Source organism: Erpetoichthys calabaricus, chromosome 1 (assembly GCF_900747795.2).
Source record: "Erpetoichthys calabaricus chromosome 1, fErpCal1.3, whole genome shotgun sequence".
NCBI lineage: Eukaryota > Metazoa > Chordata > Cladistia > Polypteriformes > Polypteridae > Erpetoichthys > Erpetoichthys calabaricus.
In genome coordinates, this window is record NC_041394.2 from 155,677,811 (window position 1) to 155,749,899 (window position 72,089).

At 36.8% G+C, this 72,089-nt stretch overlaps 1 protein-coding gene across 3 annotated transcripts; it reads left to right on the forward strand.

Annotated features, from left to right (window-relative positions):
• Positions 1-5,192: 5,192 nt before the first annotated feature.
• Positions 5,193-58,815, forward strand: rad52 (RAD52 homolog, DNA repair protein). 3 transcript variants are annotated; one of them, XM_028807794.2, is made up of 12 exons: positions 5,194-5,288; positions 5,544-5,630; positions 10,686-10,787; positions 14,568-14,661; positions 20,085-20,152; positions 20,657-20,775; positions 35,752-35,827; positions 36,002-36,222; positions 41,909-42,102; positions 53,532-53,600; positions 56,090-56,302; positions 58,309-58,815. In XM_028807794.2, exons 2-12 carry the CDS (start codon positions 5,565-5,567, stop codon positions 58,371-58,373), a joined length of 1,287 nt encoding a protein of 428 aa, XP_028663627.1. In that variant the 5' UTR covers positions 5,194-5,288; positions 5,544-5,564; the 3' UTR covers positions 58,374-58,815. The 3 variants fall into 3 exon arrangements, with proteins under 3 accessions (XP_028663636.1, XP_028663627.1, XP_051776484.1); XM_028807803.2 differs by lacking the exon at positions 53,532-53,600 and having other exon boundaries at positions 5,193-5,288; XM_051920524.1 differs by lacking the exons at positions 5,194-5,288; positions 5,544-5,630 and adding an exon at positions 6,008-6,088.
• The last annotated feature ends 13,274 nt before the right edge of the window (positions 58,816-72,089 follow it).

The window sequence follows — 72,089 nt, forward strand, 5'->3', positions numbered from 1 at the left end:
AATTAATGCTTGGTGAAACATTTGAGGTAGAATTTTTTGTTGTCTCTAACCTCTATAAACCTTGCTAGTGATAGTGGAGCTAACATATTTGACATTTTTTAAATAAAATTCCACTGGGTAGCCACCAGGGCCTGCTGCTTTCCCACTTTGGAGTAAGTTTATAGAATTCAGTTATTCTGAGAGCATCAGAGATTTGTTCAGTTCCTCTACACTAAGAGTATCTAGCTGTGGTATTTATAATGCATCAAAAAACACATTAGACTGTATCTTATCTTATTTAAACTGAGTAGAATATATAAGGACTTATAGTACTCTCTAAATGTATTGGTTATATTTTTAAGGTTATGGGATGCAGAGTTCTATCAGAAGTACTGGGAAATACTTAGAAATTGTTAGGGGAATTTTAGAATGTGTATTAAATATTTCTGTAAAAATTAGTCAGATAACAGTGATAATAGAAAGTAATTACTTGTATCAGTAAAGTACAAATTGTATTGTAAAATACTTTTAAAATAGCATTATACAATGTCATGTCAATGTTATGTTTCTGGAAGGGTTATGAATTGTAGTTTATATTTATTAAACATAATATTTTCAAAACAAGAACCTGATTAAGAGTTAAAGTCAAAGTCTCAAGCTAAACGTTTTGGCTGCAGCACACCTTCATGAATGGTAGGTCATTTCACTTTTTGTCAATAAATGATATCAGAGAAACACAGAATAGTTATAATCTGCCCATAATGCATATGTGAGGTTGTTTTTTAGTGTAACATAAATATCGAGTATATGTTTATTTATTATATGCTTAGGGAGCTCATTTCTTCTTCAGTTCATTTCTAGATAAGATAAGAAATGTTTTGCTTTCCTCACTTGCATGTTTTACTTCTACCATTAAATGATCTGGTATGATTTCAGGTAGCAGGAGATGTAAATTCATGTAGAAGAGATTCCCTGTTGATCCCAATTGCAAAAGTAAAATAAATGGAAGCTGATGTCAGTCAGGAATTTAAAGGACAAACACAAAGATACCTGTTGGCTAATGTAGACAGACTTAGCCCAGAGTAAGAGTAAACCAAGACTCAAGGTGTTTAAGAGAGAGAGCTGTGGAGAAAAGAAATCAGCACAGCATAGTTTAAGGGTCACTCAAGGAGTATGTAGAAAAGGAAAACAAAAGAAGAGTTATTTTTTTAATGTCATAACAAAGGCAGCAATAATGGATAGGCTGATAAGAAAAGATGGATAAAGGGGAAACAGGCACAAGGCAAATGATCCTTACTGCTGTGAAGTGTGTACTGTGCTGGGTAAGAAAGCAATAATTAAGATATCAAAGGAATATTTCAGAAGGAGGAATGTGGGAGAAAGCCAATGATAAAATTGAGGATGATGTGATTAAAAATATTGTGAATAAAACTGGAAAGTGTGTAAATGAATTAACAAGACTAAGGAAAAAGGAAACAAATAAACTCAAATGACAGATTTTTATAATACATATGAATAATAATCTGTGACTCAAAATATGTAAATAGTTTTTGAGTTGCTTAAGATGGGAAAGTGGTAAACCTAAATGTAGAGTGCTTAATTGGTGTGAGATATAAATGGTAATTGAACAGAGAAAAGACCATGGAATCAAAAAGGACCAGATAATGATATCAAGTTTTAAATATCCAAGTTTACACAGGTAAGAAACAAAACTGGTGCTAATCACTGTAGCACTGTATCAATCAAATTAGATTTTTTTGCACAAAGTTAAAAAGTGATGCTGCCTTAATTATGAGTGTTTATCGCAAGGAATATTATGGGGACAAAGTATTACACATACAGTATCTAGCAATCATCCCTCATTGCATAAATGGAGTTGTGTTAAGACTCTGTTCACAAGGGTATACACCCGTTGTAGTACAAACAATACTAAAAAGAATGAAAGATGTTATCTTTTCCATCTGTTCACATCAAATGGCTACCCCAAGACATTTATCAAACAATGCTTACATAGGAGACGCCACAAACTTCAGCAAACAAATGACTCCAACCTGATCTCACTTTCTCTATCACTGGGGTGTATCTGAAAGTACAGCATGCATGCTCTCCAAATCAGGCATCAAAATGCCGCATAAGCCTGCAAACGCTCAACGGATAACTCTTTGTAATGCCAAAAACAAGAAATCTGCATCAGAGACATGAAACTCTGTATACAATATACCATACAGTTCATGCCCAGCTGTATATATGGGACAAACATCTAAAACACTTGTTACACATATACAAGAACATTGCAGTGCTCTCCAAAGGAAGGACCCATGATCTCTGTAATATATGCACATACAAGTTCAAGCAGACACACGTTTAACTGGGACACGGTGCAAGTAAAATTCAGGGCTAATACTAAAAGTGCCAGAGAGCTGGCCGAATCATATCTCTCAGATGAAAATGCCATTAATACCCATTTAGGCATGAACCCAGCATATATGCAGACTTTTAAAGAAGAACATCAAAATGATAATTAAAAGAAAGACTTTATGACCAACACCCTCCAAACCCCACCTTACTGATTCACCTCTTTGAACCCCTTCCCTTTTGCTATATACTGCCTTTGATTCTTGAACGTCTAATCATTTTCCTCTGATGATGAAACTTGGTAGGTTGTTGAAAGCTTTGGAATAAAAAAATATTTTAAGATATGTGATTCATTTCTCCCTTTGTGGACTACTAGCTACAAATATGCAAACCGTATCACAGACCATAAACATAGCCATGATTTTTCAGTAACCTAATGACTTCTGAATAGAAACTGTCCCTAATCTACTGGTGTGAGTGCCAATGGTCTTATACTGTTCAGTAGAATACATTCAGTTATTATATGCTAAGTATATAAACAATTAAATTTACAAATATTAATTTTTCTCTTCTTCAAATTTCTTTAATTGAATTTCAAAATCAGCTTGAGCATATTACTTGCCAGGCGTTTTGACTATTACTTATTCACTATTCTTGTGCTTTTATTCTTATTATATCCCTTTGAATATCTGTGCATCACTTCAAAAAAGGTACACGTCCTTTATCACTAAAATGCATTATTATTTATAATCATCCTAATTGAATAGAATGGGAAGCTTGTTTAAGTATGATGCTTAATTGTACTTAATTGTTTTAAGTGATCCTTTCACAAAGTTTTTATTAGAGGTCTTCATTTAATAAAAAACAAGCTATTCACATCAATGTAGAAAGAACATGATGTTATAATTATTATTATTATTTCTAGTATTATTATAATGTTCAAAATGCTCAGTTAATGAAAAAGTATAGATTTGTACAAATATACAATAATGAAGGGTTAAAATATGTATGTATGTATACATGACTATACATGTATACAATATTCTCAGTTAATGTCAAAGTCCAGATTTGTACAATAGTGAAATATATATATATATACAGTGGACCCTTGACTTACGAACTCGATTCGTTCGTGAGGGCTGGTTGTAACTCAAGTTGGTTGTAAGTCAAGACTATTTTTCCCATAAGAAATAATGGAAATACCCTTAATGCGTTCCGAACCTCCCACTGCAACACTTACTTAACCTTTTCATAATAAAAAAGGGTTGTATAATGTGCATAATTTACCAAAACACCAATAATTTTTCTAATGTACTAACCAAAAAGTAATAAAAAGTGCCTAGCCTATCAGAAACAACAACTTCATACTGTACTCACCATTTAATTTGACATCTTTGGGCTGCAGGAAGGGAGGAGGGATGATAATGAAACTGAAGGCTTTGTTTAACTTGCGCTCAGGCATTTGCAATCATTTCAATAGCTTCTTTTGCGTTAATTTTAATCTCCTCCTGCCTATAAATTATTCTGACGAGAATTTTTCTCAGCATTTCCTTGCGATGATACAAGGAACTGTTTCTGAACTCTTCTGAGACCCCCCCACTCCCCAGTCAATGGGAACGACATGCTGAAGTGCGTCCTGAAGCGCGATTGCCGCGACTGTGGAAGCTTGCTTGTCCATTGCCGGGCAGGGATATCACATGCTTATCACCCATCGATATCTTTTCTGTTTGCTTTGGCTGAGAGACTCCGCACAGCTTTAAGCCGGCTTTTGCCCCAGCAACAGATAAACAGTCTTCCATACGGAGTTTGGACTTTGGCATGTCTTCTAGTTGGGGGAGGTCCCAAGAGAGTTTACAAACCTGACATTTTATTGAATGAGTGCCGCATTAATAGGAATGTTTCTGTTTGTTTACAATCGCGCAAGCGGATACACGTGACCGCATTCAGGTCGTAACGCAAGATGTTGGTCGTAAATCAAAATAAAAATTTTGGTCGTAAATCAAGTTGTTCGCATGTCAAGCCGGTCGTATATCAAGGGTCGACTGTATATATATATATATATATATATATATATATATATATATATATATATATTGCTCATTGTATGCTTAGATGTAGATTCATTCAACAATGGAAGGAATACAATATGTAAGAATATAATATGCTAATGCAAAAGTATAGATTTGTACAATAATCGAAGGGTTGAAATGCGTATGTGCAAGTTTCGTTTTATGCAAACATTTGTTTCCATGAACATTATTGGGATATCACACTGCATTCCCTTTGCATTGATAACAAATAAAAATACATTTCACTTATATAGCACCCTTACCATGATCGGATGTTTGCACAGATAGCCAAGAGGGTACAATATGGCTCAAGTTATTATTTCCCTGAATTTTATTATACATTTTAATTACTGTATACTACTCCTTATCTTAAGATGCGTTGTAGTGTGCTCCATTAAAAGGGTAAATAAAGTATATTTTTTAAATTAATTTTATTGTAATCATTCCATACATATAGATCAATTTTTACAAAAAATAGGATTGAAAGCAAATCAAACCAAACCAAATAAAGTATTTTTTGATCTGAAGAAGGGTATTTTTGGATTTTGGTTTATATAAAACGCACATATGATAGGTCTTTTTTTCTAAGTATTGATTAAAATACACGATTCTGCGTTAAAACTTTACATCCCACACAAATGTGCTTAGAAAATGGTATGTATGGTTTAACTTATAAACTTTATCTTCTTTATAAATATAGAGTGTACACCCGAATAGATCGGAGAGCCAAGTGATCAAGACCTTATCAACATGTCGGCCGTTAACTTTATGACCAACTCTTTCCCAGCATGCAGCGTGCTGTATGATCTACGCATGCGTCCAAACTGGCGGCACGCTCAGATGTTTGAGAAACTATATTTTGTTCGCAGTCATGTCCTAATCAGTGTGAGTAGTATTTTTATTTTTCTACTTGACTTTGCATGATGTTTGGCATAAACAAGTAAGGAGCCTTTTTATTTTTAAATATATCCCATACTTTCCATATGTGATTTAATAATTGCTATTTGGAGAGGTGAGTGTGTCTTCACAACGATACTTGTTATTTATCTGAAAATTAGTCAGTTTAGTTGTTTACGTTTAAGCTATTTTTGAAGCTTATTGAAGATTACATCTTTGCAAACCTGTATCATGTTTTTTTAGATTTAGGAAGCGGATGCAGCCATGCCGAGCGAAAACGGTGTTCCCCACGAGAACTACGGAAGAGGGGCTTCGTCTTGTTTCGGACAGGTTTGTTCCATTCGCTTACGGTGGTTTATGCACGCAGTAGAGATGAAATGAAGACATTCGTTTGCTTATTTTTTTTCTGACCGTACACATTTCAGATGGTCAGTATACATTTAAGTGCAAGGATGTGTAACGTGCATTTTTAGAAAAGTGCAGGACGTTATGTGTATGAACATCTTATAAGTTTACCCGCTCCGAAATTTTCGGTTCCATTTTATCATTTGTGTTTTCCTGTCCCTGCATATAGGATCCTTCCTTTTCAAAGGTTTCAGGTCCCAAAAAAAAACACATAAAGTAGCACAAAACTTAAGTATATTCGGTACAAATTTTTTTTTCTATAACAAATACATTAAATTCGTTTACAGAATTAAACTCAAAACACAAATGTAACAATTTGGAGATTTAGTCTGAAGGGAGAAGAAGGAAAACATCGCATGTATGTAAATTTTGAGATTGGATATGTGTGTGATCAAATTATTTTCCATATTGAAATTCAATAAGGAAAATGTATAGTATTAATTAAATGATGAAGCATGAAGGGCTTCAGCTAAGGCCTAGCTGCACCATGATGTTTTAAAATGTGCAAAATATATAACTTGGCATTCAAGATATTGCCTTATGTGAGTGTTTAAGTTGTATATAAAATAGTCTTTGATTTATGTGCCACACGTTATTTAATCAGTGCTATAATTTCTTGAAATTAACTGTGTATTTTCAAGCACTTTTTATACTTAATAATGGTTTACATTTTTAAGATCATTCGAGTTCATGTTTGATTCCTTAAACAAAAGCCTGACTATAGCCGTTCGGAATGAAACATGAAAATGTACTCTAAGACCTGCCAATTTCTTCAGAATGGAATGTTAATACATTTATTATTGCACTATGTTAAGTTATTGTGTTTTCCCTACACATGTCAAATTATTCAAAAATCTAGCTTTAAATATTCATATTTAAAATAAAAATATATTTGAATGTAGGTTAAACATTCTGGATGCTATTTGCTAATTTCTACATTTCCTTATAGTGTTTTTTTTTTTTTTTTTTTTTTTTTTTTTTTTTGCTTGAATGCATCCATGAAAACTGCAGTCTCCAAATGGAAGCAACAATTGAAAACTGAGGCCTTTAAACAAACAATATTTGATCTGTTTGTCAGTGATGCACGTATGAAATGACTTTCAGTAATTATCAGTAAATTACTAAGTTACCAATGCAGCACATAATATTAAAGGTAAAGCTCAAGAAGCATAAGCCATGTTAGCTTGTGGCTAGATAAAAAAAAAAAAAAAAAAAAAAATGCATAGCCAGTGGATGAAAGACAGAGTGGACCCATCTCAATTCTATACATTGCAGGACAAGTGGAAGTTGCTGCAGAATCAATACAGGGTGGTCCGGATCTACTTACCTAAATATTGCATTGCATTAAAAGTTGCATAGTTAGATCTGGACCACCCTATAAAATCCAGGTAGTGGAGTTGTATCTGATGTGACTCCTACTATGTCTTGCTATTGGTGGAAATTAATCCTATATTCCCATTGTTGTGTTTTTTCCTCTTACCTTGATTACACTGCTGTGTACAGAAATCCTCAAGTACATTATACAAAATACGTGCATCTCAGACTAGATCCTCATATGTAATTAAGTTAACTATCATATACGCATCATATTAATGTAGTGTCTTTTCCCTTTGGTGGGTGGTGTTGGACCTCATCTCAGCTCGGGCTTTGTGTATCAACAGTCAGCCAGATTGCATGTTGGCTGAAGTAGCTAAACATTGCTGACAATGCAGATGTTTTCTGAAGGTCTTTAAAAAGGGAGATGTGTTAAGATAGCAAGAGGAAAATCACAGATATGATAGTTATGTTCCATTGTCTTTGATAGCAGGAAGCCTTCTTTTGCTTGCTGCAATATATACTCTGTAGTCCTAGAATAAAACCACAGTAAATCAGGGAAGTCACATTGAAACTACAAAGGAATTGTTTTAATTTAGTAACATTCAGTCCAGCAGTCCTATTTCACCCATGACCTAGAAATAATGTTCAGTGATCTGGACAAAGTGATTTTCTTATATCTCTGTTATTAGAAAAAGCAGCATTTTTCTGTTTATTTTGAGGTGTTTTCATATAATTGGAAATACTGTAGCTGTTTCTGTTATTGGCACAGACACAACAATGTGTTTTCACAATATCCAGACACTTTAGAGTGACACAGTACTGTTTCAAAACAAGCAGCTAAATTATTTCAATATCAAGAGTTCATCAATGTAAATTAAAAAAAAAGAAATAAATAAATAAAACTTAAATGCTGAAAGTCCTTGAGTGTAGCATTAATGTGACTTTGAGTGTTTTATTAAATATATAATTTTTCTTTGGTAAGTGCCTTAAAATTATGGAGGAGAAAGTATAGAGTAAAATCATAAGAAAGGAAAGTGACATTCTCACCTCCATATTTGCCATGCATGGATGTCTGATGTGTCTGTATTTTTGGGAGAAAAGCAGGATGCTTTTAGGGTTTTTCTGTTCAAAAGAGATTTAGCTCTTGGAGGATTTTTTTTATGTAAACTGTGCCATCTGTTTTGTTTTATTTATGTGTATGCTGTTTAGACTTTGTGTGTTAAAAATATATAAATCAATAAATAGAAAATTATATATAATATATACACACAAATAAAATTTGATTCACATACATGGTGGCTAAAGAAGAAAGCACCTGTTACGGAGATAGAGAAGGATGTGCCGGGGAAAGAAGCTGACACTACTTCTAAGAGGTTCTAGTGATTCGAGAGTCTTTCTTGAAGTAGCAGTGTCTCACCAACTAGTGAAAGGAGGGGTGTCTATTTGGGGGACATCAGAGAGGGTCCAGTTTTGCCCACCCACCATGTATCCGTATACTTGGAAAGAGAGCTATAAGACGTCTCAGGACACAGGGACAATTAAGTATCGAGTCTGGAAGAGAGCTGAAGTGAATGCCTGATGATTAGAACAAGAGAAGCCAGGTTCATGAAAAAATATAAAGGAGTGCTTTGATTTAGTTTTTGGGAGTTAGGTAGGCAAGGCATGGCATGAGCCACCTACACAGAGAGACAATATAATCAAGGCAGGTTTCTTTTATAAAGCTCAACACACGTTTTTAATATTTTCAACTCCAGTGACATTTTATCAGAGGTCGCAACCCGCATCTCAAACTGCCTTGCTGATATCTCCTCTTGGATGACTTCCCACCACCTCAAGTTGAATCCCAGCAAGACTGAATTCTTGTACATCAAAGGCAACTCCTCTCCGAATCTTGACCTTGCAATCTCTTTTGACAACTTGGTTATCGTCCCCTCAAAAACTGCAAGAAGTCTTGGTGTCACTCTAGATGAAGAATTGTCTTTTTCTCCACACATCAGCAACCTCTCCAGGTCCTGCAGATATCTTCTTTACAACATCAGGAGAATCCGCCCCTTTCTCAGTACAGAGGCTACTCAGCTTCTCGTCCAGACCTTGGTCATCTCTAAGCTGGACTACTGCAACTCTCTGATGTCTGGACTTTCACTAAAGGCAACACGACCACTTCAATTGATCCAGAATGCAGCTGCAAGACTCATTTTTAAGATTCCCAAATTCTCACACACTACACCTCTGCTGCGGAACCTGCACTGGCTCCCTGTGGCTGCCCGCATCAGGTTCAAAACCCTAACACTTGCCTTTAAGGCCAAAACTGGAACTGCACCACCTTACATATCAGCACTGGTTAAGCAGCGTGTCACTTCTCGCTCTCTCAGAACATCAAGCACTGCTCGTCTCGAACCACCCTTACTTAAAAGAAGAGGACGACATGCATCAAGACTCTTTGCAGTGTAGGCTCCTCAGTGGTGGAACGAACTTCCTCTTGCTGTACGAACAGCGGAGACCCTTGCTGTCTTCAAACGTCGTCTGAAGACACACTTCTTTAAACAGCACTTGGGGGACTAAAGTCCCCATACTCTTTTCTACCCTTTTCTCAAAAAAAAAAAAAAAAAAATTTTGTACTACCAACGTACTATTTTCTTCTAGCATGGTTTTGTGTACAACTTGGTCAGCGGTAACTTGTTTAATGACAGTAGATTTAATCCTAGCCTTAAAGACTGAAGAACAGTCGTAGATTACTAAGCACTGTTGTAAGTCGCTCTGGATATGGAGGTTGGCTGGATGTGAATCATAGAACACGCACTCTTAAACCGCCGACCAGCTAGGTATATCCTGTGAATAGCCCAGTCAGTATTTCCACAACAATTGCTACACGAGTTGCCGTGACAATATCGGGTGAAAAAAGTGAACAGCAAGACAAGACAACGATCCCGCACACAATGCTTTTTCAGTAAAGCAGTTTTTGACTGACAAAAGCATTCCTGTCCTTGATCATCCTCCCTATTCCCTCGATTTAGCTCCCTGTGATTTTTCACTTGTTCCCAAAAATCAAGTCACCTGAAGGGAGCACATTTTTCTTCAATGGATAAAGTGAAGACAGAAACGGCAAGCCTGTTGAAAAGTCTCAAGTAAGAAGACTTCCAGCACTGTTTCAATCAATGGAAGATATGTATGGAGCGGTGTACAGATCAGGAGGGGGAGTATATAGAATGTGACAATGTTTAGAATACTGTAATTCATCAATAAATATATATTTTTTTTATCACTCTGGTTATTTTTGTGTCTCACCTCGTATATTATTATAAAATATATACTGTTTGTTTAAAGTAATTTCCCAGTAGATAATGTTTACTTTACTCAGAAATTGTGACTATATACACAACTTAGTTATTGATGCAATGTGTCATATTTTTAAAGTACTGTAATTTGGCAGTCTTCTGTTTCAAATAACTTTTACAATTACAATGCCTTTTTCTCAGTCATATGCTCAAAGTAATATTTGATAAATTCAGAGTGTGTACATTTTTTGCAGCAGTAAGTATGGGTGTTTACATATTTTTTTTAGTATTATGTTGTTGTGCTAAAGACAAAGCTGTTAGAAATTTGGGGGAGAAATTGGTAATTTCTACTTCTAATATTGCACATTTTAATGTGTTCTGATTTTAGTATAAATTTACAGCTGAAGAATACCAGGCTGTTCAGAATGCCCTGAAACAGAAACTGGGACCAGAGTACATCAGTACACGACAAGCAGGGGGAGGACAGAAGGTTAGTAAAGTTTACATTTTTGAGGCAAGTGCTTTTCTTTCCAGCTACATTTCTGCAAAAATCGCATTAGGTACTTTGTTGTGCACAAAAATAAAATTTTTAAGTGACTTTTATATATAAACATTTTAGTGTTTGGGCAATTTTTTGTGGTGTTCTTCATTTACAGTATGTTTGTATAATGTATTTATGTGCTTTCTATACATGTTTAATATTTTGCTATCTTGCACTTTAGAATAGAGGCTAATGGGGCATCACCGGAAAATAAAGGCTTAAACTTGAGAAATATGCATTTGTAATTTCATACTCATTGTAAAATAGCTTATAAATGTAATTATAGAGAAAAAAAAATATGATATTCATCCATTTTAAATAAAGATCAGCTATTCACGTCGTCTCAGCCATGGTGTTTTTCCACAATAATCTTTTAACCTAGAGTGTGATTTCCCTGTGAAAGACCAAATCACAGTAAACCTTCTGTGCCACATGGTTGGTTTTGATTTGATTTATTTCTGTATTTATGTTAGAACTCACTCAAATGAATAGAGAACATATCATTATCAGAAGGAAAAATAGTACCAGGAATATGTAATAAAATTATTTCCAGATCACTTTTGTTGCCACAAATGTGCGTTGGAAACATGGCATGATTTCTTGCATCAAAACTTTTGCCGCTTCATCAGTATGTTTTTAGGTGTTTTATTTCTGGTGGTGCTTCATGCCCCATTAAGCTTCCTAGTAAAAATCCAGGGAAGGCAAGATATTTTTTTAAATTTATAGAAAACGCTTAGCTTTAGAAGACAATTTTGCATGACAAATACATATATACAATGTTTGTGAAGAAATAACTTGAACTTCAAAAATGTTAAACCTATCCTTTAACATTAGTCTAATCAAAAAAAGAATAAATTGCAGTAGGGATGCTCTGATTGATCAGTTACTGATTTAACTTGGCCGAATTTCAGTATAAAGACTCGATCGGTGATTTGTAAATTGGCTGATCACAAAAACCGCAATCTCTTCAGCGCTTGCCTTTCTAAGCTTTACAGTAATTTAGTTGCAGTGTTCTTTTATGCAAGGTATTACGGTAGTTGAGTTTGTTTAGCCAGCTTGTTTTAAGTGTAGCAGATTACATTTTTAATTGGACAAAGAAAAGATAAAGAAGAATTTGAAAATGCTGCTTAGTAAACAACAGGCTTGTTAGTTTAAGGGCTGGTTTATACTTCAGACGATGCATACGCTACTGCTATGCAATCAGTGTACTGTTTATACTTGTGTGCATATATTGGGCGGCAGTGCGAGATATCATCATGGTGAGAATTTGGCTTTGTTGTGTTGTGAATTGCCCGAACCATCCACTAAATTCCCAAGACACCTTTTTCAATATCTCTGAAAGGGATGGATATTTAATGATTACATTCAGCAATCCAGGGATGCACCCATTCCAGGAAGTATTGGGCGAGATGCAGTAACAATCCCTGGACAGGGCACCAGCTCATCACAAGGTGAATACAAGCATACATATACACTAGCGTCATTTTAGCATCACCAAATCCCCAAATGTGCATGTCCTTTAAAGGAAACCGGAGCACACTGTGGAAACCCACCAGGAAAGCAAACTCTAGGCAGGGAACACCAGGGACGTGACTCCCTGCAGCAAGGCAACAGCGCTACCACTCCGCCACTGTGTCGCCTTCATATGTGTAATTATTAATAATATTTATTTAAATGAAGTTAACGAGTTATCTGTAAAATGTAACATACATGGTTTAACACATTTCATCATGAAAGTGATATCAAGTATAAATCTAAGGATTGTAAATGTGCAGAGAGTTGGAAAATACATATATATGTGTATATATATTTTATATATATATATATATATATATATATATATATATATATATATATTCTCTCTTTGTGGATCTCCAACTAAAAATATGCAAACCGTATCACAAACCTTCGCGCATATATATATATATATATATACACACACACACTTGTTTCGCTCGCTGATAACCAGGTGGGAGCTACGCACAGATCTGCCGCTCGCATATTGGAAGGCGGATGTACAATTTAAACAGATTATTTTCATGGGAGTTGTTACATATGCATAATAGAACTATTTACATTACAACGAGTAAATAACCATAGTAAAATGTAATAAATTGAAAGAAAATTTTCATGTTGCGTTAGAAGTATTCATTGTGTTATACGTTTTTGTTCTGTTTGGCTTTGAAATTAAGATGAAAATACTTTTTAAACTTACACTTTTACTGTACAACTTCAGTAAAAACAATTTTTTTGAATTCACTTTCCGTCAATATCTCATTGAATTTTGATTCTGTGTTTGGACTTATGACAATGCAACATATAACTGGAGAGAGTGACTATTGTTTACTTCTCTCTGATAAATCGATTTTTTTGAATGTTTGTCCCTGTGATTTATTGTTATAGCAAATGCTATTCTAATGGGAAACTGTAAACGTTTTAATACGAATGACAAATCAAAATGTCTTGGTGTGTGTTATCCATGGAAGATGTACTGCATTACCTTTCTTGTCGCCTGTTAAAATTTTACATGTCAGAATTATTCGACTAATTTTGAATACAACTAGTCTTGTCCTATTGCATAGCTCATCACTCGGACATAAATTACGCAATAACATTACTATACATCCTTCTTTTAACAGTAATTCAGCCGGTGGAAGACCGGACAGTGTTAACAGTTGTAGATGTTCTACGGGATATTGTAAGTTGATGTTTTAATTTTCCGCAAAATAACAAGCTGCTGTTTTAGCATAGTCTATTGATACGCATTTAACCAATTTGCCGTGTAACCGATCAACATTTTTGGCGTTAATTCATTGGACTTCATCGTTTCTCGGTGCTAGGATTGCCCATGTACTCATTTTTTCTGTTGATAACCCTTCGGGATGAAATTCTTTAAGATTTGGACATCATAAGTTGTCTTTTATTGGGAACTTAAAGTGAGGAAAATGTAAAAATGAGGAACTCTGTCTGACAAAGCATTCACATGAATGAGAGGTGAGAGGACTGTGGACCGTCCGTTAACTGGAAATGGTTGAGAGGAGCGCGAGACTTGGAAAAATCTCTTGGCAATAGTCTCGTCTCAAGATTTTCTTTTATAATTAATATATATACTATATATTGATGAATTGTACAGGGAGATTGTTTTGCTGTCAGGAGTGACTATTGGACATGTAAAAGAGGAAAATATACAACCTGGAATAACTAAAGCATTGAGATATCATTTGTGTCCCTTTGTGGGACACTGGGAACAAAATGTTTAAGCAAGCCACAAAGACAATTTCCAGGAAAATATTTGGTAAATATTTGACAAACAAGGCCACCGGAAAAAATGGCATATTCGCAGTGAAAAATGCTTTGGCGAATTTCTCTGGTTAACACTAATCAAGAAGTTGGCTTAATAATTTTGTTATGGAAAGAAAAGCAGTATAGGTTGAGAGTGTTTGACAGTAATAATGACAAAGGTAACATTCAGCATGAACCAAGTGGGTGGGGAAAGAAAATTTGACATATTAAAATAAACAACTTTTATAATTCTTTTCATTAAACTGGTCCATTGTTTTTTTTTATTTATTTAAAAAAAATGTAATACTTTAATCATAATAATATAAAGGAATATTGCACTCAAACTGATAAAAATGAATGGCAAATCAGAGGTACAAATCAACATTTTATTCATAGCTGGATAATTGAAGGTGAACACAATCAAGCACTCCTTATCTGTTTCTTTAGGTTTGCTATATTGAAGGTCACAAAGTAATAGGTTTGGCCAATGAGTTGTTTGGATATAATGGATGGTCACATTCGATTACACAACAAAATGTTGGTAAGCAGCACCTTATATAATTTCCTTACAACTGTATAATTTTTTTTCTGCAACAACATTGTATTTCCAAAACAGTTTTTGGGTGTGTAATATTTTTAGTTTTGAAGTCATCTTCATTATAGTTTGTATAACTTTTATGTTAAAACACTTAATTCTATTACAAAGCTTCTTAACAGTTAACTACATTGTTTATCAGCAGAAGTGGATAATTTGAGTTTCATATCTGGTACTCTTGCAATATGCTTATTAACAGATGCCAGTGCACAGATTTTGCAGGACTCGTACAGTCGTTGACACATTTGTTGCTACCCCTTCACAAAGAAAAAGATCCCACAATTGTCTCTGAAATGGCTTGAAACTGACAAAAAGTAATTGCTGTTGATTCAAAAGAATGTTTTAAAAAAAAAAAAAAAAAAACACAAATGAAAATGGCATAGACAAAAAAGATAGGACACTAAAAGTAATACTTTGTTCCACAACCTTTAGTGGCAATCACTGCAAACAAGCGATTCATTTAGCTCTCAGTGATACTTCTGCACCTGTCAACAGGTAGTTTAGCCCACTCTTCATGAGTAAACTGCTCTAGCTGGGTCAGGTTTGAAGGGTACCTTATCTAGACTGTTACCTTCTATGGGCACTATGGGCATCTATGGAAAGAACTGTATCTTCAGAATAGTTCAGTGTTTTCTCCTTAGCCTTTCTTGGTTGCTTTTAGCTGTGCGTTATGAGTCCTTATCCTGTTGGAGGATCCATGACATGCAACTGAAACAGAGCTTTCTCACACAGGGCAGTACATTTCGCTACAGAATGTTTTGAGTCTTGAGATTTCATTATTCCCTACACAGACTCAAGGCACCCCATGCCAAATGCAGCAAAACGGACACAAAACATAATCAAGCTCCCTCCATGTTTCACAGTAGGTATGGAGTTTTTATTTGAAGGCTTAATTCTTTCATCTGTGTATATAGTTAATTTGACTTGCATAAAAGCTCCAGTTTTGTCTCATCTGTCCAATGGATATTTTCCCAGAAGCGTTGCACCTTGTCAATTTGTATTTTTTATATATATATATATATATATATATATATATATAATATATATTAATATATATATATATATATATTAATATATATATATATATTAATATATATGGAAGAGAAGGTCTGTGATACGGTTTGCATATTTGCAGTTGGAGATCCACGAAGGGAGAAAAAACGAATCACGTATCATAAAATAGTTTTATTCCTGAGCTTTCAACCCCTATCAGGGGTCTTCATCAGAGGATAATGCTTAGACTTACAAGAATCAAAGGCAATATATAGCAATACATTCCGTTGGTGGGTTTAGGTGACTAAGTCAGTATGATCAAGGGGGGGGGGGGTTGTATCGTTTAATTATTGTGTAAATGTCCTTCTTAGGTTGGCATATGCTGGATTTATGTCCAAGTGTCTGTTGATGGCGTTTTCATCTGATAGCCAAGACGCGGCCAACTCTCTGGCGCTTTTAGTACTGGCCTTAAATTTTACTTTTACGTTGTCCCAGTTGAATGTGTGTCCTGTCGATTTAGTATGTGCATATATCAAAGAGAGTGCGTCCTTTCTTCTGACGGCGTTGCGATGTTCCTGTACACATGTTGAGATTCTTTTTGACGTTTGTCCTATGTATACCACGGAGCAAGAATTGTATGGAATACTATAAACACGAAACGCAGTTATTTTATGATACGTGATTCGTTTTTTCTCCCTTCGTGGATCTCCAACTGCAAATATATATATATATATATATATATATATATATATATATATATATACTAGCAAAATACCCGCGCTTCGCAGCGGAGAAGTAGTGTGTTAAAGAGGTTATGTAAACATATATATACATAAACATATCTACATATACACATATATATATACACACATCCACATATATATACATATATCAACATATATATACACATACAGACACATATATATACATATACATATTTACATATCTACATATATATATACACATATCTACATACATACACATCTATCTATCTCTATCTCTCGTCAGTTCAGCACTCCGGTTGGAATATGACCAAGCCGTGCAAGCTTACTGTTAAGAATGCAACGTATAGTTGTACAGGAGAAAAGCAATCTTGCCTCAAATCAATGGCAACCTTTTGTAGGTCTATGAACTTAATTTAAACTTTAGGTTTACACGGTGCTCTGTTTCCATAGTACCTGCACTCATGAATATATCTGTATGTGTCAGTCGCTGAAATCCCCGCGCTTGGCACCGGCGAAGTACTGCTTTTAAATTTTTATTAAGAAGAAAAGAAAACCTTTTTAAATTGAGGTAAAATATACCACTAACAATTTGTTAAGGATCTGTTTTTTTGTGTAGCTGACTTCACACAGCCTCTCCGCTGTTTTATAAACGAACGTCATATAAGGTCTTCCTTTTTCGTTGCTTCGCCAACGGAAGCAGCCTTTTTATTTAATCCTGTTTTTACGATTGTTCTGTTTGTATACCAGTTTGTCAGTTCAGCACTCCGGTTGTAATATGACCAAGCCGTGCAAGCACACTCTTGAGAGTGCAACGTATAGTTGTACAGGAGAAAAGCAATCTTGCCTGAAATCAATGGCAACCTTTTGTAGGTCTATGAACTTAATTTAAACTTTAGGTTTACACGGTGCTTTCTTTCCGAAGTACCTGCACTCATGAATATGTCTGTATGCGTCAGTCACTCAAATCCCCGCGGTTCGCACCGGCGAAGTTCTGCTTTTACATTTTTATTAAGAAAAGAAAACCTTTTAAAATTGAGGTAAAATATACAAATAACAGTTTAAGGATCTGTTTTTTTGTGAAGCTGCCTTCACTCGAGTGATCACTTCGAGCTTTAAGCCTGAGAAATCACCCCGTAAATGCACACGTTTAATTGCACATCTGTTAATATGTATGCTTACACAGTATTAAAAGACACTCAACAATTACACAGTATTAAAAGACACTCAACAATTAACGTCATTTACCTTCGTTCCCGCGTTTGACTCGTGCTGTAAATCTCTTCCTTGTTTTCACTTCACGTGATTACGTAGGAGGCGTGATACGTGACTCCGCCTCCTCCATTAGAGTATATGGACAAAAAACAGGTTCCAGTTATGACCATTACGCGTAGAATTTCGAAATGAAACCTGCCTAACTTTTGTAAGTAAGCTGTAAGGAATGAGCTTGCCAAATTTCAGCCTTCTACCTACACGGGAAGTTGGACAATTAGTGATGAGTGAGTCAGTCAGTCAGTGAGTCAGTTAGTCAGTGAGGGCTTTGCCTTTTTTTAGTATATATATGTTACGGCCAAAACCCGAAGTTCAGCCGGTTTCCGAATTGACCGGCCATTTCGCAGTTTGGCCGCGAGGTGTGGCCAAAGTCCTAAGTACTAGAAATGACCAGCGTATATGCTACTTTGGCCAGCCATTTCGCGAAGTGGCGAGAACTCCCTGGTCAAAATCCGATGTGTTGATGTAAGACTGTCCGCTCAAGGTGCGAAGATGCTTAAAAATTTTCAGATGGAGATTCAGAAGTGAGTTTTCCATTCTGCATGAGAAACTGCTCAAGGCGGGTCTTGTTCAGCAAAGCAGACGCCACATGAGACGGCCTTCCCCTCGCCCAAACACTAACCTTAAGGTCAATAAAATAGGTCCCTGATGTTAAGTCACTATTTTATTGCTAAAATGATAACAGAAATGTGAAATCTACTTATATACCTGATCTTAATTATTGTGAAACAACCAAGTGGCGTCCGCTTTCTGAACATGAGCCGCCAAGGCTACACTCAACGCAATTGCACTACTAAGTGCGCAACAAATCGCTGCTCATGCCTTTTTCCTTCCGACTTTGGCCGATTGCCCCATGCCATTTCGCAAACTGGCTGGCCAAATCCCGAAATCGAGGAAAAGATCGGACATTGGCCGGTCAATTTACAGCGACATTGGCCATTTCTCGATTTGGCCGGACATTTCCCGCTTTGGCCAATTTCGGGTTTTGGCCATAACATATATATATTTCAACAGTGGGGTTATGGGTCTTCCTCAATTGAACTCACTGTTACTCAAAAAGCGACGAATGGTGCAATGAGACACTGATGGACCTTGACTTTGGAGTTTACTTTGTATCTATATGGAAGTTGTACTTGGCTTTTTCATCTTCTATTCTCTCTATCATTCTGCCCATTCTGGGTCACTTTTCCGCTAGGCACCCTCATCCAGGGAGGTTGGCAACAGTCCCATGGACCTTAAACTACTTAATAATATTTGCCACTGTAATCATAGAAAAATCAAGGCGTTTGGAGATGGTCTTAGTCTTTTCCTTTAACATATTCAAGTATAATTTTCTTGCTGATCTCCTCAGACAACGCTTTCCTTTGCTTACTTTGTTCCATGTTCAATGTGGTACACACAACTATACCAAACAGCTGCGTGACAGCTTTTGTTAATTTAAATAGGCTGAATGACTGATTAAAGACATGTGATACTATCTAAAGAAAACTGATGGTTTAAAAAATCACTCTCCTCCAGTTATTTGATCTTTTCTAAGGTTACCAACGTGTGTGTCCAGGCCATTTTAGAATATATTTGTAGAATAAGCAGTACTTTTCTCTTTTCACTCTTGCTTTGCTGGATGGCATATCCAAAAGCATGCAGATATACACGAGGCAATTGCTTTTCATTTAATACTTTTTATGAGGCCTATAGTATTTTTTCAATGATCTGTAAGTGTACCAACAGATTTGTACACATCTGAAGTCTATATCAGATGCAGATTAAATCTATGTATCTTCTCTCTCTCATATATTTATATCTCCTGGAAATAAAACCTCAATGTTTAGAAATGTATCCCACAACATTAGGCCTGTCATCTGTTTCATATTGTTTTCCCATTAGGGAATTTCAGTCACCTGTAGGCATGCATTTGCTAAATTAATCTTCAAGTGCAGCACAAATAGTGATTTATGATAGTACATGAGAATATGAGTGTCATTAGTTTTTGTTAAAGTAAAATTTTATAACATCAAATTTCAAAACATGCTTTAAATTCTCGGGAACACCCCTGTATCTCATAGTAGGAGAGGCCACTCTGTTTGTCCCAAATCATAATATTGTTCATTCCTTGCACAACATTTAAATATTCCTACTTATGAAATTCTTATTTATTGAAAGAAATGGACTGTTGTCCCCACTTAAGTAAAATATAGTAAACTCTTAGATTTTCTGATGAATAAAACTCTGCCTAGGTTTAACGGTTTCTTTCCACCAGGGAAAATGCATTACTTAATTTAATAATTAACAAATTTGGGTTCTCAGATACTGCTAATATTGGATTAAAATTATGTATTAATTTAATTAGAAATTATTTTTACCTTTTTATCTTTTCCCATTTAGATTTTGTTGATCTTGTTAATGGAAAGTTCTATGTTGGGGTTAGTGCTTTTGTGAAAGTGCAGCTCAAGGTAAGATTGATATTTCATTACATTTGACTTTCTCTCAAAATGAACACTTAGTTGCATTGTTTTTAAACACCAACTGTTATTTATACCTGATAGATTTGTTGTTTTTAGGGTAGCAGCATATATTACATGTAGCGAGTATATTACATGCTGTTATTCTGTTGAACTGTTCAAGTACATTTAAAAGAATATTAGTAAACTACTGTACTTTGAGATTTTTATGGTGATATCAATGTCCTCTTATTGTGTGTTTTGTTGTAACAACTTTTTGGTAAGGGGAGATTCTTTGTCTTAGTTGTTCATTTTAATTTTGGCTGAAATTTGCCTGGAGTATTGTTCCAAGATTTTTTTATTTAGACATTCAACTATAAACATTCCCTACTTAAACCTTTTTATTTGAGGCTTTCATCATATCCATCTAAATAACTCTTTAATTATTATAAAGGGAATTCTTAAAGTGTTGTTAACAAAGCATTTTGCTAATTTTTATATATTTTTGTGTTTTAGGATGGGTCTTTCCATGAAGATGTAGGGTATGGAGTAAGCGAGGGATTGAAGTCTAAAGCTTTATCTTTAGAAAAAGCCAGAAAGGAAGCTGTTACTGATGGACTGAAGAGAGCTCTGAAGTACTGTATTAAAGAAGTTATTTAAGATACTGTATCCTATTGTTATGTTGAATCTTCATATGTCAAGATTATATTCACCTAGTATAGGAGTTTTCATGATAGTGTTTTATGGTGATTTTATGAAGTGCATATTTTTACGGACATTAAAAGTGTTTCCATGGTTAAGGCAGAGAAAAGCCAAGCAAAATGACCCCTTTTATTTGCTAACTAAAAAGATTACAATATGCAAGCTTTCGAGGCAACTCAGGCCCCTTCTTCAGGCAAGATATAATACAGAGACTGGAGTTCCCTATGTTTATATACACACTCTAGGACAAGAAATAACATTGGTAAATCTTTAAATGAGAAATTTTAAATGTAAAAAATAAATAGATTCATTCAGGCTAGGGTTAATTTAACAAGAGAGAAAAGAACAATGTATTGTCAAGATCTCTGGATAAGATAACTGTCCAACAAAGTCTTTTGAAGTTTGTAATGAGTTTTTTCAAAACAATGTGGATCTGTAGACAGGTTGTCTGTCATTCTGAGAGATGTCAACAATCCTCATATCTGGCCATAAAACTCTTGTCTCTATTCAATCCATGTCTAATGTATTCAATTTTAGCATGAGTTTAACTTCCCATTCTTTTCTCTCTTGCTGTGTTTTGAAGTTGCCCATAAGCACTGTGACTTTAAAGTCCCTCTCAGTGTCCATGGCTGTTGAAGTGGGCTGCTACAAGAACATCTGTGTTGCCGTGTTTAATGTGGAACCTGTGTAAATTCATTCTCTGGTGGAGTGTTTGTCCAGTTTCTCCCACATAGAGTGCAGTGTCAGGACATTTCATGCAGAAAATTAGGTAGACTTCATTAGATGATCTGCAGGAAAATGATCCATTTATGTGATGTTCAAGTCGGCAGTGTGGTATAACTATACGGTCTGTATCATAGATGTGGGCACATGTTTTGCATCTTTTCTGTAGACCTGGAGATGTGCCATTTTCTGTTGGTTCACTTAGGGAGCTTCGGACAATTTAGTTGCTGAAGGTTTGGTGGTTGTCTGTATGCCAGGAGGGGAGGTTCAGGAAATACATTTTTCAGTGTTTGGTCAATTGTTTAGTATTGGCTGAAGTTCTTTTATAATTTTTCGAAGTGTTTCAAGATGTGGGCTGTAGGTAACAACAAGGGGGATGCAGTTCTTGTTGTCTTTGTTTTTATATTCCAGAAGGTTGTCTCTGGGTATGGCAGTAGCTCTTCTTATTTGAGTGTCTGTTGTTTTGGGGGTGTAACCTTGTCTGATGAAATCTTGTCTGAGCTCCTGCAGTTGTTGATCCTGGTCTGTCGGGTCTGAGCAAATACGATTGTACCGTATTGCTTGACTGAAAATAATGGAGCGCCATATATGCTTGGGGTGGAAGCTACCACTTTTCAGGTAGGTCCGTCTGTCGGTTTGTGAAAAATAGAAGTTACAAGGGTGTTATCTTTCAGTTGAACGGTGGTGTCAAGGAAGCTGACTTCTGTTTTTGAGTAATTCAGCTTCAGCTTCATGTTGGGGTGAAAACAATTATATTCATTATGAAAATGGAGGAGGTCCTTCTCACTGGCAGTCCAGATTATGAAGATGTCATCTATGTAACGGAGATACAACATTGGTTTTACGATGCACATTGACATGAAATCTTCCTCCAGTGAGGTGCAAACCGACAGCCCATTGCAGTCCCCATTTGTTGCAAGTAGCAATCTTGTCCAAAAGAGAATAGATTGTGTCAGAGTGAATTTTATCATTTCTATTACTGACTTTGTGGGTAAATCATGTTGTTTGAGGTACATTTCACATGCCAATATGCCATCATCATGGGGGATGTTAGTGTAAAGTGCCTCAACATCCATTGTGGCCAGTAAGGTTCCCTCAGGTAAGGGGCCTAAAGCAGACAGTTTTTTTAAGAAGTCAGTGGTGTCCTGGATGTAGCTGGTTGTATTACGGGTGAAGGGTTTAAGGATGTGCTCCACCCAACCTGAAATATTTTCTGTAAGGGAGCCAATTCCTTAAGATTACAGGCCTTCCTGGGTTCCCTTCTTTGTGGATTTTAGGAAGCATGTAGAAGTAACCCATTTTGGGGTTCTCCGGAATTAAACTGTTTACATGATCCCTGATGTCAAGAGGAAAGCTACTTACTATTTTTTTTAGTTCCTTTTTGTAGAGATCTGTTGGGTCTTCTTGCAGTTTGTAATAATGCATAGTATTGGACAATTGTCTTTGTGCCTCCTGTATATAATCTGATGTGTTCATGATGACTAAAGCACCCCCTTTGTCTGCTGGTTTGATAATGATTTCTGTATTTTCCCTTAGTGAATGTATGGCTCTCCGCTCATCCCCAGTAATGTTTTCTATCTGATTTTGTTGTCTGTTTGAGATTCCTGTTTTCACTCTCTGTCGGAAGCAGTCTATATAATTATCCAGGGTAATGTTTCTTCCAGCTTCTGGTGTCCATGTGGATTTATTGGTGGAGTTGTTGTAACTGCTTGTTGTTGGTTCCTGTGTGTTACTGTTTTCTTTCTTGTGGAAAAATTCTTTTAGTCTGAGTTTTCTGAAGAATTCTTCCATATCACTGCAGAGTCTGATGTTGTCAATGGGCTTTGCAGGACAATATGAGAGTCCCTTTGGAAGTACTGAATTCTCTGCTTCATTTGGTGTGTATGAGGACAGATTAACAATGCAGGTCTGTTGCTCTTTGTTTTTTGCTATTAAGTGTCCAGCTTTCTCTCGTAGTCTATGCAGCTTTTTCTTTTTGTTGACAATAAGGAGTTTCTGGAGTCTTTTGTAATAGAGTTGGAGCTTCTTTACCATCTCCTGCCTGTCATTTCCAAGGAGCAGGATGACGTCTTGGATCTCTCTTTGCATGTTCTTCTTGATGTTGTAGAAAATTTGGATTAAGTGGTTTCTTATCCTTGCAGATGTCCTAAAACAAAGTTGCTCTGCAAACAGAGTATTATAAGTGTGAATGGTTGGATTCCTTATCATGATGCCTTTCGGGATAAGATGTTCCTTTTTGCATTTCGTTAAGAAACATGGTTAAGGCATAAACCAGCATCCACGCAGTACAGTAGTTTAATACAAGGTCATGTAGTCTTTCTTTAAATATAGCACAAAAGTATTTTTGTTTTTTGAAATAGATGGAGATGTAGAATTTAACTATGTTTTACTTTCTTTTGTAGGTTTTGTACAGTTTTATGATATAATGGCAAAGCTTAGGTTCAAAATAACTTGAAATGTCTCAGTATGAAGCAAATAGCTATATTCCATTTTTATGTAGATGAAAATAGTTTGTTGGCACATTATTTAAAGGTTTAGGTTGTTTAAAGGAATATGGAAGGTTTTATCTTTTCTTTGCCTATATACTTAATTCTTGAATTATACTTTGACATAGAATTAGTAAAGTGTTATTTTTAAAAGGTTTTTTTTTTTTTTTTTTTTTTTTTTTTTTTAAAAGTTAATTTTTTTTCTGATTATGGAATGTCCTCATTTGCCCCAGCCAGTTGGTTTGCTTAAAGGATAAGTTTGTATTTTTCAAGATAGTTATTTCTTTAAAATCATTGTATGTATTAATTTGACATATTAAATTAGACTTTTGAATATATTACATTTTCTGTTATTTTACACAGCGAGAGTCATGGCAAGAGACAGTGCAGTGAAAAGAGCACCCATGAATTTCATAATTTTGTAATAAATCAGAACTGAACATATTACACTGTATTGTATTTTTCATTAAAGTTAGAAATGGTGGCTTGGCTTTTTAAAAAAAAAAAAAGTAAGTAGCTGCAAATAAGTAATCAGCTGAATAAGATGCTATGAATAATTAGCTAATGTCTTCCTCATAAATGAGTTGTCCTTGCTGAGGATTGGATAGTGAGAGTTGAAAACAACCCGTTTAAATGAGTAAAATCACTGATATTAATTCATACCAGTCTGTAAATACAATGGGAAATTGTGTAAAACCACAGCGCTGTAACACAATATTGAAAGATCTGCGCCATCACTATATTTATATTAAAATGCAAGTACTGCACTTATTAAACTTCAGCCTGATTAAACTTTGCTGAATTGGTGTTGCTAAATTGACTCTAGCCTGTGTGTGCGTGTTCATTCTTTCAGTGGAATGATAACCTGCCCATTGATTGCTCCTGGCCTCATGGATGATTGTATACCAAGGCTTGAGATGGGCTTATTAATGCATACAGGCACCTTGCTCCCTGACTCATTCTAGCCCCCAAGAGGGACCCCAAGACTTTTCAATACCTATATCCACACACTCCTTTGGGAATTGAATGTCATATAAAATTAATACCGCATCACAACAATAACCAAGATGCCAACAGCAAAAAGTACCATCTGTAATTCAGTTTAAAACACTGCATATGATTCAGTTCAGTTGTTGTTGTTTAGGGATTGCTTTTCTAGATGAACCTATGCCCCTTGGATACAAAGTTTGCCATGGAGATGGATGCGAAAGCAAAATAAAGTGCACAGCCAGTCTGCTTATAAAATATCAATTTTTTGCTTTTTTCCTTCTTAAATGACATGGATATGCTGTTTTGCAATATATATGTAATCTTAAGACAAAAAGCAATACTTGGTGCATTTTTGGCTTCAATAATGGACATATTCCATAGGTTTTAAGGCTTTTTTTTATCCGTGGACCCATGTATCCATTAGCCCTATTACAAACTGCAAGGACAGACAAGGTATTTATAAGAAACACTTAACTTTTGAACACAGTTTTATGTGGCATATCGATGTATAACATGACTGTTAAAAATAACCAAGTTGAAAAATGATGTATTTATTAATTTTATTTTAAACAATTAAGTACTTCTCCCAGGCATCTTGTAGTCAATGAGGAATGAGAGTACGAGTCCAAATATGAATCATTCTGTGTTTTGGAGTTGGGCAGAAAGAATTTTGGCTCTCTTGCTGTGATAACGTGCTTTGTGAGTACAGGTGCTGGTCATGAAATTAGAATATCATGACAAAGTTGATTTTATTTCAGTAATTCCATTCAAAAAGTGAAACTTGTATATTAGATTCATTCATTACACACAGACTAATGTATTTCAAATATTTCTTTTAATGTTGATGATCATAACTGACAACTAATGAAAGTCCCAAATTCAGTATCTCGGAAAATTAGAATATTGTGAAAAGTTTCAATATTGAAGACACCTGGTGCCACACTCTAATAAGCTAATTAACTCAAAACACCTGCAAAAGCCTTTAAATGGTCTCTCAGTCTAGTTCTGTAGGCTACACAATCATGGGGAAGACTGCTGACTTGACAATTGTCCAAAAGACGACCATTGACACCTTGCACAAGGAGGGCAAGACAAAAAAGGTCATTGCTAAAGAGGCTGGCTGTTCACAGAGCTCTATGTCCAAGCACATTAATAGAGAGGCGAAGGGAAGGACAAGATGTGGTAGAAAAAAGTGTACAAGCAATAGGGATAACCGCACCCTGGAGAGGATTGTGAAACAAAACCCATTCAAAAATGTGGGGGAGATTCACAAAGAGTGGACTGCAGCTGGAGACAGTGCTTCAAGAACCACCACGCACAGATGTATGCAACACATGGGTTTCAGCTGTCGCATTCCTTGTGTCAAGCCACTCTTGAACAAGTGACAGCGTCAGAAGTGTCTCGCCTTTGGACTGCTGCTGAGTGGTCCAAAGTTATGTTCTCTGATGAAAGTAAATTTTGCATTTCCTTTGGAAATCAAGGTCCCAGAGTCTGGAGGAGGAGGAGAGGAGAGGCACAGAATCCACGTTGCGTGAGGTCCAGTGTAAAGTTTCCACAGTCAGTGATGGTTTGGGGTGCCATGTCATCTGCTGGTGTTGGTCCATTGTGTTTTCTGAGGTCCAAGGTCAACGCAGCCATCTACCAGGAAATTTTAGAGCACTTCAAACTTCCTGCTGCTGACGAACTTTATGGAGATGCAGATTTCATTTTCTAACAGGACCTGGCACCTGCACACAGTGCCAAAGCTACCAGTACCTGGTTTAAGGACCATGGTATCCCTGTTCTTGATTGGCCAGCAAACTCGCCTGATCTTAACCCCATAGAAAATCTATGGGGTATTGTGAAGAGGAAGATGCAATACGCCAGACCTAACAATTCAGAAGAGCTGAAGGTCACTATCAGAGCAACATGGGCTCTCATAACACCTGAGCAGTGCCACAGACTGATCGACTCCATGCCACGCCGCATTGCTGCAGTAATCCAGGCCAAAGGAGCCCCAACTAAATACTGAGTGCTGTACATGCTCATACTTTTCATGTTCATACCTTTCAGTTGGCCAACATTTCTAAAAATCCTTTTTTTGCATTGGTCTTAATTGATATTCTAATTTTCCGAGATACTGAATTTGGGACTTTCATTAGTTGTCAGTTATAATCATCAACATTAAAAGAAATAAACATTTGAAATAGATCAGTCTGTGTGTAATGAACGAATCTAATATACAAGTTTCACTTTTTGAATGGAATTACTGAAATAAATCAACTTTGTCATGATGTTCTAATTTTATGACCAGCACCTGTATGTGTAACTCCGACTTGTGATGTTTCACCTCCCTAGATCAGTGCATTCATGTCAGTTTCTGGATGAACTATTCAGATAAATATAAGGTCACTGTTGATTTTTTACTTGGTCCACAAAAAAAGCATCTAAAGATAAATGGTATTTTTTCATGATAGTATGATAGACTTAATATATTTAAATGTGGATCACTTCTTTCCAAATTCAGTATCATAAAAAAAGACATTTCTGGCTGACCAGGTTATGTGTTTTATACAATTGACTGATGTTGGAAGGTCAACGTTTCTTCACAAGTCAGACAATTCAGGTAGATTTGCCTGTAATACGTTCGTGTGGAATTTCCGACTTGAAACTCAGATTTACCTTCTGGCCAAGACCATGTGAACGCAACATATGTAATCACTAACAAGAGTAGATTGAGTGTTGAAGTAAATAAGAATGAAAAATGATGCCACACAGCTGATAGGAAATAAACCATGTTAGAAAAGTAATGAATAATAGCTACAGTATTTAGTGTAAAAATAATGATTACCAAAGATGTGAACAGAATATTAAAAAAAAAAAAAAAAAAAAAAAGGTGGATATACTTTGAATGTCAGCCCTGAAACTATAAAACATTGCAGCAGATTCTATAAAAATGTGCATTATGAAACCAATGAAAACTCTCATCTGCATATGTCAAGACACAATATAACAAGTAGCCAACCACGTAATGAAAGTTGCCTTTTTGGTCCTTCCAGTCTTCATCCAGTTCTTTTAGTTTATTTTTTTGGAAAAAGGAAAAAGGTTTTCAGAACGTACAACATTGCATAACAGAATTAAACAACAACAACAACAACAACATTTATTTATATAGCACATTTTCATACAAAAAGTAGCTCAAAGTGCTTTACATAATGAAGAAAAGAAGAATAAAAGACAAATAAGAAATTAAAATAAGACAACCTTAGTTAACATAAAAAGGAGTAAGGTCCGATGGCCAGGGTGGACAGAAAAAACAAAAAAAAACTCCAGAAGGCTGGAGAAAAAAATAAAATCTGTAGGGGTTCCAGGCCACGAGACCGCCCAGTCCCCTTTGGGCATTCTACCTAACATAAATGAAATAGTCCTCTTTGTAGTTAGGGTTCTCACGGAGTCACTTTATGCTGATGGTTATACAGACTTCTGGCTTTTGATCCATCCATCATTGTTGGAACATCATGGTGCTTTGGGTAGATGGTGGTGGCACAAGCCACCACCAATAGGACACCGGAAAAGGAAACAGAAGAGAGAGTAGGGGTTAGTACAAATTTTGAATGAATAGTTATTATAATGAATTGGATATACAGAGTGTCAGGATTAAATTACAGTGAAGTTATGAGAAGGCCATGTTAAAGTAATGTGTTTTCAGTAGTTTTTTAAAGTGCTCCACTGTATTAGCCTGGCGAATTCCTACTGGCAGGCTATTCCAGATTTTAGGTGCATAACAGCAGAAGGCCGCCTCACCACTTCTTTTAAGTTTTGCTCTTGGAATTCTAAGGAGACACTCAGTTGAGGATCTGAGGTTGCGATTTGGAATATAAGGTGTCAGACATTCCGATATATAAGACGGGGCGAGATTATTTAAAGCTTTATAAACCATAAGCAGAATTTTAAAGTCAATTCTGAATGACACAGGTAACCAGTGTAGTGACATCAAAACTGGAGAAATGTGTTCGGATTTTCTTTTCCTGGTAAGGATTCTAGCAGCTGCATTCTGCACTAACTGCAAACGATTGATGTCTTTTTTGGGTAGTCCTGAGAGGAGTGCATTACAGTAATCTAGCCGACTAAAGACAAACGCATGAACTAATTTCTCTGCATCTTTCGATGATATAAGAGGTCTAACTTTTGCTATGTTCCTTAGGTGAAAAAATGCTGTCCTAGTGATTTTATTAATATGCGATTTAAAATTCAGATTACAATCAACGGTTACCCCTAAGCTTTTTACCTCCGATTTGACTTTTAATCCTAATGCATCCAGTTTATTTCTAATAGCCTCATTGTATCCATTATTGCCAATCACTAAGATTTCGGTTTTTTCTTTATTTAATTTGAGAAAGTTACTATTCATCCATTCTGAGATACAGGTTAGACATTGTGTTAGCGAATCAAGAGATTTGGGGTCATCAGGTGCTATTGATAAATACAGCTGTGTGTCATCAGCATAGCTGTGGTAGCTCACGTTATGTCCCGAGATAATCTGACCTAATGGAAGCATGTAGATTGAGAAGAGCAGCGGACCCAGGATAGAGCCTTGTGGAACACCATATAGAATATCATGTGTCTTTGAGTTATAATTACCACAACTAACAAAGAATTTTCTCCCTGCCAGGTAGGATTCAAACCAGTTTAAGACACTGCCAGAGAGGCCCACCCATTGACTAAGGCGATTCTTAAGAATATTATGATCAATAGTGTCAAATGCGGCACTCAAATCTAAGAGGATGAGAACAGATAAATGGCCTCTGTCTGCATTTACCCGCAAGTCATTTACTACTTTAACGAGTGCAGTTTCTGTGCTGTGATTTGTTCTAAAACCTGACTGAAATTTATCAAGAATAGCATGTTTATTAAGGTGCTCATTTAACTGCATAATGACTGCCTTCTCTAGAATTTTACTTAAGAAAGGCAGGTTAGAGATGGGTCTATAATTTTCAAGAGCAGAGGGGTCGAGATTATTTTTCTTAAGTAGGGGTTTAATTACCGCAGTCTTAAGACAGTCTGGGAAGACCCCCGTATCTAATGACGAATTTACTATGTCAAGAACATTATCAATAAGCACACCCGATACTTCTTTGAAAAAATTTGTTGGTATTGGGTCAAGGGCACAGGTGGATGGTTTCATTTGAGAAATTATTTTATGTAAATCAGGTAAATCTATCCTAGTGAAAGACTCTAATTTATTTATTATGGAGTACTGGGGTTTCGGGGGATCCTTAGTGTTGGGGAGATATACTATGTTATTTCTAATATCATTAATTTTTTGATTGAAAAATACAGCGATAGCCTCACAGGTTTTACTGGAAGTACTTAGGAGGCATTCCTTTGAGTTACCTGGGTTTAACAGATGATCAATTGTCGAAAATAAGACTCTGGGATTACTAGCATTGTTATTTATAATCTTAGAGAAATAGCAGCGCCTCTCAAGACGGACTGTGTTATTGTATTCTGTTATTTTAACTTTTAATATCTCATAGTCAATAGTTAGTTTAGTCTTCCTCCATTTACGCTCAGCTCTACGGCATGTTCTCTTTAAATCAGACACTCTTTGGGTCTTCCAAGGTATAACAATGCTAGAAGATTTTTTAACTGTCTTTTCAGGTGCAACTATGTCAACAGCAGCCCTCACTTTAGTATTAAATCTTTCCACCTTACTATTTACATTCTCCTCGCTATTATAGTTGGCACTATAAACGGACTGATTGGTTAGAATGTTTGTAAGTTTTAAAGTTGCTGATGAGTCAAAGAAGCGTTTTTTAACAATATGCTTCTCATGAGTGTTTTCTATCATTATTTCTATATTAAAAAGTAGAAGAAAATGGTCTGAAAGACCCGTATCAATGACCTGCTTTATATCAACTTTTAGTCCTTTAGTAATTACTAAGTCTAACGTATGACCTGCTTTATGTGTAGGCTGATTAACGAGCTGTCTCAAATCAAGAGTCCAGGAGGTTCATAAATTCTTTTACTTTTTGGTCACATTGATTATCTACATGAAAATTAAAGTCGCCGACTATTAAGAGTGCGTCATAGTTCGTAATTAAGATTGACATCAAGTCAGAGAATTCCTCAAAGAAAGACGCGTTGAATTTAGGAGGTCTATACACGGATAATACTAGAACGTGAGAATCTCCCTGAATAACAATGGCGAGATACTCAAAAGACTTGAACTTACCAAAACTGATATTTTTACATTTTAACCTGCTAGAGTAAATGTTTGCTAGCCCTCCACCTCTCTTTCCTTGGCGATCAGCACGAGTAAAACTGTAATCCGGAGGCGCAGATTCGATTAAAACAGCTGCGCCATCTAAACAGGATGTTATAGATTAACATCAAATGAATATTTTTATTATGTAATAATAGCAGCTCACTACTCAAAAGCTCTAAACGCAAAGATGCAGGATTCGAACGTATTGCCTTTAGATTGTAAGCAGTAGTTTTTCCACTGCACCATCTGCGTAGATCTGAAATGGAGCAGCGTTAGCACTGTGACAACTGGTTGAAAATGAAACGTGCAAACACATACGTATATGGATGTGTTTTACTTTGTACTGACTGACAGTTGGGCTTCAGCAACATGTCAGTTGAGCTATTTTTTTTCTTCGGTTTTATCCTCTTTAATAAAATCCCTGTGTATGTCCATGTGTTCGTGTGTGTCTTCTGGTGAAGTACGCATGCACAGTGCGATGCTTCAAAGGCCGCCTGACGCGTCACACAAGACGGAGAGGGCGGGACGTATAAAATATCGCGTGGCCGATCCAATCGCATTTCGGTAAATGAGGTAAGACCTAGCACACAACGCACGAAAAATCCAATCGGGTACTGAGATGCGGAGACCAGCTTCCCTAAAGAGGTGGGATTAGTGTTTGTTGTTGTGCAAGCATTCACTCTGAGGATGTCAGATTTGCGATTAACAAACTTGGCCCGGTAAAGTGTTTTCCTAAATATACGAATTTTCATGATATCACAATAGGATGACTTTTAAAAGTAGATTTATTTTCACGCACATAAAATCTGTTGCTGAGGAGACCCCATACATACAATAATCAGCTACACGCCAGCACAGATTAAAATACTTGCTGGAGAGACGTGTTACTGTGAGAGAAAATTAAAGGCACACAATACAGTGACGCATATTACAGCCACATACAAGCCAGTATTACTGTAACAGAAAATAGACGGTCCTTTGACATTTAATATAGACTGTTCATACTAATGTTTATGCACTACTATTCTAGCGCCTGTTATTGTAACGGGCTTAATGTCTAGTTCTTGAATAAAAAGCATACTTGTTTTGTTACACATTTTTTGAAAGTGTTTATTGGATATTTGAGCTTCAGTTTTCACACATCCTACACTTCATGTCAAAATTATGTCACTATTGCTGTAATATATGAAAACATTTTCTGTTTTAGCCGTGTGTTCAGCATTTCTTGCTTCGCATTTCCTCTGTCATTCTATATTTACAGAGATCATTGTAGACACAGAACACACATGAAATGTATTTCAAATCATGGTATTTCATTACCTATGTAATCCCTTACAAACTTGAACTGTGAGGATTTCAGCAGGGTGATGCTTTCATCTGACTGAATGGGGAGGGGGGGGCTTGGGGGTGATGTAGCAGGCTGTGTTTTGCTAGTCCACACATTTGCAAAACAAAAGCTGGCTATTGGCGAAGTGATAAGGAGCTACGAGCTTCTTGGTGTACGTTAGGAAAATTTAAGGAGGTCAGGGACAACAAGCTGATAAACCCCGTGCTTCTGTGCGGTGCTGTCGTGTCATTAATCCATCCACTGCTGTACATTTTTCTGCTTTGTTTAGTCAATGTGATCTTCCTGAATCTGCGTCCTCCGATACGGAGGAGCTCTGTTCCTGGTTTTATTCCACATGCCAAACTGTTTTAGATGCTGTGGCTCCATTAAAAACCAGGCAGCCTAAAATGAAATCTGAGCCCTGGCTGAATGACACAACTCGCGCTGTCAGACGCGAGTGCCGGAAAGCTGAGCGCAAGTGGAGATAGGACAATTTGCATGTATCGTTTCAAGTATTAAAAGACTGCTGGCGTCGTTATCAGTTTATTGTGAAAGATGCCAAAAGAGTGTACATGTCAAATATTATTCTGTCAAACTGTCACAAACCTCGTGTGTTATTTGACATTATAGATAGGGTTTTAAATGCTCCACAGAATGCCTGTATGGAACCTTCTTTTGAGACATGTGAGAAATTTTTGCACTTCTTTGTGGATAAGGTGAACAATGTTAGGGCTCATATACCTCTCACTGTTTATGACCCTTTAGCTGTTCTCCCCTGCTCTGTTTATCAGTTTGAGCCAGGTGACTCTATCTTGTTTATATGAGATTGTTGGTCAATCGAAGCCCTCAGGTTCTCCTTTTGATGTTGTCCCACCTTCTCTTTTTAAAGAGATTATTTCTGTTTTAGGGCCATCTGTTCTTGCTATTATCAATAGCAGCCTTTCCTCAGGCATAGTTCCTAATTTGTTTATAAACATGCCATAGTGTAACCATTGATCAAAAAACCAAGCCTAGATCCCACTGTGCTATCCAATTTTAGACCGATTTCCAAGCTTCCATTTCTGTCCAAAATTTTGGAGAGAAGTGTGTATATTCAATTGAAAGCCTTTTTAGATGAAAGTGATGTGCTCAAAGTGTTTCAATCTGGTTTTAAGCCGCTTCACAGTACTGAAACCGCATTACTGAAGGTTTTTAATGACATCCTTTTGGCAACAGACTCGGGGGGATTATGTGATTTTAGTTCTGCTCGATTTAACAGCTGCTTTTGATACTATAGATCATAGTATTCTATTATCTCGTCTGGAGCATTGTGTGGGCATTCGTGGTACTGCCTTGGCGTGGTTTATATCGTACTTTGACTCAAAGAACTTTTTCAGTGAGGCTAGATGAATTTAGATCCTCCTCTGCTTCACTATCATGTGGGGTTCCGCAAGGCTCCATACTTGGTCCTCTGCTATTTTCTTTGTATCTCCTGCCTCTTGGCTCTATTCTTAGAAAGCATAAAATTGCTTTCCATTGTTATGCAGACGATACTCAGGTTTATGTACCCCTCAAACGCAAGGATGCTTACTCCATACAAACTTTGGTTATGTGCCTAGAAGAGGTGAAAGCTTGGATGGCAGTGAACTTCTTAAATTTTAATGAAAATAAGACAGAGGTTATAGTTTTTGGTCCTGGGGGCACCAGTGGGTCTATTTCTACTTCTGCTCCTGTGGATTTGGGTCCCCTAGCACAATATGGTACACCTGTTACAAATTTGGGTTTTAGGATAGATGAGGATTTTAGACTGGAAGGTCAGATCAGCGCGGTGGTGAAATCTTGTTTTTTCAGCTAAGACGTTTGGCGAAGATAAAAAACATTCTTTCCAAAGATCAATTTACAACAGTAATCCATGCCTTTATTACAACCCGGTTGGACTATTGTAATTCGTTGTATGTTGGTGTTAGCCAGTCCACCCTGTCTCGGCTCCAGCTGGTGCAAAATGCTGCTGCACGCCTTATAACTGGCACGCAAAAGAATGAGCACATTACACCTGTGTTATCCTCACTGCACTGGCTGCCTGTTCAGTTTAGAGTTCATTTTAAGATTCTTTCATTTGTTTTTAAGTCCTTAAATGGGCTTGCTCCACCCTACCTCGCTGAGATGCTGCATATGCACTCTCCTTCCCGCTCACTCAGATCAGCTGGTCAGCTGCTTCTGGATGTGCCTAGGACTCAGCGAAAACTCGGGGGATAGGGCTTTTTCCGTTGTGGCTCCAAGGCTCTGGAATTCACTGCCGATCCACATTAGACAGGCCTCCTCACTGCCCATTTTTAAGTCTGCGCTTAAGACTTGCCTCTTTGGTTTGGCGTTTGATCCTGTGTAAGCAATTGATTTTACTCTGTTTTAACTCTGTTTAGTTGTGTTTACTATGTTTTAATTAGTTTCATTTATTGCATTTTATTTACTTATTTATTATTTTGTTTTTGTTTAAAATTTATTTTAGCCTATGTTCAGCACTTTGGTCAGCGGCTGTTGTATGTAAAGTGCTTTATAAATAAAGTTGACTTGACTTGACAACAAAAAAAGTCGTAAGCTTCAGGGATTCTATTAAGTAAATGTAGTTTTCAAATACCAATACTGGCCATTTCCGTAGTATACTACGTCACTGCAGCTATAATCCATACGCTTTTCCTGTCTGTGCCTATCAAATTATGGTTTGCTGTCACTTTTGCAGTTGGCCATATTATTGCTAAAATTAGTTTATCTAAATGCTTATAAAATTACCCAATTTAAATGAATCATATTCAAAAGTGCAATAACTGATAACCAAGCCTGTTTCTAATTTCACTATTCTGGAAGTAAGCAACTTGTAACTATACCCTTGTTGTTGGACTGAATAGCATGCAATATACAGTATTGATGAGAATATCCAGATCTCTTTTACTAAGAGTAGACTTTCACAAAATTGGGTCCATTTTGAAAAATTATTAGATAAGTGTTTGTTTAATATGTATGAATCAATACGTAACAACATTCTGTACATCTTTGTGATCTTATTTGCTTTATAAAACATTGTAAATGTATAATTTAAAAAATTACCAAGAGATAAATTTAAAGCTGATGTTTGAGGTCATTTAAAAATGTTCTCTTTAAGGTGCTTTGGAAATGCTCTTGGAAACTGCATTCTCAACAAAGAATATCTTATGGCAATCAACAAAGTTCCAAAACAGGTACTAAACATTCAATTATTCTGTGATGGGTAATGTTCCTATGATTTCCTGTTGATGTCCTTTTAACTTGTAATTTCTTTGATTCCTAGTTTTTTTTTTTTTGACTCAGAGTAGAAATCATTTTTAATGGATTTCTCCCATTTGTTTCCCTTTTCTGTATTTTTTTCAATTTAGACATCTGCGCCCTTAAACCCTGATGAAACAAAACGTGAAGATGCTGAACCTCAAGTAGAGAAGGCTCGTTTTAATAGCTTACTTCAAGCTGAAAACCAGCAAGCTCTTATGTTGGATATCAATTGGGCCATGCACAAGCAGCAAGGTCAACATGCAAAACTGATGGAGGGCAGCTGCTCATACAGAAGTCTTAATGAGGACAAACAGCACAGTTTTACCCGGTAACAAACAGTAAAGTAATTCTTCACAGTTTACAGTACATGTATGTGTCCGTGTGTATTTTATGTACAGTAATGCACTGATCGATCTACCGCCAATCTAAATCTGCTGATTTTCAGTACAAAAGACTTGATCAGTTATCGGTAACTAGACCGATCACACAAAACACTTATTTTTTCTCCAGAATCTGCTTTTCTTATGGTGATTTAGTTGTCATGCTCCTTTATGCAAGGCATTATAGTAGAGTGTATGTGTATTTTTTTCTGTCAATGTCTTGTAAACCAAGAGCAGCAAGGCAGTCTTTTGAGAGAGAGAGAGAGAAGACTGGAATATTAGCTTTTACATTAAAGAAACTAGGATAATAAACTGAGAAAAAGGAATCTTAAGGAGTATGGCAGGAAACACTACTTCATTGAATTTAGTCATTTATATTTTGTCCTTTAATTAAAACAGATACTACTTGTCTGGGATTTGATGGTGAACGAGCCTGTGTTAAGTACAGCAGCTCACATTTTCAATGAGAAAAGAAAAGAGAGAATCTGAAATTGCTGTTTAGCAAACAATAGGCTTGTTAGTTTAAAAGCAAAACTTGTGTTTTTTACTTGCAAACTTAAGTGTTTGTTTTTAGTGTGGTCTTTTCATACATAGTCAAAATAAGATCCATTATCAAAGTTGTATTCTTGCCTTCAGAAAAGAACAATGGATATTTCAAAATAATATAAAAAAGTGGGATTTCTTTTGGGTGTTCCAGTTTTCTCTCCCATTCTTAAAGCAATGTAGGTTTGATAAAATGGTCTCAATGTGGGTGTGTGTTAGATCCTGTGATGGACTGATGCCCTGTTCAGGCCTTTTTCTAGCCTTGAACTCACTACTGCCAGAATAGACGTTGTGATCCCTATATTGGATTCAAATTGTTTCAGAATGACTGTGACTAGTATTAGTTTGCCAGTGAACATTTTTGCTTTGACATTATCATGAACTGCTGCCAAAACCAAAGGACATTTCTACAATGAGAGTGTAAGGGTATAAATTGTGGTAAAACAGGGAAAGGAGTTTTGCAAAGGCAGTAGCCTTAGCCATGTGTATTATCATGGGATATTGCCTTAGTTTAGCTGCTTTATAGTGCCCCACATGATTAATCCTATCAGCTTGTGAACAGCTGCTCTAAACAGAGAGTGACATTCTTAGCCTAGGTAGATCAGACAGTTGAGCTATGCCTCTGCCAGTCACCAAAGCAGGTGCCCACACACTGCACTGCTACTGTTGGAAAATGTCTTATTATATTATTATAAAGCAACATTAATAAAAACACAGTAAAACTGATGGTAGAAAAAAAGGAAATGTACTTGAAAAGAGTCTTCTTGAAAATATTTATGCTGAAAGTTAAGTTGATTTGAGATGACTCTTTTAAAGTTCTAGTACAGAGTTACTTCTGGTGTTCAGTCTGCAGAGGTCCTTGTCAGTTTCTTTGAGCTGTTCTCCTTCTCAGCTCTCCATGGTTTCCTCTCTTCAGCACTGCTATGCCTGCCTTCCATTTTTCCCTCCTGATCTGCCCAACATGTACCCATACTTAAATCCTTGCAAGAATAATCACTTAATTTTTGCCTTTCTCAGGCTGTTTGTCCATTCCGATCCTAATTATCGAATGTCTAATAAATTAATAAGATTCTAAAATATGCAAGGTTCCTGCCAGTAAAGATACAGAATTTAAAATCAGTCTATAGCTGTTTTAAAACATTGGTCATCACAACTTCTGAGACCTGTTCTAGAAAGGGTGATTACATAATCCTGGATCTCAACCTGAATCCCTGTTTGCTATAGTACGATTTTGCCTCTGTGGATTAAGTGGTGCTAGAATGCTGGATTTCAGTAGGCTTATACAATCCCAGATATGTTGATCCACATTATTATGCACTCATGGACAAATTTACATGCCTTTTTCATTTGAGCACTGAACAGCCGAACAACCGCAGACTACAAGCCTGAGAAACACAGGGAACAACCTTCATGCCAGCAAAGCAAGAGGTGCAGCTCCTGAAGATAGGCATATCCCCATATGCCTGAGAAGAAGGGCAATATGTACCACCAACAATATTACCTTATGTGAAAGGTTACAATGCTTACTTAAGGGCATATATTCCATTTTTGCAATGTTAATAACATCCAAAAACTGAAAGACCCATTGTGTTAAGTGTTGTGCATTTACAGAATTATTCTAGATGTTATTGTAAGAGATCTTAAATGTTATCCTGTCAGCATTGAACCTTATATTGTCCTGTATTACATACTAAAAGAAAGCAAAGGTTAATTGATTTCTGGATATTTGGCCTCAACATATGTAATTGTTTCCACTACTTTCTAGCAAGAAAGTTTTCTGAACTGAACCTGCCCAATTTTCCTCACCTTCCACCTATTTCAATTCCAGAACAAATATTGATTACTCATGAAGTTTCAGATAACATCACCACAAATTTAAAAAACATTTTAAAGTCCCTTTCATTCAAAGATCCCAGGACACAATGGAGAAAGGATCTTAACATTTCAGAATAGCGGTGGAAAGCATCCATGTACAGAATACACTCTAGCTCCATATGTGCAAAGCACTCAATTATTCAACTTAAAATATTCTAATGAGCGCATTTATCTCAATTTAAAACTCTCCAAAATGTTTCCAGGGCAAGATTCAACCTGTGAACGCTGCAGTCTAGCTCATGTTTTGGATGTGCATCAAATTAACATAATTTTGGACAAAAATCTTTGAATGCCTGTCAGACAGCCTTGGCGTCATGATCACTCCTAACCCATTAACAGCTGTTTGGTGGACTCCCAGATGGGGTTAACATAATTTCCTTTTCCTCACTACTAGCACAGACGACTCTTACTCAACTGGAAGAATCCCAACCCACCAACTTTGTCAGTTGTTAACTGATGTTCCATACTGTTTGAAATTGGAAAAAATCTAATTCTTACTGAGAGGATCTGTTCAAAACTTTTTAAAAATATGGTTAGGATCTAATCAATAAAATTTTACAATCTTCTATATTGGGGAAAAAGAATATTGTTCTTCCCTTGCTGCTTCAAAGATTTGCTTTGTTGGCTGGCTCTCCTGTGTATTTCTTTTGGTTTTGTTAATTTCAGTTTAAGTGTGTGGAATGTTATTTGTTTTTAATTAAAATTAATAAAAATAATAAAAGATGTTGCACTGAACATGACATGTGACAGTTGCTCAGATACATTAAAGCCCTAGATGTAAAATGGTAACCTTGATGCAGACATTTCTCTGGGCAATCCAGAATGTCTGATTGGTGTCTGATTATGCTTCTGTAAGCAGAATTTGGCAAAGCAGTTGTGCTACTTTCAGTTGTCTGCTCATAATTTCATCTGCTTTTTTTGTATCCTAAATGTTGTAGCTGGGATCATCATTTCTATCAGGACATTTACAACAGTTGATCTTATGATTGCAAGCTTTGCCTTAATTATTATGACCTCATACCATTAATCCTTCAAGTTAAGCTTGCTCTGTTCCTTTGCAGGTTAGTTTCGGGGCATTGTTTACAACAGTAACTGAGCTGGAATTCATTCAATCAAACCTTCCATTTGGAACAGACAAATTCCAAGCTCATTCCAAAAAGTAGGATAACCAGATTAACCCTGTCTGTCTTCTCAAATCACGTAATTGTGGCATAAACAGTTCTAGGAATGCAGGTTTGGTTAAATCCAGGTTTTCTGAAATGGAATTAGACCAATTTCTGTGAACTCCAACTTGCTTTAACCAGATTTCACACTATTCCTGCTTTCTATAAAAGAACCCTGCTTTCCTGAACAGCCCATCTCAAAGTAAACATAGAAAAAAAAATAATTCCTAAGTAACAAATTAGGCAAAATTATGAAATAGTAATTTTAAAAACCGACATTAGATGTTTTTGAAACTAGCACGAATTGCTTACCAAATATGTGGGAAAGTCATGTATTAAAAATTTGAATCTACAAGGGTAGTTGAATTATGATTTATTAAGTTTGACATGATTGAATGGAATGAATAACAAAATAAAAAAAAAATAAAAAATTTAAAACTACAAGTACTAAATTTATGTAGGCCTGCACACATTTTTTATTTAACTTTTTGTGTTTTCGACTGATTTACCAGCAACAACTAAAATTCATGGTGACAAGATAATTTTTTTCTGTGACAATTTTACACACCATGCACACTGGAGGTGGTTTTCAGTTGTTATTTGTGTTCTGTGCTCTTTCATGCAGGATTCCAGAATATTGTTTTGCTTGATCTTTTGCTGAAATATTAGGTGACAAATGTGAAACACTTCTTTTTGTCTCATTTCAAAATATTGAACTCTTGGTATTGCATTTTATTAATTGTGTTGTCTGGTTGTTGGTTTGGTATCAGTGTTTCTTCTCATTCATTGCTTAAAAATTAAACTTTTCATGCTTGGGAATAAACCTACCACAAATTCCTGAAAAGCATATAGCCTGTTTTGTGTTGGAAAAACTATTTTATTAAATGTGGAAAGACTCAGAAAATATGCTATGATCAGTTGATTTTTTGCATTTATTTGTGTGATTGCACAATCCTGTAATGCTGGAGGATGTACTTCGTATCACTTCCTATTCCTTGGTGGTTTGAAACGACTCCTCTGAACCCTTTCTCTCAGTTTATGACTCCACTTTTTTTAACGGTTCCAATTGCTTCCTGCTGTCTAAGTACTAAAACAAGTCTCAACTTGCTGCTCTTTATACTGTATATGCTGCAGAGGGTTTGCTGCAAAAAAAAAAAAAAAAATGCACTGGCTCAACTACCCTAATACTTATGAAAAATAGCTGAGAGACAGGATTGTTGAGCATTTATCAAGGACATTGATTGTAAGCCCTAGTTCACCACAGTATTAAGGGGAGCTATATATTTTGTCAAATGATAAGTAATCATGCCTATAATGTTTGTACCTGTTAGAACTTGACAGATACAGGGATGCATATGTCCCTTGTGGAGGTTTCTAAAGTGCTGTAGCGTAATATTTGTGATTGTCTTACTAGGTTTCACAGCCTCCTCTTATTGTATTTTGTGATGACACCTCAGGTGGTTTAATATGTTTTTGGGTCTGTGACTATTGCAAAACATTGTTTGCAGGGCATGTGTTCTTGACTGTCATTGTCATTTTAAACCTGAAAAAGATCCACATAACAGAAGATCTTGTTCACATTTGTCATAGTAATAGATTTTTTCATTTTCTGAAAAATTCTGCATCTGCCTAAAATTACTCATTTAGAAATTCATGCACTCACAAAGTTGTTCTTTCTACACTGATTGCAGTGAATAAGGTGCACTCAGTCAGAGCACCTCAAACAGTATCAGAAAAGGTTGTATACACTAATTAAACCTAAATACTGCTCAATTGTCAATGTTCTTGATTCAAATAGCAGTAGGAAATGGTTTGATATCACAATTTTAATATTTTGTAGCTGTACTGTTAAATCATAAAGTAGTCAATCAGACTTAAATAAGCAAAAATACTACATAACCCTGTAGTTAGTTACATTCTGAATTTATTGGCAGCATCACATTCATGGCCCCAAGGTTTTTATTTAATCCTTTGGATTCATACCATATGCATGAAATGGTAACTCTTAATTACTTATTGGCTTATCAGACATTTTATTTTTTTGCGTATTTAGGTCATCTGAGCAAACATTTGCCACAAGTTTGGAGACCGACCCTAAGCAGCAGAGAAAAATGAGGCAGCAGCAACTACAGCAACAGTTTAGACAACAGATGGCTGCAAAAAAAGTTCAGGAGGAGCAACCGCCACAACAAGAGCCTTTATCAGATGCACCAGTTCCCATTTCTGAGCAGAAAATACTTAATCAAAGTAAGAGATGGACAGTGATTTGACCCTCCATATGCTTTAGTAATTGCTTAGGCTTTAACATTTTTTACTTATTGTAATAATTATTCTAAAAAAAATCATTGTATTGAAAATTGATGTGTAATGATCTAAGCTACATTAGTCTGTATTTGGCAGAATGCCACAGGACATAACTGTGATGGCAATTATCTAATAATAATCTATCAGCTCTCCCATTTCTAAGTTAGCTCATATTTAGCAGATCCATTCTTGTTGGAAAGTGACATACAATTTTGAGTGAGTTCTATCAGTTGCATTCTTTTTGATTGACCAGTTATTTTTCATTTGTTTTATTGCATTAGTGCACATACTTAATTTTATATATTTTTCCCCTTAGCCTAAATAACTTCATGGGCTGGTATAATGGTGTAGTATTCTTCACCTGTGCAAAAATTGTATTTATATATAACTACACAAAATACATGGTGAGTGGTGATCATGTAAAAGTTAAACAGAAAAAAGAAAAATAAATTAACAAATTAACAGAAAGCACTTTCTTTTGTTTGGTCCGAACTAAAGAGGGTTGCTAACTACAATGTGAGGTGGCTCATTCACTGACCAAAATAAAGAATCACAAGGATTCAGAAGTTTCATGTTCACCATTCAAACAGTATTCTCTCTCTCTCTCCACATTCTGGTTGCACTACGTTTGCCCACCCATTTCCAAACACAATTAGGCAATTTGAGGAGAACAGCCTTCATATCCCATCTGTGAGTGTTACTGTATTTTAGGTCAGAAACCTGACAGTTTCTCCTCAGAACTCCTCCAGGTGGTCTTCGAGATCTCCATCATTCCATGTGTGTGTTTGTTTTTTTTTTTCATGTGCCACATTCACATAGACTATTTTTTTTCTCATTTACAAAACTTAAGATTTTCAACCATACATTTCAGGTTGGGCATCATCCTAATCAAAACACAAGTCTGTATTTTGTTTTGTTGGCTTTATTATACTGCCTGAATTAATTTTGAGACAGCAGTAGATAATTAAAAATGTTTCTCTTAAAGCAAACTTACTTATTGTTTTGTTGCTGCACATTGACTTAAAATTTTGTCTTGTATATGGGTACCTTTCCCAGCTTTGTTTTACTTAATTATATCAATTACTTATCATTTCTCATAACATTTAAATACAACTATTTTTTTATATAGTATGCTTTAGGAAAATCTACATTTTTGAAATGACTTGCTAAAATGCCTGTGATGTAATGTAGTGTACACACTTGTGGTACTCTTGTCCAAACTTCTTTTCTGATGCTATAGAGCATTTAAGAGAATTTATACTCTTAAGAAACTTTAAAACTCTGAGGAAATTAGCCACTGAATTTCCTTGCCAGCCATTATATTATCAACTTCACATAATACATTTGTAGAGTCCTTATTTTCACTGTAAACATTAGTGTAATTCTTACTTGCAGGTGCTAAACAATGCAACCTGTTGCAACAGTCTGGCATTAATATTCGTGAATATAACTTCCTTGCCTCATAACGTATGTTACCCTTTCTTTAAATAACTTGCCTACCTGAAAAATGTTTATAGATTCCTTTCCCCACCCTATTCCTATGGACTGTATAAGTTTGAGGTTTATTTCTCCAATGTACGTAACATGAGACTCATGGAGCCAGTTTAATAGCACCAGCTTTGCAACTAAAGTATTGATTGTAGTCAAATAGTGCAGGGGTGAGAGAAGTATTAAAAGTTACTCTGTAATGTTGAATACATATACATTCATGGTGTGACTTTGTCTGCTGTAAGAGAAGATGCAGTAGATAGAATGTAAAAAATGCTGGGGCACCTGCCTGGTAACCCCTTTTAATAAAGGGTTGAAATCCATACAGTCTGTATGAAAATAAATAACACAAACAAGGATCATTGATCTTGAGGCACACTTGAGCTTTTCAGAGCTGCAAAAATGAGACCATTGATCCACTTTCTTTGGGAGCAGTGTCCAAAATGATCACTAGCTTCCAGTTGTCCTCCCTCTTAAAAGAGGAAACAGAAAGGACCAGGCTTTGGGTGGTACAGTGGAGATGATGTCTCAGGTTGCTTGTAATATTTTCCTCTACTCTATAGGGGAAAAAAGCAGAAGTAGTTATTAACTCTATTACACCCTTATTGTTTAAATTCATTTTTACCTGGCCAGAGCAATGGAGCACTCTAGGGTCTCGCGTATGTGTAGCTGCAAAGCCACATGACTGAATTTTGTCGATCAGATTCCTGGTTTATTACTTCTCTAATAAGTAGAATTTCCATAGTTTTCCTTGTTAAGCTTAAGAGAATTACCCTTCAACAACTTGCGAGACAGACTTTCAATCATACATCGTGCCTCCAACTAACATTTACAGTGTAACTGTGTCATCTGAATAGCTTTGGAAATTCACTTAGGTGTCTCTTTCTGATGTGTTTGTAGCTTATTTAATATGAATAGTTATGGACCAAAGACTGGTGCTTACTGCACTTCATACTCTAACATGCATTTATCTAAAGAATTTTCTTCTAGTCATAATTAATTGAAGCCCAGATTACGGCAGGGCCAGAGGCTAACCTACTGTTTAAGCCAGTGACAAAGAATACCTTGATTTATGGTTTGTGATGCTATACTCATTTTTAAAAGATAACTCTAGACACACAATTTATATTCACATTAAGTAATGTACTACATTAGTGCAATTTCATTGCTATGTTTACTACTTAAAACCAGAATGGTACTTTTCTATAATAAAATTTTTATTAACTATTTAAAAAAAACTTTTTGTATAATTTTCTTTTTTCAAAAAGGTACTGTAATTTAAAAATGTGTAAAATTTTGTAAAACTGAACAGTCAGGATCAGTTTTCATAAGTACAGATTTAACAACCACAGTTTTCAATGCAAATTAAAATTAAAAAAATGTAGAATTTTGTTGATGAGTTTAAAGTATCTACCACACTCTCAAATAATCACTCAGACTTTAAAAGTAATATTAGCTTGGGCTCAAGGATTCCTGTAGATACTTTAATAGGAATAATTATTCTACAAAGTTCAACATTATTTAATTAAAGTGAATGTACAGAAGGGTTCTCTGCTACATCTCCTGATGTCAGCACTACACTTGATCACACTGTTTATGATCAGTTCTCTGCAGAAACCAATTTTCATAATTGTCCACCTGTGCATGCCTGATTCAATTGGAGGATACAGCTGATATTACTAGAAGACTGATGCTTGAAAATACGTTTGTGGATATCTTGCATTGTAAGTTGCAATTCTGGAAAGGTAAGATTGTCTTTGGCTCAGTGTGTAGTTTAAATCTACAGTAAGCTTGTTTTTTCTCCATTCTACTTCGCAGCAGTTACTTTTAAAGACTATGAACAGCTTGAGTGTTATAAAACACACATGGAATTTTTATTTTTTTAAAGTCTAGAAGAAAATTTGTGAGACATGAAGTACTGCCCTAGACACTTAGTCTTATTTGCTTGCAATCTGAACCACTCCTAAAAATAACAAGATACCTGAACCCAGATCTCAACTGTCTGCACCAGAAAGGTCTTAATCACTGTTGTATTGTATAGGAATTAGAGCTGAATTAAGTGCACATCTTTTACAACATGCAGAATTTCACAAGATCGCCCCAAACTCCTAACCCATTCTTATGTCTCTGTGTCCATGTGTTTGTAATCGCTTGCTTCTTAGCCTTTGTCAGAATAGTTTTCTACCATCTTCACAATAAAAATGTATTTAGAGGTAATAACCAGTTATTCCAAGGGCATAAACAAAAAGCTTTTTTTTTTTATTATGCCTGCGTGTTGCCCAGTTCATTCAGTTCATCCATCCATCCATTTTCCAACCCGCTGAATCCGAACACAGGGTTATGGGGGTCTGCCGGAGCCAATCCCAGCCAACACAGGGCACAAGGTAGGGAACCAATCCTGGGCAGGGTGCCAACCCACCGCAGGACACACACAAACACACACACACACCAAGCACACACTAGGGCCAATTTAGAATCGCCAATCCACCTAATCTGCGTGTCTTTGGACTGTGGGAGGAAACCGGAGCGCCCGGAGGAAACCCACGCAGACATGGGGAGAACATGCAAACTCCACGCAGGGAGGACCCGGGAAGCGAACCCAGGTCCCCAGGTCTCCCAACTGCGAGGCAACAGCGGTACCCACTGCGCCACCGTGCCGCCCGCATTCAGTTCATATGCCTTGAATTGCCTTTATTTTCCTTCAAAGAATGATGCATAGATTCTATTGAAGAACTACAGGAGGCACAGGATTCTACAAATATGAGAGAAGAACTCTGATCTCAACAGCTCTTAATTCCTCACACCGTCTAAACCCTAGAGTTTATACTGTGTCATCACACTTCCATTGAAACATGGCAAAGATTTCATTCATTGTTTTCAAAATGTTGTCTCTAGTAAAGTCGAACACTAAACATACTTCTGAAGTCCTAGTTTGTCATCTCCGATAAGTAATCCATAAGCTGGTTCAAGTTAGATTCTACTAACAATTACAGGTTGCTGCATGTTATTGATGCACCCCCTACATCATCCCTCTCAGGAGTACTTGTTCAACTCAAAGCTGAAAAGGCATATGATCTTTTGAACTGACCATTCCTGTGGCAGGTTCTAGATAGAATGGGTTACTGCAGTGTGTGTGAATTAAATGTGTGCTTAATATAATTTATTCAACCACCTCAGCAGTACAGTTAAGTTAATGGTTGTCTCCATTATTTTCCACTATAGAAGGTGTCCAGGGAAAGTTAATGTCTCTCCTCTCTTTAATCCATCACTGGACCTGTTGGCCATTGCCACCAAAAAGTACGCCTGAATTTTTTTTTTTCCCCATTTCAGTGCGAGTGGCAGTAAGAAGGGCATTCCTTAAAGGACAAAATGAGGCCTTAAAGTCCAGGCTGTGGACTACTGCAGATTGGACCAAGTCTCCTCTTCATAACAGAAACTAAGACTTGCTTTTTTCAACCATTGTTAAGGTGTTGTGCTGTGAGGTGCCTATCACGCAAGCTGGTGACCTTCCAACTTGTCTTTTGATTGGGTTGTCATTGTGGGTCTGCCAGCTCTCTTCCTATCAGTTTCTTCCAGTTTCCAGTTGCCTTTGGACTGTGTAGGACACCATTCTCACCGACACTTTGATTTTTTTTTTTTTTTTTGCAATTTCTCTAAATGAAAGGCCTACGCTTCTAAAGGTAATGATGGACTGTCTCATTTAATTTAATTACATTTTTCTTGCCATTACCACTGGAATATTGTCCAAGAAGTACTTCAGAGAGTGCAGTAACAGTCTGTTGCAACTCTGCTTTGAGACAGACAGACAGGTTTTTAAGCAATCAACAAAAGCTGGGGCACCTGTGCAAATTGTATGCTTCAATTTGCAAAACTTAATTTAATTGAAGCAGAACATTTGTAGGTTGTAACCTATTAGTTATTCTCTGAAGAAGGCCCATTTGTAATATTCTGATATCTCCTTTTTTAGTTTTTACAAATCTACACTTCAAATTTAAACCTCTGGCAGTTTACTGCTTACCTTTTCACCATTTTAGGTCATTCATTGAATTTCAACTGATTAAATTTTGAGGGAAAACTAGAAAAACAATGATTTTTAAAGACTGTCAAATGCACAACTGAAAGAGGCATGCTGCCAGACCTGGGTAGTTTATAGTTATTATGCAGTCAGAGTGTGGTCTGCTTTTACACAAGGAAAGGAATCTGCTTATATATAAAGTTCAGCATACTCACAATCTTCTCTGGAATAGCGCCACAAGAACACTGCCAAACACTAAAAATAAAAAATTTTGGACACAAATCTAAAGTGTTGCATGCATTGTCAGATATACTTAGAAACAAATGCTATTAAACAGACCACAAAAATATAGTTCTCAGTTCAAAAATGGCATGTGTTATATGCACTTTATTTATTTTTTAAATAAATAGGCCTACAGAACATACATTATCAATCTTTGCTGTCCTGGGTATTGTCGGGCATTATCATCACTCCTTGTGACAAAGCATGTCGGGGATCTCTAGCAGTGTGTAGGCTTTAGATTAAAAGTGGTGTGCTCAGGCTAGTAGGGGCATAGTTGTAGCAAGGTAGAGCGGCCTTGGGGTGTTGCAGACCCAAATGGTTCAGACAATTTCCTCATTAGCGCTCTGGGGTCTGTTTTATAATATATATATATATATATATATATATATATATATATATATATATATATATATATATATATATAAAAAACTCTGCACCCATGTATAAAGAGGAGTCTGAGCATGATAGACGGAGCGATTAAGTGAGAAAGAAAAGGAGACACAAAAAAGGTCCAGAGGTTAAAGGGAATGAAAGAGCAGCAGGATCAATGCTGAGCCAGTGCTGTAGTGAGGAGTCAAGCAGTCGGGCAGTGGCCCTGTTTGGAGGGAGCAGATGACACTCCCAAGGAGGGGTCACTCCTGCTGAGCACCCACAGCTTTAGCCTTGGATTTTTAACCATTTGAATTTTTTATTATTGGGTTATTTATTTATTTATTTTTTTAACCTCTGTGGTATACCTTTTATTAAGTATAATTTATTTATTTTTGAAGATTACTGTTCAATTTATTGGAATAAAACTATAAAATACTGTTGCACCATCTCTTGTGGTGTGTGTTCTCATTGCCCAGTCCATCCTCAGTTTTATGACTATCAATGTTCTTGGTTCAAGGAGATTATGCCAGCTGCAGGCAACCCAGGCATCACATCTTCTCATTCACACCTTGCTACCACATGAGCCATTGTATCAGTAATTTTCTATTAGCTGCTGTTGCTTTTCCTTCACTCAGAACCAAGTTTGTCTTATCATTCCTTTATCTTGGATGAAACAAAATCGGATACTGTAAAAATAACGTTTTTTTTTATTTTTCTGTAGCAGTTTCTGAATTACCTTCATTGCCTGAGAAAGTATTTCTCATTTGAACATATTCTGTATTAGATTATATTTTTGTTTTTACACATTTTCAGCTTTCCGAAATATTTCCAAATACATCCCATAGGCTTGCTAGCTATTCAACTCAAAATCTGAAACGCCTTGTGGTACAACACTGGCAGGTATTAGAATAAGATACTAGGGCTCCACAATATTTTAATCACGGTAATCATTACAGCTGTTGCAGTATACTAATCATGGAAAGTGCATTTCATTTTGTACTCCTGCTCTGTCAAAAAATCAAGGTTTCATAGTTTGAGACTGCTCTATGCATCAAATGAGTGTTGTAATCACACACACATTCACTAAGTGCAAATGCATTTGTGAATCTGAGGCACCTGATTTTTAAAAGGTATTGACCTTTTTATAAGTTTTAAAGCCAAAATGAAGAAAGTTGTTCATAATTTGGAATTATTTTCAGTCTAAATGAGGTTGGTCAAAAAAGCTTACAGTGCATGCAAATGTTTATTCAGCCATATAAAACTGAACCACACAGTTCATATAGAGAGTGCTTCAAATCTAAGCTATCGGCACAAAGTTTCAGTAACGTTAGGTCAGTAACACCAATAACCATTAATTCCTTGTTAATGCTGAAACAGAAGGCTACCGAAACCAACTTAAAATGGAAGAAGCCATCAAAAGATAACGCTGACAGCAACACATAACAGTCTGTTAATATGTAAACACTTTTTGAACTGGCTATATTTTAATGTCGTCTACAAATACTGTACATTTAATTTTAAAGTCTGCATGCCTGTATAATAGGAGTATCAAGTTGTGTTTTACGTTAACCTTCTTAAATACATGACAGTGATTTAAGATTATGTATTTTAGTTTTTACACGTACATGCAGCTTTTGTTTTCTTAGTAAAAACAGAACCCCATATTAACATTCCCATGTTTAACATTTTTCCACATTTAAAGAGTGGTGATGGTTTTTTTAGAAGTTTTTTTTTTTTTAAATTGTGTTGTAATTGTTTTTTATTTCTTCATTATTTGTATTTGATTTACTGTATTTTTAATTTTATTTTTTTTACAATAAACAACATATTTAATGTTTCAACAAATCAGTGTTTATCAGTTTCACTTTCATTTTAACTGGTTCCCTGCAAAAATGAAAGTTCTACTGTACTGTATGTGTAAAGAATACACATACACAGTTGAAAGTACATATTTCAGTGTAGTGTTAATTGAAATTAATAATTGCAAACATATCAATTTAGTAATTGTCCGTTATTGCTTTTGTCATAATTGTGCACACTTTGCAGATGTTATAAGAATTGGCAGACGTTTTGAAAGTGCAATAAGAGAAACATACAAGAAGCAATATTGATTTGTGTTTAAGTTAATGAAGCTGATGGAAAAAGGCAAGCTGTTCTGGGTTTACAAACTGGGTCTAATGGCTGTATGAAAATATGAGGACTTAGTTGTTGCATTTCAAAAAGGGGGCCACAAAACTGTTCCATGAGATTTCAAGAAGTAAAATGGTGGACTAGCTTGCAGTGGTGTCATAAATGTTGCAAGCAGTTAAACCAGTGACACAAGGTAATGTTGTTGAGGCTTCCCTAACATCATAGGTGCAATAGACTGTACTCATGAGTGAAGAACTGCACCACCTAAGCTCATTGGGGACAGAATATGTAAAATACAATTTTTTCTGTAGCATCAATGCACATGTAAATACACTGACGTGTATGACCAGTTGTATTGTGCAGTCCAATGAGAGCAATCTCCTTTGCACGAGGGACATCAAGGTATTACACCAGTAGCAGAAGCTGCAGCTTTTTGTTCTGGGTGCTGAATGCATAATGTATACATGTATGTATAAGGTACATACCTTATATTCTAGTAAAGTACAATCTGATGTACACTCTTGTATATAATTTTCAACTGCAGCCAGCTGCTCTTAATATTACTAGCTTACAGTCAAACTGGACAATTAAAACATTTTTTAAAATTGAATAACATTTATTGACATATGATTAAGCAATGCACACGTTCAGAACTATAATGTACTTGGACACTGTGGCAATCCACAGCAGACTGATGCCTGTTTCGCTTTCTTAGTAGTGGATGCATTATCTTTTTTGTGATGTTTTTAAATCAAGTATTATTGATCAACTGGTAAAAAGAACACAGCTGTGTGACATTTTTTAATGATAATTAAATAAAACTCTTAAGGCACCTTTCAAAGCTGCCTTATAATAAATATACTATACATACCATCAGTTTCACATGTACTCAGTCTACAGATTTTGGACTCAGTTCAACAATTGGTTCTCAGGGCTGCTTAAATATCAGCAATGAACGCATAATTGTGGATTGCCAAAGACTGTCTTAAGTTAACAAAAAATGCTTTGTGTTCATGGAACTGGTTGAGCCTCGACTGGACAATGAGGCTTACTCAGCTACAGTAAGTCTTGATTTCTTAAGTGCACCTTGTAGAATACTACCCCCTCAAGCTAGCACTTTTATTTTATTTACAAACTAGGGCTATCAAACAATTAAAATTTTTAGTCCCAGTAAATCACAACATATCCTGCAATTAATTGCAGTTTATTATGGGTTTAGCCAAGGTGATCCAGTGATGCCCAGTAGTAGGGAATGTGGCTACTGTACATCTTAACTGCTCAAACAGCAAAGACTTGTGCCTTTGATCTAAATTCTTGATATGCATTTTCTTCACGTGGTTACAATTGTATCACATAAGAATTGTCAGACTTGATGCATCTCAGCCCTGTTTAGACTACAGACCTCTAAATTTAGTTAATGCGGTCCATTTTGCTGTAAATAGTAGTAAATAATGCTTTAGAAATTCTTTCATTCATAGACTACTGTCTGCAGAAGATTTTGCCGCTTAGTACAAGAATTTTTAACAGTTGAAATGGGCGTAATTTACCAAAGATGCTGTACTTTTGTTGTATTTTAATTTGCCTGCACTATGTTTACAAGTACCAACAATTTTGGCCTTTGAACCATCTTGGGAGTGTGTTAAATAAAAAAAAAAAAAGTATAAGTCAATGCCATTCAAAATGTTATACCTACTGGTATACCTCTACTGTGAGAAGTCGATTGTGATGAATCAGATCCCGTGGTTACTGCTCACAGTAGTTTTACAGCATGATTTTGTACAATAGTAAACCTGTTAATCAAAGTAAATGCTAAATCTGTCTGAAACAATAGCTTTCTGCTGTTGATTAATATTAATAGTCTTAAATCTGTTTTGAAATAATGGTACAAGAGCAAGCTCACCATGACTACACATGAGAGGGAATGGTGAAATATGGAGATAATGGCTGAGAAAGACAACTCACTGTATTTTGTCTGTTGTGATATTGTTAACCTAATGTAGTTAGGTTAAGAAAAGAGAATAAAATATTAATTATAATTAATTAAAAAGAAAAAAAAAGCAGGAGATGGAATGGTAAATTAAAACTTGAACCATAAACATCTTGGCTCTGTCTTTTTCTTCTTGTATCGTCATAGACAACTATACATTTTTTTTTTAAGTTTAAACTCAATTTAAATGTCAAGTATTAGTTAAATTTCCTTTTTTAATTGTACTAGGGGGCTTTGCCCCCTGCTCACTTCGCTCGCCAACCCCAATGTTTGGTTTTCCGGATACACACTTAAGATTTTTTTTCCTTTGAATTGTTGCTATTTCATTAGTTTCACTTTCATTTCAGAACTTATGTAAAAACAATATTTGGACTGTTATGTGTACCAATATGCTGAATCTTTTAAATGAGGTCAGTGAGACATGTTTAATGGCTTTGTACCATAATTCAGGATAGGTTTCTCTGTTTGGAATTTCAGCACAGACAAAGCGATCATCTCCATGCTGCTTTCTTCTTTGCTTAGTCGTCGACGTTTCATTTATAACGTATTGTCCTTGTACACTTTATATGCACTGAGACCCTGGATCAGTGTGTGCTCAAATCTTTCACACGACTGAATATTTTTTTTTATAATAGAGAGATAGCTTCAGATAATGATTATTTATTGCACAAAGACATAAAGCAACAACATCACTGTACTTTGTATTTCCATACATCCATGAATGGCATCTATAAAAATCAGGTTTTCATTTTAATTTAAAAACAAAGTACAAATTCTGAATAGAGTAAAATCAGGAGTTCCATGGTCATTCTTATTTATACTTTTTTTTCAGCCTTTGCTTTAGCTATCCATTAACCCATTTTACATTGATCACAAAACTGTTTATTTCTATTATCTTTAATTGTACTGTGATATTGCATTTTATGTGTTTCTTTAATTGCTTGGTGTTTATATGTTGTGTATTGTAAAGATAAAATGTCCAGTAACTCTAAATATAACATTTATTTGCAGTGGCATACCAGTATTACTTTCTAAATCATTTAAGTTTTTTTTCCTTTTTCTTTTTCTTAACCATGATGGCTTTGTCTTTCTCTGAAGACAACAGAGTTCATCACAGTACGCCTTGTCATTCCCCTAAGAAGAAATTGGATGATGAATATCTAGCAGGTTAAATGCTTGTATTTTTTTCCAACTACTCAGCCTTTTGTATTTTATGAGCTGTTTATTTAATCTGTGACAAGTTTTTATTGCGTATCCATGCGTTTGTTTTTACACAGTTTATTCTGGTGATGGTCATGATGACAATAAGGGAAAAAAAGCCCAGTTTCATTAGAATTCTTGTTCTATAGCTTTTTTTCTAGTTATGACTATATTCAGCATTAATTTGAGGGTGCTATTAATTTTTTGTACCTTTTATTGAGGCAGTTAAATTTATGGATAAACCCTAAGTGATCACAAATAAGCAAGACCTTTGAAGTGACAGAACAAATGAAATATGAATGGAAGGAATTTCTATGTAAATACCATGAGCCATAATGACTGATAAAAACTAAGCACTTGTATATCTATGGTAGAATTACTATTCTAGCTAAAGCCCATGTAAAAAATAAACAAAACAATGCAGCTATGAGGCTGTGTTAGCATAACACACTGTAAATACTAAGTAGATATTTGTTCACTCTGTGGTCAGAGAATGACCCACAATTCCTTTAGTCTTGCATTCATTTCTAGATAAGTGATATTTGCATTTTTGTTTGTTTTTCTTTACTCTGCTTTTATGGTTACCTCAAGCAGCAGGGGAAGTGAGCTACTGTCCCAGAGGTTCATGCATACACTTACCCTTGCATTTCAATAACTGCTGTCAGGAGCAGCTGTTGGACAAGTAAAAGAGGAAAATACACAAAATATACTTGTTGAAGTTACCTTTCTCCAGGTAAATTTGAAACTGCAGATGAATCCATAGTTGATGTTGCACAGACGAGTTTAGAATTGTCCTTTTCAATGCAAGAAGTTGACATTTTAAAAAATTGTACAATGCATTTTATTTATGAAATTTCAGTGAAAATGTAACTTTCATGACAAATTTCTTTGAAGAATAAGTGAGCTAAATTTCAACATAATTAGTCAACTGGAAGCTGAGCAATTCATGCAGACAGACATGGGTATTTGCAGTAGGTGTGTTTTGCATTATATGCAAATACACCAAAACAAAAGTCTAAATTATTTTCTTTGTATCAGAAACGCTACTTCTTAAAGGTCCTCAGCGTTTCAATTTCAAACACATGTCTCAATAGTTTGTTCCAGATTCACACAATTCTGTCCTAAATGTACTTCCCCTTAATTTCCTCTGGTTTCCTTGAGTATGTGATCCACCCTTAAACTGAAAGACTATTGTTGGATCAGCTTTATCAATGGCTTTGAGAATTTTAAATACCTGGATTAGGTTCCCATGTCGTCTCCTCTGCTTGAGAGTTTAATTCTCTGGGTCTGTCAGAGTAGGACGTGTCCTTAAGTCCTGAGATGCATTTGGTTGCTCTCTCTCTGCACAGCTTCAAGTGCTGCTATAACTTTCTTGTGCTATGGTTACCAGAATTGCACATAATACTCCACATGTGGTTTCACAATTACATTATATAGTTTAAGCATAACATCACTTGATTTATATTCGATAGTCCTTACAATATGATCTAACATTTTATTTGCATTTTTAATTGCAAATTGTAACAATGAAAACATTGTCAACTCCTAAATCTTTTTCAGAGGTTGCTTCTTGTAGGACAGTGTCTGCCATCTTATATTTATAATTGACATCCCTGGTACCCTTGTGTAGCATTTAGTAGCCCTGGAATTAGAACACACACATAAGAAATAGACCTGTGTGGTATATAGGTACTGAAAAAGTACAGAATAACCAAATTTATTAAAATACCAGCAATATAGTACTTTGTGTACTGGAAGTAAACAGAAGGTTTTAAAGACCTTGTGCTCAGTATCTCATTTGTCTGCTCTTCATTGCATTGGAGGCATACTCCATTGGACCGCCAAACTTGCCCCTTAACCCCATTTGACAAGCAGGAGACTTCACAGGGGTATCTGACATGCTGGAAAATTCAAAAGAAGAACTGTGGTGGTTGGTAAAGTGCATGTTTATGTGGTACATCAGGGAAGTGCTTGATGTTGCAGGTCACCAGATAGGCTGGAGTTGCCTGAGATGGGAGTTCTATTATATTATTTTTTTGAGGTGTGAAAGCTGATATCACTACAGAGGTCAAAATTTTAGTACTGATACACCACTAATAAGTATAGAAAAAGAGGCTATTAAACTCATGCAGTTTCTTGATGTGCTATTTTTGGTGATTCTAAGAAAATTTTGCTTTTAAAAAAAAAAAAAAAAGAATCTAGATTATTTCTAAGTTGTTTCATAGTTTGTTTTTCAGGGTATGTGAATTAAGATCTCAGTTTTTGCAACTAACTTGTACCACCTAAATAAACATAGCATCTCCTTTAATTTTTTTTTCTTTTTTATCCAATTACTGCATTCATTTTTCTCTCATTTTCTCATACGTGGTTATATTTTATATGCGTTGCCTGCAAATTGACTTGAATTTAATGTTAAACTTTATGCATTGCTTAGCTTTCCACGTTCTGCTTCACAGATGACCCTGAAATGTGGGATTCGCCCCTGGATGGAATTGATAACTTCAGTCTGAACAATGCTTCAACAACTCCTTTCAGCACCCACCGTATGATGACCAGAAGCAAAACTCCACAAAGAGAGCAATCCATGCGGCCACCAATCAGACCTGGAAGTGGACATCCTATCTATGAACAGAAAACTCGACAGCAGCCTGAATATCAGCCAAACTCAGGTTAAAAAAAATGGCTTCCTTATTTTTAAAACACTGCACCTTACAATTTATTGCAAAACTGTTTTTGAAACATTGTTACCATATGCTGTAGTATTTGTTCAGTTTGTTTTAAAGAGCAACATATAGGCAGATGTTAAAAAAAAAAAAAAAAAAAAAAAAACGTTGAAAGAAACCAACATCCTCTGCAATGTAAAACAAGGCCAAAAAACAAAGGGGAAACAAGTAGAATTTCAGCTAAAAGACTGATTAGCATTTTAGTCATTTCCTTGCAATAGGAGTTAATATGCAGATATCTGCTCTTTACATTTATTGTAATTTTTGAACAAGTAGTGCTTCTATAGTTCTTGTTTATAATGGGGAAAAACACATGTAAGCCAGGCCGGCCTTGATATAGTTTTTAGCATTAAAAGCATTAAATTGTCCTCAGTTCCCCACCCATTCAGTCAGTCAATCATTTTCAAAATTCAAACAGCCTACGGCTTACAACCCATGGGCACTCCAGTTCACCAAAGTGAAGTCCGTGTTTGAATCACTAGTCTTTGCCCTTTAAAATGATGTGGTCCCGCTGCCCACATGACACTTGCCTTCACTTTAAGGGGATATTCAAATGAATATTTTAATTAATATTATAAAATAATAGTTAAATACAAAACATTAATATTACTACTTAAAGGAATATCAAAAGGTTATAAAAAAAAAAAGTCAAGTTACCTTTGTCTCATAATCCGCATGTCAGTTATTCAGTTATATGCCCACCATGTCAAAAACACGTTTTAGCTAAAATATTGCTAGATACTTCCAGAAAAATTAGAGACGTTTTGCATGAAATTAGCCATTACTGAAAACATGGGGTAAGTAATAGGGTTAAAAAAAAAAAAAGTAATTTCTGAATAGAGTATTATTTTAAACCCACACTCGACTACAGTCAAAGGGATATGCATTTGAAACATTAACAGACTAAGTCTTAGTAGTTGTCACAAAAGGAGCTGATGAAGTATTGTAGCAGTGAGTGTGTGGTGTGCGCTTTGAGTGTTTGCATTTTTACTGTGGGGACTCTTGTCATACTAATAGTTTCTAAAGAGAAAAAAGTGATAAGTTGACTCAAGCAATATTTCTTATTAGGTGTAATAGACTGACAAGTGTTTTGTTCATAGAGATTTGATTTTGACTTCCAGTGCAAGTCAACTGTAATTTACAATTTATATCAAAACCAAAGTGTAATATGTAATAAAACATCTTGGCTGAATATTATGTTAATGTTGTCCCTGGAATTTCCTACCCACTGTTGCACAATAATTCAACTTCTCCGTGACGAGATGTTCGACAGTTCTTTAAAACATTTATTTTTTGTTTTGTTATTTTACACATTTTTCAAAAGTTTCAACAGTGTTAATTGTAGGGTGAATTCCCTCTGCTTTAAAATTGTATTGTACAGGAACAATTCTAGGCCCAAACTAGCTCACCGCAGAAGAGGCTCGGTGGTACTCCTAACCTGTAAATGTTTGGTGCATCGTACTGTTTGTCATCTTTTAAACTGCATAGTCAAATATATATATATATATATATATATATATATATATATATATATATATATATATATATATATATATATATTTATACACACTTCAGTTAAACATACAGTATATAAAAACAAGAATCATACTTTAAACATTCTGTTTGGGTTAAGTTTGAATAGAATATGAATGTGGTTCCTTAACATGAGGAAATATCTTTATTTGTATTGAATAAACGATCCTTTGTTTGGCTAGTATTTGTATTGCAGCACCGGCAATACATGAAAATTAATCCTGGCAAATGTTCTGCCTAGATGAGATGCATAATAAGATTATCTGAAACTTGTCACTAGTACATTTTTGTTTAAAAAATTAGGAAATTTCATGGAACATTATTCATGCTTTCTTCCCCAAATAATGTAAACTGTTAAAAAAAATGGAGATTTGAGGTATAGGACCAAATTAATATCTATTTTTCTTTCCTTTATACAGCACAATATGGTAGTCCTCACAGACATGCCCACCATCTCAAGAAGAGAAAACTTGAGCCGTCGTAAGCATAATTTTTAGCAATATTTTCAAAACCTACTTTATAAGACATTTTTATTCATTGTATTTGGTTGCTTTTGAAGAAAAACAAAATATCATTTATTTATTATTTAACCTTTCTTAAAAAATATCGCTCTGTGTTCAGACATTTAATATCATGACAATACAGCAATGAGACCCTTGTAGTCTGCTTACATTGGCCGTATTACTTTGCCTGATACTCTTAATAGAAATTTAAAGACTGGAAGCTTTGCAGTTTCCTCTTAATTTTTTTTTTTTTAATTTACATAAATAAGCTATTTTATCAGTGTTATTGTTGGATTCATATTTTTAAATTTGTATGCCCTCGGGTGTATTGGATTTGTTGAATATAGTTGTTTTTAATTTTGTGTAATGTTATTAAAGAAATCTACTTTTTTTATTAGTGTATACTCCTTTATTTATTTATATATATTTTTGCTCCTTTTGTCATGATAAAAGTCATGGCAGCAACATGCTGAGATAGGCTTCAAGGCCCACCTATCCTCTGTAGTTTCTTCAAACCCCTCCATGGAAATTCTCAAACACTTGAAGGCCGGTGTGACATGTACTGTATGTCCTGGTTCTCCTTGGTCTTCTCTGAGTGGGCTGTGCATGTACAGTGGGTACGGAAAGTATTCAGACCCCCTTCAATTTTTCACTCTGTCATATTGCAGCCATTTGCTAAAATCATTTAAATTAATTTTTTTCCTCATTAATGTACACACAGCACCCCATATTGACAGACAAAAAAAAGATTTTTTGAAATTGTTGCAGATTTATTAAAAAAGAAACTGAAATATCACATGGTCCTAAGTATTCAGACCCTTTGCTGTGACACTCCTATATTTAACTCAGGTGCTTTCCATTTCTTCTGATCATCCTTGAGATCACCTTCATTTGAGTCCAACTGTGTTTGATTATACTGATTGGACCTGATTAGGAAAGCCACACACCTGTCTATATAAGACCTTACAGCTCACAATGCATGTCAGAGCAAATGAGAATCATGAGGTCAAAGGAACTGCCTGAAGAGCTCAGAGACAGAATTGTGGCAAGGCACAGATCTGGCCAAGGTTACAAAAAAATTTCTGCTGCACTTAAGGTTCCCAAGAGCACAGTGGCCTCCATAGTCCTTAAATGGAAGACGTTTGGGACGACCAGAACCCTTCCTAGAGCTAGCCGTCCGGCCAAGCTGAGCTACCGGGGGAAAAGAGCCTTGGTGAGAGAGGTAAAGAAGATCCCAAAGATCACTTTGGCTGAGCTCCAGAGATGCAGTCAGGAGATGGGAGAAAGTTGTAGAAAGTCAACCATCACTGCAGCCCTCCACCAGTCGGCTTTATGGCAGAGTGGCCTGTCGGAAGCCTCTCCTCAGTGCAAGACACATGACAGCCCGCATGGAGTTTGCTAAAAGACACCTGAAGGACTCTGAGATGGTGAGAAATAAGATTCTCTGGTCTGATGAGACCAAGATAGAACTTTTTGGCCTTAATTCTAAGCAGTATGTATGGAGACAACCAGGCACTGCTCATCACTTGTCCAATACAGTCCCCACAGTGAAGCATGGCGGTGGCAGCATCATGCTGTTGGGGGTGTTTTTCAGCTGCAGGTACAGGATGACTGGTTGCAATCGAGGGAAAGATGAATGCGGCCAAGTACAGGGATATCCTGGACAAAAACCTTCTCCAGAGTGCTAAGGACCTCAGACTGGGCTGAAGGTTTACCTTCCAACAAGACAATGACCCTAAGCACACAGCTAAAATAACTAAGGAGTGGCTTCATAACAACTCTGTGACTGTTCTTGAATTGCCCAGCCAGAGCCCTGACTTAAACCCAATTGAGTATCTCTGGAGAGACCTAAAAATGGCTGTCCACCAATGTTTACCATCCAACCTGACAGAACTGGAGAGGATCTGCAAGGAGGAATGGCAGAGGATCCCCAAATCCAGGTGTGAAAAACTTGTTGCATCTTTCCCAAGAAGACTCATGGCTGTATTAGCTCAAAAGGGTGCTTCTACTAAATACTGAGCAAAGGGTCTGAATACTTAGGACCATGTGATATTTCAGTTTTTCTTTTTTAATAAATCTGCAACAATTTCAAAAATTCTTTTTTTTGTCTGTCAATATGGGGTGCTGTGTGTACATTAATGAGGAAAAAAATTAATTTAAATGATTTTAGCAAATGGCTGCAGTATAACAAAGAGTGAAAAATTGAAGGGGGTCTGAATACTTTCCGTACTCACTGTATGCACCACCCAAGGAGTATGAGCAGGGACATTCTAACTACATGCCCAAACCACCTCAGCTGGCTCCTCTCCATCCAGAGAAGCAGAGGATGTGCATCAAGGTCCTCCTGTACTGCTGAGCTTGACACTCTACAGTATCCAACAGCAAGCTCCGCAACCATGGACAGGAACCTCATTTTAGCAATTTGTGTTCATGACTTCATCTTTCAATTAACTATCCAGATCTTGTAAGCAAAGGAATGGGATGAAAATGTAGACTGACCAGCAAAGGGAAAGCCTTGTCTGAGGACCTAACCTACTTCATCACCATCATGGTCTTGTACAATGTCCACAACATTCCTGTTTCTACACTAATTTGTTGGTCTGTCTGATTATCACCTCTTGTGAACAAAATCCTTAAGTACTTCAACTGTTCCATGAGGAGCAGCTTATTCCTTATCTGAAGACAGCATGCCAGTCTTTTCTGAGAAAGGTGCTGATTTTCATCCAGTTGACATCAGTCTTGGCTTCATCTATTGAGGTATCTGGTACACACCAGAATAGTTTGCAGCTAAGAAGTCCTCAGCATTTGTAAACCACAGAGATGTAATTCTTAGGAACCCAAATTGCATACTCTGGTTTCTTTTGCTGGACCTCCACCTGGTTTCTTTTGCTGGACCTCCATATTCCTGTCCATAAATACTGTGAGCAGGAGGCAAGACCAAACTCATTGTTAGCAGAGTTCAATGCCCACAGTGAACAGCCTTGTCTTAACACCAACCATGAAGATCTAATTCTTGCTCCACAAATATGGGGCCTGAATGGTAGTCAGTAGTAGCCCTAGAAGCCAAGCACCTCCCAGAAGATACTATGGGCTCACCGTTGAAAGCATTTTCCAAATCTATGAAGTACATGTAGACACGATTGGTAAGTACCCATTCTTCCTTTTGCAAGTTTAAAAAAAAATAAAATAATTGGTCCACTGTTCTGCACAGAGTGGAATCGGCATTATTTCTCCAGGATTTAAAAAGTAGTCCCTATGCCAATATTCCTGAAGAAGCTTGCTGAGGGGGGTAGAATAGTGTGATCCCTAACTTGGGCACACCCTCTTGTTAGGACTATCTCTCAAGTTTGACTGTCCCAAGGCTTTGTTCTCTGCTTCTACACAACATTGTATCCAATGCTTTCAGCATTTCTTGTCAGATCTAAACCTTTCCACCACAGAAGTTCTTAATTGGTGCCACCTCTGCCACAAAGACGGACATGGCTCAAACCAATGCTTTTGCTACTATCTTTGCCAAAGTTGAGGGAAAGATCTTCAATGTTTTCTTATCATTTCTCAACAAAATCCCAGGTTGAGATCATCCTAGGAGCAGTCCCACTTATCCTTCAGGAGTCATGTAATGTTTTACTAGAACTTCTTCAAAGCCAATCAAAAATTTGGTGACCATGTCAAACCCTCCAGCCACATGTAGGCTTTTGCTTTGGCTGCTGCTGTAGCTGCTTCCTCTTTAAGGTGCCGGTGCCTCTTTGTCAAATCTGCTGAGCCACCTTCTAACCCTCTCCAACTTGACAGCTTTCCTTTCCCTACATAATTTTTCATCAGTTGATGGCACCCTTTCAAACAGGGCCTCCATGTTCTCTAAAATAGCAAACTATTCCAAGTATTTGGCTATGTCTAATACTTAGTCAGATTTAGGTGACCCTCGTGTCCATTGGAGCAAACTGACAATTGCGTAGCACCCAAAGCCAGGGCTTGTGAATATTTACACCCCCCCCCCCCCCACCACCACCACCAAAACAACACTCACCCAAGTCTTCTCCAAGGAGTTAGAGGTTGAACTCCCCTAATCGAGAAGTTTGGTTCCAGAGCAAGTGTTGTGTGTAGAATGGTGAATGGCAGTGATCTTCATCAGAGAAGTTGCAACCCAAATCCCAGGAGCCAATTTGCATTGCAAACATCCAGGATGCCAGAATCTGCCCTACTGCCAAGGCTCCCGTCACTCATTCTTCACCTTGGTGGTTGTGTGCCCATATACTGTACCAGCTGCATGCCACATATTTGGACCAAGCCTGAGGGAACTGTGTGGATCACTTAAAGATTCCTCAGCCACACAGCCAGTTCTGCTTCCAGTGTATTTTCAGAATACAAGACTATTGGCCTAAAGAGTTGGGGTCAGATGGAATGGTTGTCTTCATTCAGTCAGCCTTTTTGTAAGGTGAAAGTCCCCATGTGCCCAAATTGGGCTTCTTCGGTGTTACTTTTAAGGAGATGCTTTTAGACTTAGACTTAGTGATTACTAAAGGACTAAAAGTTGATATAAAGCAGGTCATTGATATTGGTCTATCAGACCATTTTCTTCTACTTTTTAATATAGAAATCCATATTACTAAACGAGAATGGTAAACCGGATATGGATGCAGGGACCTGCCCGTGGACGCAAAAGACATAAAAAAGACTGAAACCCTCCACCTGCGTCCTTGACCCAATACGAACAAGGGTTTTCAAAGAAGTATCAAGCGTGCTAATTGATAATGTTCTTGACATAGTAAATTCGTCATTAGATACCGGGGTCTTCCCAGACTGTCTTAAGACTGCGGTAGTTAAACCCCTACTTAAGAAAAATAAATTTTAGACCCATCTCTAACCTGCCTTTCTTAAGTAAAATTCTAGAGAAGGCAGTCATTATGTAGTTAAATGAGCACCTCAATAAACATGCTATTCTTGATAAATTTCAGTCAGGTTTTAGAACAAATCACAGCACAGAAACTGCACTCGTTAAAGTAGTAAATGATTTGCGGGTAAATGCAGACAGAGGCCATTTATCTGTTCTCATCCTCTTAGATCTGAGTGCCGCATTTGACACCATTGATCACAATATTCTTAGAAATCGCCTTAGTCAATGGGTGGGCCTCTCTGGCACCGTCTTAAATTGGTTTGAATCCTACCTGGCTGGGAGAAAATTCTTTTGTTAGTTGTGGTAATTACAACTCAAAGACACACGATATCCTATATGGTGTTCCACAAGGCTCTATCCTGGGTCCGCTGCTCTTCTCAATCTACATGCTTCTGTTAGGTCAGATTATCTCAGGGCACCACGTGAGCTACCACAGCTATGCTGATGACACACAGCTGTATTCATCAATAGCACCTGATGACCCCAATTCTCTTGATTCACTAACACAATGTCTAACTTGTATCTCAGAATGGATGAATAGTAACTTTCTCAAACTAAATAAAGAGAAAACTGAAATCTTAGCCTCATTGTATCCATTATTGCCAATCACTATTAGAAATAAACTGAATGCATTAGGATTAAAAGTCAAGACAGAGGAAAAAAGCTTAGGGGTAACTGTTGACTGTAATCTAAATTTTAAATCGCATATTTATCAGATGATTTTTTCACTTAAGAAACATAGCAAAAGTTAGACCTCTTATATCATCGAAAGATGCTGAGAAATTAGTTCACGCTTTTGTTTTCAGTCGGCTAGATTACTGTAACGCAATCCTCTCAGGACTACCCAAAAAAGACATAAATCGTTTGCAACTAGTGCAGAATGCAGCTGCTAGAATCCTAACCAGGAAAAGAAAATCCGAGCACATCGCTCCAGTTTTGATGTCACTACACTGGTTACCTGTATCATTCAGGATTGACTTTAAAATTCTGCTTATGGTTTATAAAGCCATAAATAATCTCGCCCCATCTTATATATCGGAATGTCTGACACCTTATATTCCAAATCGTAACCTTAGATCCTCAAATGAGTGTCTCCTTAGAATTCCAAGAGCAAAATTTGAAAGAAGTGGTGAGGCGGCCTTCTGCTGTTATGCACCTAAGATCTGGAATAGCCTGCCAGTAGGAATTCGCCAGGCTAATACAGTGGAGCACTTTAAAAAAAAAAACTGCTGAAAACACATTATTTTAACATGGCCTTCTCATAACTTCACTTTAATTTAATCCTAATACTCTATTATAATGAGTTGGATATACAACTATTCATGGTGGCTCTAAAATCTGTACTAACCCCTATTCTCTTCTGTTTCTTTTTCTGGTGTCCTTTTGGTGGTGGCTTGTGCCACCACCATCTACTCAAAGCACTATGATGTTCCAACAGTGATGGATGGATTAAAAGCCAGAAGTCCATATGACCATCAGCATCAAGTGACTCTGTGAGAACCCTAACTACAAAGAGGACTATTTCATTTAAGTTAGGTAGAATGCCCAGAGGGGACTGGGTGGTCTCGTGGCCTTGAACCCCTGCAGATTTTATTTTTTTCTCCAACTGTCTGGAGTTTTTTTTTTTGTTTTTTCTGTCCACCCTGGCCATCGGACCTTACTCCTTTTCTATGTTAACGAATGTTGTCTTATTTTAATTTCTTATTTTGTATGTTCAAGACATCAAAAGGAAGGGCAGACATTTCCCATTCAGAACATGAAACTTGGAAAATTGTTTTGTGCAGAAATAACAGTACAGTTCTGTCACATTTTTACAAAAAAAATACACTTTGAATATATTATTAGCATAAATGTTGGAATAAGTAATTGTTTAAATATACATATTATATATAATAATAGAAATTGTACAGCTGGCTTCAGCGAGACTAGTTTGTCAGCACAGGGGCCAAAGCAGCGCTAACTCCCAACACTGCGATGCGTCCTTTAAGTCTCTGCTTCATTACGACAGGTGTGCTCTGTAGTCACTGCAGCAGGCCACCGTGGCACACCAATTGGCAGGTTAGACCGTTTTGCCTTCTTAAAACTAGAGACTTGCTAATGCAGGTCCAACTCTGTCCACACAACAGGCAGCCAGCAGTGTCAGGTAGTCTTTGTGGTGAGTACTGAACAAGAAGCACCCCATGAACTCCCCATTTTGGTCTCTAAGTCGGCTTTATTTTATATATAAACGTCTATGCGTGTGTGTGCGTCTGTCTGGCCCTTACCCCGACTCCACCTCTGAGGATACACAAGCAAGGCCAGCATGTCAGCAAAACGAAACCTCCAAAGAGAGTCACTCGCTTATCCTCTATTACAGGGGTAGGCAATGTCGGTCCTGGTGAGCCGCAGTGGCTACAGGTTTTCATTCCAACCCAATTGCTTAATTAGAAACCAATCATTGCCAATCTCAGACCTTGTTTAATTTTATGGCTTGTTAGTCTGTGCAATGTAAGGCTCTTATAGCGTAGATTTTTTTCCTTTCCAAGGATATCATCCAAATGATTTGAAGCCTAAAACAGATCATTTTCAGTCTGTCACATTTTTCTATTAAGTGTTTTATTAAATCAAACCGTGCATGATGAACACACACAGATGTAATTGGAAAAAAGCTAGCTGGAGAACTGCTGGCTGCTTTGTCTTTTACATCTTATTGCTAATAAGGAGCAATTAAAACACTGAATGCAGCAGTTTAAGATTGAAATAAGCAATTAAGGTTGGAGAACCTTAACAAGCGAGACCACTAAAATGAAGCATTAAAATGTCACTTAAGCAATATGTGCTTCATCAGCAATAATTGAGTTCTCGTTAAGGAACATTGCCCACCCCTGCTCTAGTCTTTTGACTTGTTCCTACCCTTTCCAATACAATTACAGGTTAGAGCCCAAAGAGACACCAAGACCCAAAACACTTAATTCTGGAGCATGGTAGAGATCAGTTGACACATGACTATAATTTGTCTTAGAGCAGGGGTGGGCAACGTCGGTCCTGGAGTGCCACAGTATGTGCAGGTTTTTGTTCCAACCCAGTTCCTTAATGAGAACTCAATTATTGCTGATGAAGCACATATTACTTAAGTGACATTTTAATGCTTCATTTTAGTGGTTTTGCTTGTTAAGGTTCTCCAACCTTAATTGCTTATTTCAATCTTAAACTGCTGCATTCAGTGTTTTAATTGCTCTTTATTAGCAACAAGGGGGCTCCGCCCCTTGCTCGCTTCGCTCGCCTACCCCTGGTGTTGGGTAAAATTTGCATTGCTTCTCCATGATCACCAATATACACCTGACCGAATTGTGCATTCTTTGAAATTTAACTTATTGTTGTTTTAACTGTTCCAGGACTACAGATTTTCATAGCGTATGGTCCATTATTGTGTAAATCCACGTTTTGTGCTTTGAATGATGCAAATGCGAAAAGACTTTGTTGTTTACTCTTTGCCTTTTATTTAGGACCTCGATTTGTCCTGCTATTTTTTCAATTACCCCTGTTTCTGATGATTAATCACCTTTTGTTTGCGGTAATGCAATCTTTTCTATCTGTTCTTTGATACTGTAGCGACTGATATGATAAAATGTCACAAAAGTTTTACTTGAACAATCGCTGACTTCCTAACCCCAAACACAACTTTCTAGCACCCTCTCCAACGCCCCCCCCTTACCGCATCAATCAATACCCCGCTATCAGTCTTCCGTGCTGAACTCTGTCCTCCCTCATTCGGACCTAACAGTCACTTAAAACCAAAAAGCCCTCAACCTGGGTGGGATGCTACAATACTTGTGGATTTAACTGCTTTCATATTCTGTACCTTTCTCTGCATGTGTATTGCGCCATCGTTTGTTGGAGCCTTTCGAATTCCACTGCTTTCATAATATCTGCCTTTTTTTCTCTGCAACGCCTTTGGGTCTCTATTCTCCGTATTGTCCTTATACGCTTTATATGTGCTGAGAGCACATGACTGAGTGTTTTTTGATGGGTGAGCTCTTATATGATGAGCTTGTTCGTCTTGGAGCCGTGCCCGCTTTGCTTGCGGCATTTCAGACGCACGTTGTAGGCGCCTGTGTACATTGATTTTATCCAGCCGGGCTCGTGTTTGTATATCAGTCAGTCGAGCTCGTTCATTTTGAACCCGTGTCTGCTGTGCTTCCGCAGTTTCAGACGCGCGTTGTAGGCGCCTGCGTTCATTGATCTTATCCAGGTGAGCTCGTGTTTGTATTGTTGAGCTGTATTGTGTTTGAATTCGGTGTAAAGCGTTCAGCGGTTTGTACAATCCCAAGCAGCACATTACTCCTCACTTCACTCCGCAGTAGTGCCACCCACAATATGGCGGTGACGCCTGTGCGTTTCGTACCATCGTTGTGGATCTGTGGGGCCGCCGTAGCCTCTTCCATTTGAATCCGGGCTGCAGCGCAAAATCCTCTTTTTGGCGTGGCTGTGTCGGTAGTCGTTACCTATGGGCACCTTGTTGCTTCATTTCTCATTCACGCCCGTTGAGCTGTTTCGTTTTTGGGCCGTGAATCCTTCGTTCGCGGTGGATACAACTTCGATTGCGGTTTATGAGACGTGCGCTGTATGCGCCTGCGCAGTATGTCTCATGGTCCCATCACCGTGTACCTGCGTCCATGCCATCCGGTTTAGTTAGTAAACCTGCGTCCATGCCATCCGGTTTACCATTCTCGGTTAGTAATATGGATAAGATGTAAAAGACAAAGCAGCCTGCAGTTCTCCAGCTAGCTTTTTTCCAATTACATCTGTGTGTGTTCATCATGCACTGTTTGATTTAATAAAACACTTAATAGAAAAATGTGACAGACTGAAAATGATCTGTTTTAGGCTTCAAATCATTTGGATATCATCCTTGGAAAGGAAAAAAAATCTACGCTATAAGAGCCTTACATTGCACAGACTAACAAGCCATAAAATTAAATAAGGTCTGAGATTGGCAATGATTGGTTTCTAATTAAGCAATTGGGTTGGAATGAAAACCTGTAGCCACTGCGGCTCACCAGGACCGCCATTGCCTACCCCTGCTCTATTACAAAAGCGTGGCAACCACATTGGCAAAACAGTGTTCCTTTTACTTTTCCTCCTGCCGCTAATACACAAGCGAGGCCGGCACGTTGGAAAATGAATCCTAGGAGAGAGATGCCCAGAGTAGTTCTTTTCAATTGCCTGACATCTCTGCATTTCAGATTTTTTGCTGATGATTTCAATACTTGCTAGGACCCTTACACAGCTAGAAAGGTATAATGTCAGCTGATGAAGAGTCAAAGTGACACGTCTTCTGCCATCTTCTGTTTGGAGTGATGCTGATGTTCCCTTTGTAGCTGCAGGCTGGTTCAATTTTGAGAGGTGCATGCTGGATGATGTCTTCCTACACTATGGAGGAAAGATGATTGGCAGAGCCAGCCAGTGCCTTCCTCTTGGAATTGTGCCCATTAGTGTGGGCCCAGAGAGACTTCTTATTCAAGTCAAGGTGCCTTAGCATTTCTGTGGGCTTTCCACTCTGCTCCTGAGTTTTTGTTGAGGTACAAATTAATCTAGATTCATTTTTAAATAATGGCTCTCACTGCAGAGCGGAAGAGCCTTAGAATTGCTTTGTAACCCTTTCCTAAATGATTAAGTTTCAACAACTTTTTCCTTGTCTGTTCTGGCACTTCTTTTCGAAACAGCATAGTGTTCTTCTAAATACCTTGTGCAGACTACTTCACTCTCATGGTAAGGGTCAATAAAAGACTAGGTTTATGTTGAACAGGGCTGGCTACAATCAGGTCTGGCCATGTTCAGTCAGGTGATTCTACTTATCAATTAACTTTAGTTAGCTGTTTGAAAGAGTATTCACATAGGCAATATAGGTGCTGGACAACTTTATAAATAGACGTCAGCCCTGCTGCTGCGCTAAACACTGCGTGTGCTCCTAACAAAAAGGAGCTAGAATCCCCTTCAGAACAGGATTCTGACATTTTTTTAAAACTTTTGAGATAATAAGAATAACAAAAACCTGGCTAAATAACTGAGATTGGCAAGAGTATAACAGACAGGTACACTGGCAAAACTGAGGTGGAGATGCCACTTACGTAAAATGAAATTTCACTGCAAGTCTTCTTCAGTTAGATGGTGAACCACAGGTTAGTGAGGATGTTTGGACTGATAGTAGGAGTGTATTACGGGCCCCCTATTGCTGACAATAGTTTAAGTTGACATTTTTTTTTAGTAATATAAAAAAGCCAGGTTTACAGGGGATATTAAAGTTGTGGAGGTCTTTAACTACCCAAACATTAACTGTGCTAACCTTACAAATACCAGAGCACAGAAAATCGAGTTTTTGGATGTGATCAATTTATTTTGGTGGTCAAACAGTGAAGGAGGTGGTGAAGTGCACCCGGACTACTAAAGGGGAGCTAAATTGCTTTATACTTGTGCTTTATTGAAGTTTATACATGTGAGGAAGTCAATAGCCTCTCTAAAGTAAAATGGACTACTACAAGAGGTGCTGAGTGAAGAGTAGTGCTTTCATGAAATAGGCGGAAATCTAACAAATCACCAGGATTAAGAAAACAGGCATCCTCAAGTGCTTAAGGAAATGAGTGTGTGCATATAGTGTACAGTCGACCCTTGATATACGACCGGCCTGACATGCGAACAACTTGATTTACGACCAAAATTTTTGTTTTGAATTACGACCAACATCTTGCACTACGACCCGAATGCGGTCACGTGTATCTGCTTGTGCAATTGTAAATAAACAGCCGAGAGCGTTTGTAAGCAGCAGTCGGAGCCCAGATACATGTGTTTGTGGACGTAATTTCGGTCAGTGCAGTGATTTATATATTTTTTTTTCAATAATTGCTAAGGAAGGAAGTGAAGGTAACAAAGGTAAAGAAAGTGATCACAATCAAAACGAAGAAGGAAATTGTGCGGAAATATGAGTGGCGTTCGTGTGACCGCTTTCACTAATATGCACAGCATGTCGAAATCCACCATCTCGACAATTTTACAAAGATTTGTATAAGGAGGCTCCTTCCAAACAATAACCACCTTCCATTTCATTCTCCTCCTCCTCCCTTCCTGCAGCCCAAAGATGTCAAATTAAATGGGGAGTACAGTATGAAATTGTTGTTTCTGGTAGGCTAGGCACTTTTTGGTTAGTACATTAGAAAAATTATTTGTGTTTTGGTAAATTATGCACATTATACAACCCTTTTTTATTATGAAAATGTTAAGTAAGTGTTGCTGTGGGAGGTTCGGAATGCATTATGGGTATTTCCATTATTTCTTATGGGAAAAATAGTCTTGACTTACAACCAACTTGAGTTACAACCAGCCCTCGTGAACGAATTGAGTTCGTAAGTCAAGGGTACACTGTATATGGCAAAAACCAAGAGTTTAAGTGAACAGTCACAGTAACAAAAGGATACAATCAAAGTGGAGCATATTATTTATCTTGACTTTCAGAAGGCATTTTTTAATAAGGTGCCACATGAGAGGTTGGGCATCAACCTAAAAGAAGTGGGGGTCCAAATTGCAAAACTGGCTTAGTTACAGATAGCAGAGGGTAAGAGGAACCTCATCAGAACTGGCCGATGTTGAGTGGTGTGTTCCACAGGGGTCAGTGCTAGGGCCGCTGCTATTTTTAATATATATAAATGATTTAGATAGGAATATAAGTAACAAGCTGGTTAAGTTTGTAGATGATACCAAGATAGGTGGATTGGCAGATAATTTGGAACCCATTAAATCATTACAGAAGGACTTGGATAGCATGCAGGCTTGGGCAGATTTGTGGCAGATGAAATTTAATGCCAGTAAATGTAAAGTATTACACATAGGAAGTAAAAATGTTAGGTTTGAATACACAATGGGTGGTCTGAAAATCGAGAGTACACCTTATGAGAAGGATTTAGGAGTCATAGGAGTCATAAGCTATCGACTTCCCGACAGTGTTCAGAAGCCATTAAGAAGGCTTACAGAATGTTAGGTTATATAGCACGGTGTGTGGATTACAAGTCCAAGGAGGTTCTGCTCAACCTTTATAATGCACTGGTGAGGCCTCATCTGGAGTACTGTGTGCAGTTTTGGTCTCCAGGCTACAAAAAGGACATAGCAGCGCTAGAAAAGGACCAGAGAAGAGCGACTAGGTAGGGTTGAGGAAAGAAGGACTTTATGGATCTTCAGTTCTCCACTCCATGTTGTTTTGGACAAGCTTGTTGGGCTGAATGACCTGTTCTCATCACAACAGGGCCAGTGCTCTTACTCCAGTTAACTTTATCTAAAATTACATTTTGTCTAAAGATCTAAAGCCATTCATTGTGATAAATATACAGAAATGCAGGATATCAGAAATAGATCATATTTTAATCGTGACTACCACTACATACTAATGGTGTTAGGTGACAATTCCTGCATTCCAATTCCACTTTGCACTCCTGGGCTCCCAGAGTTTGAGTTTTCCCAGTTACAAACTGCTCTACACAGCAAGTGAGTGTTGTACTCCAGCACAGACACATTGAATAAGGGCAAGTAAATCCGAAGCACTCACATCGTAAGACTAACCACATGCTAAATGCTAAACACAATTTTAGGAGTTTGATCCCAAACATTTTTTTTATAAAAAATAAAGCAGCCACAGCTTTCAGAAAAATTTAAAAAAATAATGTTGAGCCTAGCAAGTACAAAAATGAAGAGAATCCTCCATAATTTGTAAATGTTTCCTTAAAGAAAGTGTACTGTTAAATCACAGCACACCAACATTATTACAGCCATTTGAACC

Bases quoted from the DNA above. Each gene is read 5' to 3' on its own strand.
- rad52 (XM_028807794.2), top strand. From the start codon at position 5,565: ATGCCGAGCGAAAACGGTGTTCCCCACGAGAACTACGGAAGAGGGGCT. The intron at 14,662-20,084 runs GTAAGCAGCACC...TTTCCCATTTAG, and splicing joins GATTACACAACAAAATGTTG to ATTTTGTTGATCTTGTTAAT. The intron at 42,103-53,531 runs GTAAGAGATGGA...CTTTCTCTGAAG, and splicing joins GCAGAAAATACTTAATCAAA to ACAACAGAGTTCATCACAGT.